The sequence below is a fragment of the Enhydra lutris genome, unplaced genomic scaffold (genome assembly GCF_002288905.1).
Source record: "Enhydra lutris kenyoni isolate GAN:26980312 unplaced genomic scaffold, ASM228890v2 scaffoldscaffold12, whole genome shotgun sequence".
In the NCBI taxonomy this organism is placed as follows: Eukaryota; Metazoa; Chordata; class Mammalia; order Carnivora; family Mustelidae; genus Enhydra; species Enhydra lutris.
This window is the reverse complement of record NW_019154096.1, coordinates 72,498,017-72,566,406: the sequence shown is the minus strand read 5'-3', so window position 1 is coordinate 72,566,406 and position 68,390 is coordinate 72,498,017. Positions and strand designations below refer to the sequence as shown.

Genomic DNA, 68,390 nt, shown 5'->3' with positions numbered 1-68,390 from the left:
CACACACACACACACACACACACACACACACACACACACACACACACCCTCCAATCCGGGCTGCTTTGGAATGACGGAACACATGATCCTTTCACTAATTAGTCTGAAGACCTTGTAAATCATCCACTGGAACCCGTGTAGCACTTTCCAGAGGAGGGGACTGAGGCTCAAAGAAGTTGTCTGGCCCAAACGGCATGGCTAGGTAGAGGTAGACAAGGTCTGCCCTAAAACTCAAGGCTCCTGATTCCCCATCCTAGCTGTCTTTTTCTCCTTCCATCCTGTTCTCCCGTCGCTTCCTAAGAACCATTTCTCCTTTAGAAACAAAAACCAAAAAAGCAGATGCCCACACACACGAACACACACGTGCGCGCACACACACTTTTCCTGAAACTAGTAAAAAATCATTGAATCCGGAAAACCGACGTTCAGCATGACACTGTACTTAATTAATGATGCTCTCTTCATATTTTTTCTCTGTTCAAATTTGCTTTTTAACAACAGGAAGAGTTAAGTAGAGTGACTGCATTAACTCTGAATTTCTTGCCTTTGAATGGTTGGTGTCACCACCTTCATGTGATTCAAATTTAGTTGCTTTGCATCTAATTGAAGCATTGCGCACAAAAAAAGGTAATTTGCCATCCAAAGGAGGAGTGAGGGGAGAGCAGAGAAAAGAGGGGACATATTACTTAACTTTGTGATGATAATTACCTGAACACAAAGAAGCTTACGAGAACATTCTACATTGGATATCAGCCAGAAAAATTAAACCTATGTTGCTGCTTCAATACATCTGAATACTAGGAATTGGCAGAAAAATATCTATTCTATGAATAATAGCCTCTACAGTCCCAGAGGACAGCGGTACATGAATTTTAAAAAAAAGCGGGGGGGGGGGGGAAGAAAGAAAAGAAAAGAAAAAGAAAAATAGTCTTGAGCTTTTTCCAAAATGGTGCTAATGCGCCACTGAAACTTAATTTTATAATTTACTGGCAGTCAAGATGGCAGGAAATAAAATAATTTGCTATATTCTGCACAACAAACCCTGCTTTTCCTGGGAAGGGGTAATTATCCCCATGGAAAAAAAAAAAAAAGAAAAAATACGCCATCTCATATTAGGCTAAAATCTCATCAAGAAGAGAAAAAGTGCCTCATTACACGTAATTACCAGGGAATTAGAAACATCATTTAACTAAATGAGCGAATAATGCTCAGGATATTGAAGAAACTTGCCTGCACTTCTGCAAAGCACTCTAAGTCCCATTACAAAAATTGCCCCTCTTTAATGGAATAATTTTCGGCCTTGTCTGCCTTGCTTTAAAAATAAAGAGGCTCGGAGAGGCAGAAAGAGGCTGAAACTGCCATAAACAACTGTTGAAAGGACCGGAGAGAAGGCGCTGTCTCTCCTGGAGACCAAGACTCAGAATGACTCATAATCTACCATAATCATGAAAATTAAACCTGAGGGCTTGAAGAAAGGATTACCCCCTTTTTAATTGTGCTTCCTCAAGACTGCGACGTACTTGTGGGTATGTATTAAGGGACAACAGATGAAAGATCTTCAGGTTCGGGTACAGCTTCCCTGCTCCGATACAAAAGCAGTTACAGCCATTCCACGTTCTCTTAAAAACAGAAAATTATAACATACCTGCAGATTGATGTTTATTGCGACTTCGCACAATGATTTTTCCAGCCACTCTAAAGCCTCCGGGCTTGGGTTGGGATGCCCCTCCCCCTTTGCCATTCACTTTCAACATTTGTCGAAATTCAGCATCGAAGCAGTGAATGTAACAGAACTACCCACCTTCCTGCAACAACACCCTTGACTCACACCGGGAGCCAGAGGAGCTGGGTGCGCTGGTCCTGGCTGCCTCGTCAGTGTCTTGACTTTAGAGCAAGGAAAATCAGAAAGGAACTGGTACTGGTCAGATGCTTCGTCAATGACCCAAGAAGGAACTGAATAAGGCGCTTCAAAGAAGAAACTGGGGTCAGGGAAGACCGCAGTATCATCCTGAGGACCCTGCCCCAAGACCCTTTAAGGAGCCACCCCTAACCTTCAGCGACACCAAGTCCCCTTCCCTGGGAGAGGCACAGCCCGAGCAACCAAAGGTGCCATTCCTTTCAAATGGACAGTGGTGAGGAAGCTAAAACCAGCCCAAGGCTACTGAGCTCGCCGTTCAGGTCCCTCGTGTCCCAGTCCAGATTCCTACACATCAACTAGTCGCCTTTCAGTCAGGCAGGAATGACGTTCTTGCTTCTATACCATGTCTGAACTCTTCTTGACTTGCAGGTTCTGTGGCCCAAACGCATTCCTTCCTGGTGCAGCACATGTGAAAGATCGCAGAAGAGAACCCCACGAACCACTGACACTCTGGGTGTGCTCATCGCAAGCACCTGCCCTTGGGAAGCTCGCAGATGGCGGGCCAGGAAGGCAGGGGTGCTAGGGCGGGAAAGACCTGAGGCTGATCTGTCCCTCTGCCTCCCAGAGCCACCTGGCCATAGCCCTCTGAACCACTCTCTAGGTCCGGTACCCAAGAAATCAGAAAATAATGAAAGGCAACTGGCTGGTTTCCTCAGGGTTGAGAAGAGTTTCATACACATGATGCTCTGGAAACAGAAACCACTTTGAGGGATGATAAAGGGCAAAGTGCCCTGGGCTGCTTTAACCCTCTCATTTAACTCCAGGATGGAGGCTGGCACTACTGAAGTTTCCAGAAGACAGGAAATGAGGAGAAGTTGACCTCCTATCCCAAGCTAATGGAGCAAAGTAAAAGGGGGCACGGTAAAAACAGCTACTGCTTATCTTATTTAAGGAACAAGAGTCTGGTTAACTGATTTACCCACTAGGATCACACAGCTCATAAGGGTGGACCCAGAATCACAACACAGATCCACCTGCTTCCAAAACCCTTCCCTTGGGCCCCACTGCACTATCTTCTCCAAGAAGAATTGCCAAGGAGGATTGGTAATAATACCACCCACTGTGGCGGAGGACTTCCAGTTGTTTTTCAAAGCGCTTTCACACCTCCAATCTCCAGTGAAAGTCAATCAGGACAGCACAATACCCACTTCGCACCAAAACAGAAAATGACCTGGAGGAAGTCATCCTGAAAACAGCAGCCAAGACAAGCGACACTGCCTCCTGACCCGGTGGTCATCTGGCTAGTGCTGGTAAAGCAAATCCTGAGAGAAGATATGCCTGGCCTAAGAGGTAGAAGTCCAACCCCTTGGTTTCATTTCACGAACCAGAATTAATTCTCTCAATGTAGGCAGTATCGGGAGATGGTAAATATTTGAGCCACTACTTTTATTTTTCTAATTGCTTCTCATCAGGTCATCTATCTGGTGCAAATAAAGCAAACTGTTTAAACTACATGAGCTAGCTCATCAGGATGACATATTAAGCCCACATTCTGATCACCCTCTGCTCCAGACATCACAGCAAAGATGGCTAAATTAGAAGAGAAACAAAAAAGACAGATTTTGACCCGAAAACCAGAAACCCACATTCCTGTGGAGTTGAAGAGCTGATCTCTGGGGCTGTCAGCAGAGAGCAGCAGCAGGGAGTTCAGTGTCTGCTGGGTGACAGGAGACTGCTAGACAGGAAGGAGGAAGTATAAAGAGAGAAAAACCAGTAGTAACAACTAAGGACCAAAATTAAGAACCTTTACTCAAAATCTCGATGGGGAATTCCTGTGACAACGTACACATATATCAAATCATCCCACTGTATACTTTAAATATCTTACAATTTTGTCAACCTCAATAGAGATGGGGGAAAATAATAAGCCTAAAAAACAAAATTATAAGTCAGCCATCAAAATCAAACTGAAATATATATTTACTCCAGATAACATTCATTTTAGAGCTCTATCAACCAACGACTTTCTTTATGTCTAAAATATTCAACGAGGTCAAAGAAGGCATGACTTCATTAAAATCAATTTAAGAAATTATGTATCAAAAATACGCAAATATAAAATAAGAAGAGGCAGATATAAAAAAAATCCTAGAAACAAAACCAGAAATCCTAGAAACAAAAAACACTTACTGGGTGAAATAAATTCTACACTAAATACAAAGAGAAAACTAATACATTGGAAGAGAGTTCCAAGGAACACACTCAGAATGGAGCACAGAGAGAAAATACAACTTCCAGCAAGCAGAAATGCCACAACAAGGGAATGTAATGAATTTGGGGCAAGCAATATTCACAAATACAAATGTGACAAAATTTCAATAAGTTAAAGTTTGTACACTTTCAGTACCAAGCAGATATAGATAAAATAAATCACAGTGAAACTACAAAATATAAAGGATCAGAAGAAGATCTTAATAGCTTCCAGAATGGAACAGGTAATTTTATGTGTCAAATTCACAGGGCCACGGTGGCCAAATACTTGGCCAAACATTATTCTGGGTGTTTCTATGAGGGTGTTTTTGGATGAGCTTTATATTTGAATTGGTGGACTTTGAAGAAAGCAGATTACCCTCCATGAAGTGGTGGGCCTCACCCAATCAGTAGAAGGCCCGACTAGAACAAAACATTGACCTCTCCCACGCAAGAGAGGATTCGACCAGCAGCTCGCCTTCAGATTTCATATGCAAAATCAGCACTTTCTAGTTCACCAGAAGACTGCCTTTGAAGTGCTCTCTTTACTAGCACCCAGCCTGCCAGACTCCCCATATCCAATTTTGGACTCACAAGCCTCCACAAATGTATATGAGTTAATTCCTTAAAATAAATCTCTTTATATACACATATACATCTTATCAATGCTTTTTCTGGAGAATCTCAACTAATATACAGAAGGAAAAAACAAAGATACTCTATAAACAATAGTTACGCTTTTAACAGGCTTCTCAGCAGGAAAGTACAGATGCTAACGAAAAGCAGGCTGCATCTCTAAAGCAAATTTTCAACAGATACAGCCCAAATTTAATAATTAAACTGTTTAGCAATGTGGAAGAATTTTCCGTTGATATTATCTATTACTATTACCAATATTAGTTGCTCAGAAACTATCATAATTAGACAAATGAAAAGATGTGGAAATAAAGACAGTTTTTAAAAAGGAAAAAAAAAAAAAAAAGACTGTGCCTGGGTGGCTCAGTCAGTTAAGCATCCACCTCTTGATTTAGGCTCAAGTCATGATCTCAGGGTTGTGGGATCAAGCCTGTGCTTGGGGCTTGTGCTCAGCAGGGCGTCTGCTGGGGATTCTCTCTTTCCCTCTCCATCTGCCCCTCCCCACCCCCTCTCACACTTTCAAATAAATAATTTTTTTTTTAAAGCAGACTGAGGGAAAATTAACTGTCAAGCTAGAATTTTTATACACAGCTAAGCCACCCTTCAAGAGCGAGAACAAATAAAGACATTATCCGGATACAAAGATATGCTCATGCTCACTATGGGTAAAGATTTTTAAAAAGTTAATACATGTAATTAATTAACTATAAAAAATAACTAACTTTGGTATTTTAAAATTGAATAAAACTAAAATTAAAACTGTAAACATCAATTATAAAATAATGGGAAGGACTGTTCAGTGAACAGGTAACATGTGTGAGACCACGGTTGCTGGGAGGAGGCTAGCAATGCTGAGCACAGAGTTTGATAGAACATTTTATACTTGTGGTGCCTCACTGGCCCAGTGCAACCCTTGATCTTGGGGTTGTGAGTTCAAGTCCCACACTAGGTGTAAAGATTACTTAAAAAGTAATCTTTTGGGGGCGCCTGGGTGGCTCAGTGGGTTAATCCTCTGCCTTCGGCTCAGGTCATGATCTCGGGGTCCTGGGATCAAGTCCCGCCATCGCACTCTCTGCTCAGTGGGGAGCCTGCTTCCCCCCCTCTCTCTGCCTGCCTCTCTGCCTACTTGTGATCTCTCTCTCTGCCAAATAAATAAATATTTTTTTAAAAAATAAAAATAAATAAATAAAATCTTTTTCTTTTTTAAAGAAAGTTTTATACTTAATTATGAGTGTTTAAACTTAAAGGGAGCCATCAATCTACAACCTTCAAACTGAAGTGAGATGGAGAAGGAGGAATATGAAAAACTTTATCAATCCACAGAGAGCAGAGGAAAGAGAAAAGAGAAAAGAGAAAACAAAAGCACGGTAAAATAAAAGTACTCAAATCAATGAAATAGTAGAAACTATAGAAATGAACTCATATACATCAGTGATCACATAAAAATCTAAGTGGATTAAGCTCATCAATTAAAAGACTGAAATTATTAGACTGCATTTCCCATTTTTAATCCAGCTATATGATGCTTAAAATAGACATACATAAAACCCACAAGAAAGTTTGAAAATATCGGAATATAAATATATATCACATGCAAATGTTAACCAAAAGAAGCCCACAGAGTAATATACTATCAGATAATACATAAAGCAAAAGGTGTTCATAGGGATGAAGAGGTATACTTCATAATAAAGAGAAAAAAATCCACCTAGAAAATATAATAATCACAAACTTATATATGTCTAATAACATAACCTCAAAATAACATAATTCATAAAATATATAAAAATATATAAAGTAAAAAATTACACAAAGCAAAAACAGAATTACAAGCAAAAACTGACAAATCAACTTAGTTGGAGAGCTTAACACATCAGAAAATTGATAGCTAATGTAGTTCAAAATTTAATAAGAACATAACAGATTTGAACAACAAAATTAACTTTCTAATAAATATAAAAATTAAACTCTACACCTGACAGAGAAAATTCTTTGCAGATGTACATAAGCCATTTATAAAAAATATGTGTCACAACGGAAAGCATAACAAATCACAAAAACTGGTATCATTCAGACCACTCTCCCTGTCTACACTGTCATTTAGTTATAAATCAACAAATAGCCCATATGTTTGGAATTTAAAATGTACATCTCAATAATTAATGACTAAAAGAGGAAATTCTCAATGGAAATTATAAAGTATGTGTTACCAAACACCAATGAAATAACTCATATCAAAACTGATGAGATAGAGCAAAGAATATACTTAAAAGTAAATAGTGTAGAGCTTTATATACATTTATTTTACATTGAGAAAGACTGCATATTAGTGAGCTTTGTGTTCCACTCAAGAAGCAAGAAAGAGAACCAAAGAGAAAACCTAAAGACGTTGGAAGAAAAGATGGGGCGCCTGCGTGGCTCAGTGGGTTAAGCCTCTTCCTTCAGCTCAGGTCATGATCCCGGGGTCCTGGGATCGCATCGAGCTGTGCATTGAGCCTTGCATCAGGCTCCCTGCTCCGTGGGGGCCTGCTTCCCCCTCCCCCTGCCTGCCCCTCTGCCTACTTGTTATCTCTGTCTGTCAAATACATAAAAAAAAAAAAAAAAAAAAAAAAGAAGTTGGAGGAAAGGAGAAATTAATGAAATAGAAAAGTAGCAGCAGACAGGAGCAACAAAACCAAAAATGTTCTGTGGTGGGAGGCAATTAATAAGATAGACATTCTTCTAGCAAGACCAGTCAATAAAAGTCACAACCAATATTAGGAATAATAAAGTAAGTAGTGAAGATTTTTTTAATCCTAAGAGAATGCTACAAACAATAAATTTGGAAATTCACATAAAATGAAGTGCAATACATGTATTACCAAGATTGACCCAGGAAGAAACAGAAAACTGGAATAAATTGAATTAATTACTCATCAATCTCCCCACCTTCCCTACCACTCACAACCTACAAGGTCCAGATGATTTTCTAGGCAGCTTTTACCAAATCTTCAAGGATCAAGTAATCCTTAAATTGTTTCAGAGACTGGAAAAATAGGGGGATCTACCCAATTTGTCTTAGAGGACGAACAATAAACTTGATCTGACAACTGGACAAGACCCAGGCAAGAAAGAAATCACGCAGCACACTGCACGGCACTAGAATGGAGAGCGGCTGCCCGGGCGGGGAGAAGCGCAGCGACCCAGCAGCAGCTGGAGCTCCCCAGCTCCGCGCCAGAGTGGTTACATCCTACCAGCCTCATGAAGACTTCAAGTAGAAATCCAGCAAGAATTCAAATTCTCTTTTTTTTTCCCCTCCTATACAACCTAGAGGCCACGTTCTCGCTCTTCAGTACAGCTGGGTGACGTCAGGCTGAAATCAGTCACACTCTACCCAGAAAGACAGCAACTCCAGTCCCACGCACACCCAGAGGTTTTCTAACAGCCAGTGTTTCTTCAGACTGGGCGCTGGGTGCTAAGACGTGTGTTTGGCCTGTGACTGGGGTGAAACATACACGAAATTGACCAGTTTCACCGTCTTCACCGTCTTCAAGTATACAGCAGCGGTATGGAGTACGTTCCCATAGCTGCGTGGCCATCGCCATCGTGTCCAGAACTTTTTCGTCTTCCCAGACTCAGTTCCCATTAAACAACAAACCACTCCAAGCTCCCCTCCAGCAGCAACCACCATTCCACTTTCTGTGTTTGACGATTCTAGGTACCTCATGTGAAGTGGGCTCACACAGGGCTTCTCCTTTCGTGACTGCTTTATCTCCCTTAGCGCACTGTCTTTGGAGTTTATCCGTGTGGAGCCTGTGTCACGGTTTCCTGACCAACCAGTATTCCATTGCAGGTGCAGAACCCATTTTGTTCCTCTATCATCTGCTGATGGACGCTTACTTGCTTCCGCCTTCTGGCTACTGTGATTCACGCTGCTGTGAACAGGGGTGTACAGATGTCTCTTCAAGTCTCTGCTCTCAATCCTTTTGGATATATACCCAGCAGTCGGTTTACCGGATTACAGGAGAATTCTTTACTTCCTCTCCTGAGGAAAAACCTACTGTTTTCCACAGAGGCTGCACATTTTCCATTGCTACCCGCAGGGCACAAGGCTTCCGGTTTCTCCACACCGTCAACACTTGTGAGTTTCTGGGTTTTTTATAACAGCTGCTCTCATGGGTGTGCATGACATCTCATTGTGGCCAGAGAGATTTTCATGACACTGGACACACGGCGGGCATCCTTAGAAGAGGGCTTCTGTTCCCACAGTAACAGCTCAGTTTAGAGCTCAGTTTGGGTTTTAAAAGAGACTAGGAATAAGGCAGGGCTGGGGGTGGGGGGGTGTGTAGTTACAAGATGCACCGCCTGAAATAAAAGACCTTTTATTTATTTATTTTTTTATGTTATGTTAGTCACCATACAGTGCATCATTAGTTTTTGATGCAGAGTTCCATGATTCATTGTTTGCATATACTACCCAGTACTCCATGCAATCCATGTCCTCCTAATACCCATCACTGGACCCACCCATCCCCCCACGCCCCTCCCCTCTAAAACCCTCAGTTTGTTTCTCTGAGTCCACAGTCTCTCATGGTTTGTCGCCCCCTCTGATACCCACCTTCATTTTTCCCTTCCATCTCCTAATGTCCTCCATGCTATTCCTTATGTTCCACAAGTGAAACCATATGAAAATTGACCTTCTCTGCAATAAAAGTCCTTTTAGATTAGAAAGAGAATATTCAATTGACTCCCATGAGAGTCCACCGCTACACAATGGCACTCCTATAAACCGAAAGAAAAAGTAAAAGGAAAACAGGAATTTGTGTTTATTTTTGGCTTTGTGGGTCAAAGCTCACCCTCCAAAGGCATACAGTTTATATAATAGCCAACGTAAAATAATATTACCATATTATATAATATATTATGTAACTAATTAGCATGAATTGAGTCCTCACTATATGTCGGGCACTGGGCGAGGCAATTTCCATAACTTTTCATGTCATCCTCCTAGCAATCACCTTTTTCAGATGAGGTGGGTGAAGCCTGGGACCTAGGAAACGTACCCCAGATCACACAGCTGGTCACCTGCAAAGCCAGGATTTGAATCACAGGCTGTCTGCTTTGGAATGTTCCAGTCCATAAGTCGTAAGACCTCAGGACTTTTTTCTCCCGTTCCAGTTTTCTCTCTTATAAAACTTAAGATCAGCTTTGCTCACCAAGTTAGCTGCCACACGCTTCAGAAAATGGGAGCCCCTCAGAAGAGGAAGGATTTCTTTCGGTCATGCTGCAGTTCTCTTGTGAACTTGCAGCATCCTCAGTATAGACGAAACTCCTTCCTCAGTGGAAAGCATGGATCACACACACCCAACTAATTCCCTCTGGATTGGGGTACACGTTAAATGCTGAAGGTTTAGGACGGGCCATCTTATAAACTCACAAGACAGCTGGATAGGGTTTGAATCTCCAAAAATAAAGCCCCCACTCTTTAAATGTAATAGCATTTATCTGGCAATCAGTAGTCAAGTGATTTACAACTACACCATGGAACAGAAAAAAAGGCCTATAGATGAGTCTGTAGAACTTCATCCCAGAGATCCCAACAGAGTTAAGAATGCAAGAAACGCAACAGAATATACAGCCTAGACACCACTGATCAAATGTCTCAGTGGAAGCAGGATCTCCATTTCTCAAGGGCTCCATGGTCTCTGCTCCTCGGTGCACACCTATGCTCCCTTCTCCCCACCTTACTTACCTGCCTGCCCTAGCAGAAGGACCAAGAGCTTTCCCAGCCATGAAATGTACAAGAGCCTCCACTCCATCCAGCTGCAGAGCCGACCACCAACTGGTGCAGTCTCTTTAGTGCCCTAGGAATGAATTCCAGTTGATCCAACTCATCTTTCTTGAGTTGGAGGACAATGAAAGTCCAAGGTCACCACCCTATTTCCTACCAGAAAATCAGATGCCCTTGGGTCAAATATCCATCTCAAGTCCATTTAATGTGCCAGGAAGGAGGAGGAGGTGGTGTATATAGTTCTGTGGCTTTAGAGACCACCCCATGGAAGGGGACTCGGTCCAGGACCGTAAGAGCAATTGTGTTGCGCAGAAGATATGCTGGGGAGGTGATAATTTGGGAGACCTTTTTGTTTTAACGATGATTATGATTATATTTTAAATATGTATGTAGCCACATAATGCTTATCCACCTATACTTTCAGTATCTCTAAGCTTAAGAGAAAAACACCTAACTCTTGTCCCTTTCCTCTCAGCCTCAAGCCACTTTGCTGGCTTCTGTGTCTGCCCCTCCCCAGTAAACTGTCAGCTCCTTGAAGACAAAGACTGCACGTGGTTCATCTTTGATTAAAAGTAACAATTACACATCAATTCTATCTCATTAAAGCTGGAAAACAGTAACAGCAGTTAGCACTGTGTGCTATTAATATACCACACACTGGTGTGAATCCCTTTACACCTGTTAGCTCATCTAATCCTTATGACTATTCTGTAAAATACACACTGTTATCACCACCACACAGACTAAGGACATAAGGCTCAGAAGTTAAATAACAACCCCAAATTCCAAAGTCAGTGAGTTACAGCATCTACATTCAGACCCGCCAGGTCTACCACAAAGCCCACCCTTCTAAACGCCATGCTATGTCCAAGGCAGGTCATTCAGAAGTGTTAAGATCTGAAGATGGATGGACGGGTGGATAGATGGATGGATGGTAAGTTGGTGGGTAGGTGGAGGAATATGTTAGGAAAACAAAAAAGTGACCCACAAAGGGAATACTTTGGTGGCCAGTGGGCTTAGTAGCATTAAGGCATGTTCCTGAGGGAGGGGAAGGGCATGGATCTGTATTCCTGGCATTCCTAAAACTTTAGATCCTTACCACTAGTCCTAAAACCATAAGAGGTTCTATGACAAGGAAAGGAAGAAGGGATGAAGGACAGAAATAAACATGTGTCTATTCTCTCTCATGAGCTTTCACAGATCTGAATTTGTCTTGATCAGCACGAACACCCCCTTCACAAATGGTAGTGAGTCAGAAGGGTCATCTTCATATAAAAAAGGACATTTTATTATGTCCTAGAGACCACAGAAGCAAGGCAGAAAGGTTTTAGCACTTTCGTCCACTACTAAACACTTGCCCTTAACAATTTTAAAAGCAAAAGGCTTCGAAAGAATAAAAGCCCTTTGGAAAAAAAGACTTCACACTTGCTTCTAATTCTCTTCCTCCTTGGGTCAGTCAGGGTTCAGTTGGGGAGCAGAGACACCACAAAGAAATGGAATGGGAGGGGCGCCTGGGTGGCTCAGTGGGTTAAGCCGCTGCCTTCGGCTCAGGTCATGATCTCAGGGTCGTGGGATCGAGTCCCGCATCGGGCTCTCTGCTCAGCAGGGAGCCTGCTTCCCTTCCTCTCTCTCTGCCTGCCTCTCTGCCTACTTGTGATCTCTCTCACTCTCAAATAAATAAATAAAATCTTTAAAAAAAAAAAAAAAAGAAAGAAAAGAAATGGAATGGGATTTTATTCTAGGAACCTGACTGTATGCAGTTGTGGGAGGAGCTGAGAGGGGGGGCGTGAAGGTCCAAAAGGTGCTGGCAGATCAGGAGTCACCAAACAAGCATAATGGGCAGGCATGTCCGGCCACAAAAAAGACTACAGCGGGGAGCTGGGCAGAGGCCTCTGTGTAGCTGCTGTCCTGGGAGTCTCACCCACACAATTGGTGGTGGGTCTCAGGCTCCAGCTGGGCATCACAGCCAAGTCAGAAAGAAATGCTGGGGCGAGGACAAGCTGGGCACCCATTAGACTCCTCTGCTGCCATCCGTCTCTGCACCTGACAGCAACAAATCTTAAAGAATTACGGCCATATTTCTAGTCTGTGTACCTTCCTCTTTGGGCCACATCTCACCCGGAACCATACAGACAACGGGATGCTGGGAAATGTAGTTCTCAGCTTAACTAAGGCAATCCAGTATAGTCCACCAGACTCCTTCAATTAAATATAGAATATTTAACGTTATTATTCGTATCTTTGGGGAGACTGTACATTTTAATCATAATTACATGATAAATATTTCATGGTATATATCTTTGTCATATAATTAGGAATAAAAAATGTAATCTCAAAAAGATGCTAAATAATTCAAATGGTGGAGGATGTGATTAAAGCCATGATTGAAATATGGTCAGAAGGTAACTCGAGGTCTTCATGCATGATAGCCCAAGAAACATGTCACACCTAGGTGTTTAAAAAAGTGCACTGAAATGGAAATGACCCAAAAGGAAAAAATTTATATGGCTGTTTGGTTTCAAAAACCTGAAGGATCTATCCAGCTCACGTTAAAATCTGGCAAGAAATATTTCAGCCAGTTTATGAAATCAATAACTATTCTTCTCTGGCCATTGCTGGGGAAGTGGTATTCATTTTACTCACTGTGAAAATTATCTTCTTTTTCTCAAACCCCTTGAGGTTATGGGACTGTGCTATGTTACTTCTAACTTCTAACTCTGTACTATGTCACAGCACTTAGTACCAGAAGACTGGCATTTGGGATACAGCTCTTGACGAATTTCAACAATTCCATATTTACTGCATCCTACTTCATGTAGCACTATGTTTGATGCTGGGTTGCTGTGAACTAGTGGGGTTCCTGACCTCTAGGGGTTCATTAGCCAGCACAAGAGACAAGAGACTACTTGTGCACAAAATTTATTCTGAAACAGAAACAAACTGGACTTTGAAAAGTATAAGGAAACATGCATTGGAAAATATGGGAAGAGGTGAGATCAATGTGATGTGGGAAATCTGGGAAGGCTTCTAAGAGGAGGTGGTGGGAGGACCTTGAAGATTAAAACATCAAAAGAAGGTATATGTGAGACAGAGAGGCAAAGAGACAGATGGGGAGGTGGGGAGAAGGAAGGAGGAGGGAGAATACCACTGAAGATAAACTGTTGAGGAGGGTCCATGGGGGCGTGACTTACCAGTAGATCACCTGAAGCATTCTAAGTGTCTCCCTTAACTTACAGCAAAGTGGCTATCCATGCCTTCCATCACTAAATCTCAAATATAATAATAAACAACTTCTACCAAGTGTTACATCCTGGTTTGTTTTGTTTTTTTCAAGATTTCATTTATTTAGGGGCGCCTGGGTGGCTCAGTTGGTTAAGCTTCTGCCTTCAGCTCAGGTCATGATCCCAGGGGCCTGGGATGGAGCCCTGCATGGGGCTTCCTGCTCAGCAGAGACTGCCTCTCTCTCTCCCTCTGCTGCTCCCCCTGTTCTGTGCTCTGTCAAATAAATAAAATCTTTAAAAAAAAAAAAAAAGATTTTATTTATTTATTTTATTTATTTGAGAGAGAAAGAGAAAGGGAGAGCACAGAGGGAAAGTCAGAGAGAGAAGCAGGCTCCCATTGAGCAGGGACTCAATCCTAGCTGAAGGCAGACACCCAACCAACTGAGCCATGCAGGTACTGTACATCCTGGGTTTAAAGAACTCATGCCTATGGAGGAAATTGGAAACTTCTTTTATTTTAAGATTTTATTTATTTATTTGAGAGAGAGAGAGAGAGAGAGCACATGAGAAGGGAGAAGGTCCGAGGGAGAAGCAGACTCCCCGTGGAGCCGGGAGCCCGACGCAGGACTCGATCCCAGGACCCCGGGATCACGACCTGAGCTAAAGGCAGTCACTTAACCAACCGAGCAACCCAGGTGCCTGGAAATTGGAAACTCTTGGATGGGTCAAGCAAACTCTTGTACCAAGAACTATGTCCATCCTTCCAGACAAGTATTCATGTAGCATACATAAATTTATTGAGCACATAACTCTAGTCCAGACACTGTAGAAAAAAATGAAAATCAAGACACCATCCTTATCCTGAATGAACTCACTACCTAGCACAGTCTGGAACTCAGTATGGGCCAAAACAGATATAGAGAGAATGAATGAATGAACAAACGAACAAACAGGAAAATAAGATACAACTTCATCAACTATATAGAAAGAAACAAAACGGCATAGCAGGTTAAGTGCTCAAGCTCTGGAATGAGGCCAGGTATGAATCCTGGTCCTACAGATACTAGCAGTATGGCCCAGTTGCTTAATTCCTTGAAGCTTTGGTTTCCTTGTCTGTCAAGCAGATTCATAAGATCACCCTCTTTGATTGGAGGGAGAACACTATGCAAGGACAAAAATGACCCAGTGTCGTTTAGGAGATGTTACAATCATTGAAGGGCTCTGAGCAGGTAGAGGCAAGACGCTTATTTGTCTTTACCTTCATCTACTCAAATACTTAGAAACATTACAGGTCCATCCCTGTAGAAGCTGAGAACCCCTGCCTTTTTCAGAGGCAAAGGGACAGCAGGTCAGGCCATGTCAGCATGGGGAGGAGCCTCACAGAGTCTTTCAGAAAGAACTGGAGCCTAGGGTCCCCCCTGAGCCCCAGGGCACCCTGAAAGGTAGGCCTGAGGCATGTTCTGCTTATCATGAGCCCTGTTGAGAAGCAGGAATGAAAGGATCTCCTAAGCTACTATCTGGCAGAATCCCTCCACAATGCTTGTGTTTCTGTGTTTTCATGTACGGAAAGGAAAACGTGCTCTTTCACTGTGCTCCCAAACGGCCCAGTGATTTCACGGCATAACGCACACAATGGGCTGAGTTACCCAGCGCCACCCTCCAACCGCCTGGACCGAAAGGCACAATGGTGTGTCGAGTGTCTATTTCAAAAACCCACAAATGGCCTTATTTTCCTAAGTCAACTTCTACACAAATGCCTTTTATTATCAGTCCGCTGACTGAAGGAAAGAAGGAGAAAAGAGAAGGAAGTGAGAGAGGAACAGAGGCAGGAAAAAATGAAGGACTGTATCCCCTGAATTATAGATCTGATGATTAGCTCTATACAGCGGCCAAAAGACCTTGAATGATGCGCCATTTTAACACGCCGCTGGGCATAGGCTTCTGATCGCTGAGGATGAGGACGCTATTGTCAGAGACCGATATTTTTTCCAGCAGGTACTTGGCAGTAATGGATGGTTCCATTAGAATGGCCATGACTCCATGTTTTCTATGAGGCCGTCAACACTCAGTAAGAGGCCAGACCTGAAGAAGCTTTTCAAATCTCCATTCTCCAGATGCCCAAGGATTTGGAGAGCCCTCACTCAGCGAGCTCTGGTAAAGGTCCAAGGAGGCTTGTTTCAAACTGATTTCCTCAGTTTCTAATTCCTGACCTTTGCACTTCTCCAGGGCTAAGAAAAACAAAGACGAATCCCCTTCTGCCAAAAGTAATGACAATTCCCCCCACAACCACCATAGGAATAGCCTCCAGAACAGCTGTCGCCTCTTCCAGCATGTGCCCTTCCCTCTGTTGCCACGAGTTGCCAAAAAAGGAGAACTTCTTACAGGAGTTTTTGTCCCTGTAAGTCCAAATCTACAATTAGATATGCTCAAAGCAACAAGAATTAAAAAGAACTTTCTCTATCTTTTTTCCTCATCCACTCCACTAAGAAGCTCTAGTCAAGGAAAAACCACAAAAAGATTAAATCAATCAAGAAAGTTGTGGAGAGAGGTTTAAATGCTGTCCGAAGAGGAAACAGAAATAAGCCTCTCTCCTGGCTCTCACCTTTTCTGAAATTCTCGTTGGTGGCCAAAGTAAAATTTTGCCTTGATAACCCAATTTAAATTTCAGGTTAGTCCTACTGTTTCCCAAGTAATCCCAAGAAGCCAGTCTCTGCATGTTTCCACAGGTTTGTCCCCGATCAACAGCTTAGAGGTCTCGGGTAAATCAAACTGTTTCACCGTTTTTGGCCAAAAAGAAACATGACACGTGCCCAGCCTCTTGGAATGGGGACGGGTCCTCAAGCGTCTCCAGGCAGAAGCCCTGTTCGATGCCCAGATCCAACATTACCACTCTCTCTACCAAAGTGCTAAATCGCCATGAAGAACTCACCTTTCAGGAGTTAAATATATTCCCTCTGATCTCATTTGCTTTTTCCCCTAAGTCAAGTCAATTTATCACAAATTCTGTTAGTGAAGTCCAAACAAATGAGATTTCTCTTCCTCTTCAATAGCTTCTGGCCAGAGTCAAAAATAAAACCGTGGCTAAGGGTGGGCCCTGTGCAGGAGAAGCTTTGGAACAGAACGCATTTGTGCAAAGCGAAGGCCAAGTTCAACCTTCACAAGTACATTTAACACCCCCCCCCCCAACACAAGCAGAAGGCCGGGCCATCAAGGGAGGACCAAGCTGTCAATGAACAGTGCCTGTTCCAGACTTCTGCTAGTAACTGAAGTCAGCCTTCACCTGACAGACAGAAGTACAGAAGAACAAAGTGCAACACGCGGAGTGACTGTCAACACGCTTGTGCCCTGCGGCAAGGACTACTGTTCCCTGAGCCGCGCACGGGAAGCCGGGCTCCTCCCCGGTCTCCCCAGGCGCCCCCCACCCCCGCCATGAACTAACCGTGAACCTGCCGCCGAGCCTCCACCACACCGGAAGCTGGGAGGTGCGCACGGCCATTACTCCGACCCAGGGTGTCTCTGTAAATGGGCGAATGCTGAAAACGGACTGCTCGGGTAAGCCGTGAAATAACAAGGGAGCAGAGTGATTTCTGTCAGGCGATTCCCTAAGAACGTCGGGTGTCACCAGCAGAGGAGATATGGCTAATAAAGCACCAAAGACAAATTGTCTGGCCTCTTTAAGAATACATGGCTGGTACTAAGAAAATCTTCGAGAGCCGAGTATTTTGAGAATTATAAAGTGATGTTATAACAAGGTCAGGAGTCTAGGTACATAGGTTTTAAATTACTGCAATAGCCTGTAACACAGTCCTATAAAGGGGCTGAAAGGTACTTCATTACGACACTGGAAAAGCAAACTTCGGGGCTTCCCAGACGACCGGGTGTACCCTGTATGGCTTCCTCAGGTTTGTGGGCCAGGATGGTCAAAGGTGAAAGAATACTTCGTGGGGAATTAGTTAATGGAATAAACCACTGGAAATGAGCCCTCAATTCCTTCAGCGTGACACGCTGCTGCATTAAAGCTAAGGAAAGCAAAACATTTCTTTTTCCATTTCTCTGCTCAAGTCAGGTGACTCCGGAAAGTCAGACCACCAGTGGTGTATTCACGGAGAGCAACAAAATAAAACCAATTGCTTTTCATTTAAAGTAAGGTTCTGAAAGCCGGTTGCCAAATCCTAAGTTCTATGAATCGGGCAGGCTAACTTGTGTTGTACTTGCCTCGTGACAGCTGGCCATAAATCACAATGCTGCCCGGACCGTCGGATTCCTTCCCTCAGGATATAAAGTACTTCCCAACTAAGAAGCCAACATCCCACGACAACCCCACAAGTTCTGTGGGCATCCTTCAAAAATGAAAGCAATGTTGGGGCGCCTGGGTTGCTGCGTCAGTTAAGCCTCCAACTCTTTATCTCAGCTCAGGTCTGGATCTGAGGGTCATGAGTTCAAGCCCCGTGTTGGGCTCCACACTGGGTGTGGAACTTACTTAAAAAATAAAAATAAAAAAATATATATAAGCATTGTTGCAACACACCCTTGATCAAGGGAAAAATACCTTTGTACTCAATGGTCCAAAGCACATTTGTGGGCACCACGCTCAACAGCGAGTTTCTCTTGGTGCCAGTTCCAAAGCAATGGAGGCAGCCAGGGGCTATTTTTTAAAGGAAACTGCTGTATAGACCTTATAGCTTAAGTGTTTCCGAAGTGAAAGATGGTGGCTAATCTCACTCCTAGGAGAAAGGGGGCAATCGCTCAGTCACTCTACTCTACAACCTTGCTGCTTTGCTGTTTCCCTACAAATGATCCTGTCTTTGCCCCTTTCCTTCTACATTTTTTTAACCACACTTGGAGAATAGGGGCAGGCTCATTCCAAGATAGAAACAGTATACCATTTCTGCAACTTTTTTTTTTTTTTTAAGATTTTACTTATTTGACAGAGAGGAGCACAAGCAGGCAGAGCACTACGCAGAGGAAAAAGCAGCTCCCTGCTGAACAGACAGGCCGATGTGGGACTTGATCCCAGGATCCTGGGATCATGACCTGAGCTGAAGGCAGATGCTTAACCGACTAAGCCACTCAGGCGCCCCCCATTTCTGCAACTTAAAAACATGTATGTTTTTCCGGCACCTGGGTGGCTTGGTTGTTAAGTGACTGCCTTCAGCTCAGGTCATGGTCCCAGGGTACTGAGATGGAGCCCAACATCGAGCTCTCTGCTCAGTGGGGAGCCTGCTTCTCTCCCTCTCCCTGCTGCTCTGCCTACTCGTGATCTCTCTGTCAAATGAATAAAATCTTAAAAAAAAAAAAAAAAAAGGCAAGAAACAAATGAGAGACTCTTTCTAATACATTAAGTGTATAAGCCAAGGTTCTTCCCTGTAACCCAAATGGTATGAAACTGCACAACACAGCCCCCGGTCTTGCTCAGGAGCATCTTAGCTGTACGTAAACAGGCACCTGCAGCCTTTCTGGAACGGCCGAAAGAATGAGGCCATGTGAGAAGCAGCTCACTTTCAAACTGTCACCAGTCATTTGGAGCACCTGCCCAGTATGAATGACAATGGGGGGGTGTCCATCTGTCATGAATTCTCCAGCACCAGGCTCCTCTCAGCACCGCTGTAAGATCTCTTGCATTCATGCTTCAAATGCTCTGGGAGACGACCAGCCACCCATTAGTTCAAAGTACACCTAGGCTACCTCCTCAGAGTAAATGCCACGAGGACACACGGCATGTACCATACATCACACCACCCACAGAATCTCCAAATATGTTCACCCAGGCTTTTCATCATTTGATGTGGTTAACAAAATCGGTTACTCACAGAGAATTCTGAAGGATGGATTTTGGATAACCGCAACGTTCTCTCCTACTGTAGGATTGTGTGATAATACAACTCATTTTTTGCATGTTGTTATCTCAACATTTCTACAATGAACAGGTTATATTAATTCTGTAACAGTTACAAAATGCTTATTGAATTAACACAGCCGAAGGTCACATGTCCAGTACACTATTTCAACACTGTATTGATGGGGCGCCTGGTGGCTCAGCTGGTTGAGCATCTGACTCTTGATTTTGGCTCTGATCGTGATCTCAGGGTGGTGAGACTGAACCCCGCCATCGGGCTCTGTGCTCAGCAGGGAGTCTGCTGGAGAGTCTCTCTCCCTCTGCCCCTCCTGCTGTCTGCGCTCCCTCTAAAATAAATCAATCTTAAAAAACAAAACAAAATTATACTGAAAATTGCTTTCGAAAAAGAGATCCCCTCTATCATCCAGCAGTATCAAAGCGCCCCAATGCTCACGTGCCAGAGTGTACAAAAAGATGTGGTCCCTGCTTTTGATGGAATGGACTAAGGGAGCAAGGTCTGTACATACAAAAATGTTGAAATACCAGGCAGTATACGTTAAAGCCAATGTAAACAGGAGGTGCTCTGTGAAGCTTTGAGGAAGGATGTACTCTCGTGAGCTGGAGTAAGGTCGGAAGGCTTTGTGGCCAAGGGGATCCTGAACAGGACCTTGCAGGTTCTAATTAAAACTGAAAAAACAATTTAGGAAAAGGAAAAGCCCGAGCAGTCTGTGAAATCTGGTAGTCGGCATGATCTGAGCAACAGTAAAGCAAACAGCACTCTGAGTCCAGAATCCTGTTTTCTCCAGGAAATGGTAAGAAGCGCAGTTTTAGGGCTGGGGGGTGTGGAGGGCACGGGGACAAGGGAATGGGGCAACGAGGAGAGGTTCGGGGCAAAGGCATTTGAGAAAACCAGGTTTAACAAAGTTAACAGGCTTGTCTCTACCAGTGGAATTCAAGCTCCTAGTGGGATAAGGTGCACTGAGCCTCCTCCCCCTGGAGAAGAGATCTTCTTTGACCTTGCCATCCTTTTTCACTGAAGAGATTCATGCACAGCAAAACAACTTAGGACATACCTCTTCGACAGAGAACAGAACCAAAACAATAAAGGGCTTGAATGCCAAAGGCAAATTTCAGTCTGGCCCTGGTCCAATCGGGCCTGGATTTTCCCCAGAACAGAGGAACTGCGGATGTACTCTGAAGTTTCTACACAGAGCTCAAACCAGGTACCGCTACCCCCACATATCCATCTACTTGTCAGAGTCCCCCCGTGGTCAGCCCCGCCCCATTCTTCTGAGAGCACCTGGACAGTCAGCAGTGGCTTCCGAGTGATCTGCAGGCCTTGGGCACATACCTTCTTGTAAAAGTGATTCAGGGACTTCTATGAGCAGTGGGGCGCACCAGACAATCCCAAGCACAGCATGAGAAACAGAGCAACTGTTTTTAAAGTCTTACGTGGCATAGAGCAGCCTTCTCAAATTAGAGGTGGCAAGGCATGTGTTATAAAAATCATTTCAGGGGTGCCTGTGTGGCTCAGTGGGTTAGAACCTCTGCCTTCGGCTCAGGTCATGATCCCGGGGTCCTGGGATCGAGCCCCACATCGGGCTATCTGCTCCGCAGGGAGCCTGCTTCCCTTCCCCTCTCTCTGCCTGCCTCTCTGCCTACTTGTGATCTCTCTGTCAAATAAATAAATAAAATCTTTAAAAAAAAAAAAATCAGTTCAGGGGACCAAAACCAGCATTTCTAAAAAAAAAAAAAGGAAAAAGAAAAAAGAAAAAACCGAACAGATACATCATAGGTACAAAGAACAAGGAATACTTTATGAAATTTGTCTCTATTACACATACTGGATTGACCTCTGTGTGTTCTGAACTTCAGTCCAAATGTATTTCCTACTTGGATCACAGCTAAAAAAGTCTGAAAGTCACTGTTCCAACAGATACAGAACTCGGGGCAGAGCCCCAACCCTGCTGCACATCCCAGGTGGGTGAGCAGCAGTGGGAGACGGGCATAGAAAGAAAAATCATCAGAAAAGATACTTAAAAACACTGAAGAGGATATGGACAAAGGAAATCAAGGAGAACACTAAGGTTTTTACCCCTGGGTCATCTGGGGGGAAAGGTGGCTGTAATCCTAAACAGGCAAACCGTGAAGGAGAGCAAGCAGGTTAGCAGGTCCACAAGGGAGGCCAGGAGACACCTTCAGGTTGAGACACATCCGGTTTCAAGAGAAAGAAGACATGCAGATAGAAGTACAAAAACAGCCCTCCCACACCACGAACTCAAAACAGGTCCCCAACATTGCTTTAATTTTAGTCACCTTTTACAACACCACAGTAATTCCCTTTCAGTTAAACAATGTTTTCAATTTATGCTTTGTCCTCAACCAAGTGGTTAGGAGTCTGAAAAGCACATCATCACACTCCAGCACCAATGCCATCAGTTAGTCTCTGGCTGTTACATTATTTACCATCCCAAGGGCTTCACTTTGATTTAGCATTTGATGGAGAAGTACAGACGGGTCCGTCACCCGGCTCTGTGCAGGCGCGTATGATGACTGCACCAGCCCACGGACGGGGGAGCCGCAGGACCCCTACTGCACCAGCGCAGGAGAGTCAGGCCGAAGGGTGCCCGTCAGCTGCCACCCTGTCTGTGCCCACCCTGCGAAGCTACACAGTTGGCTCAAGGCCCCTGCTGATCCAGCAAGAGGGCACGAGGGAAATGGCAGAACTCCAACAGATCACTTTAGCCAGGACTGAATCCCCAACGTACACAAAAACAGACGTAATTAAACGAGGCCGTGTGGACTTAAAGGTAAAATGTCATCCCTACCAGACCCTTGATGAAACGAGTTTTGCTTTACAGAAGCCTTTTTATGAAGTAAATTACATTAATTACCAACATTTAAAAACATCCAACATTTAAGGGTTCTGAATCTCTGATTTATTAGACAGCACAGCAATAACAGGGTTAGATTATTTTACAAAAAGAGCTCAAGCTGCTCCGAAACAGCAACTGGGCTTTCTGGGGGTAAAAACAATTCTTCGGACTATCACCCAAGGACACAAAGACTCCTCATCCTACACAAAGTCAGCATGGAAGGGCACACGGACAAGTTTTTTTAAGACAGAAAACAGAGAAATCCACATACTAAATAAGGTGTCCACAATGACTACAACACATCCCTTAGGGGATGAGTATGTATTTGTAGGAAGCAAAACAAAGCTTGCCATAGAGAAACCACTTTCACGAGATGATTAGGTGGACCTGCAATGAAGAAAATACATTTCAAAAGATGGGTTCACACTTAACACTAAGTTTTCACTGAAATGCTTACAAAATAAAAGCAAGACTTTCTCTGTATCAAAAGAATTTAAAAAAAAAAAAAAAAACACGTCATGTGTAAATTTCAGTAAGGGTCCAAGGCCCATTCAAAAACACACATTTGCAAATAATATAAATAAAACACCGGAGTCTGACCACAAAAATACTATTTGGAACTCGCTAGAATAGACCAAGCTAAGTTCGTGTTCTGCTTCAGGGCATTACATTAAAGTGAATCTCATTCTCACTATAATTTTTTCTTTTTAACCTTAATCACCAGCGGCTGGGCAACTGCAATGGACATGAGAACTATATAAATGTCAGAGAAATATGTAAACCTCGTTAATGTTTCCAAAAATTCATTTAGAGACAGAAACAGGTCCAAAAAGATGCCTGTCGAAATGTACTACAATTACGCTACAATCATTTTTCCAAATACACAGATATGCTCTGTCTTTTCTCAGCTCATTACTGACTCAAACAATTTGCCCTTCTGGGATCAATTGTTTGCTAATAAATAATTGTTTACAGTCACAAAATGAAGTTAGGAGGTTTTCTTATTAGTTTTCCTTCTGCACCCTAATAAGATTGAAAACTAGCTGATTCCCAGGAGTCTAACCTTAACCTTGCTTTGTGGAACAGCCCAGGAAACGATGACCCATCTGCTTCGGAACATAATGGGCGGCCAAGAGGAAATACTGTTTAATTGTAGATTAACCTCCTCATGAGGCGGTCTGAAGCAGCTTTCGAATTAGTAACTACAACCAGCAAAAGAAACAAATGGCTCAAGAGCCTGTTCCTCCACCATTTAAGGTCCAGAAAGAATGCAAAAGGATTTTTATTACCTATATTTATTTACAAACATGTATTTCCACAGTGGAAACAAAAATTACCAAGGTCAAAACTGATTCTCAAAAGTGCGGTCACTGCCCTCCAATTTCGTTTGCCCAGAATACCTTTAATGCAACAAACCATCAACCATCTCATGCACTTAAGAGTGTTCATTAAAAAAAAAAAAAAAATCAATAAAAACCTCTTTTCCATTATTTTCAGGTTCTTATAATATTAAAATTAATATATTTCCCTGGTTTCTTTGTTAATAGTAATAAATCCACCATTGGGGAGTACGAATTGTTTTATTATCATCAACATGGCACTTAAGTAAATGAAATCTTGTCAAGTACATGGTGACCTACAAGTTCAAAAGAAAAAAGAACAGCATGAGATCAAAATGGCCGGCCAGGACAGGAAACACAAAAGTGAGAGATTATAAGCAAACACAGCCCTTTATCCAACAGGCTTCACATGCTAAGTCTTTGCTAAAATCAAACCTGTAAAAGTATGCATGTAATTGAATATTTACTACTCTGCCCCCTTTTAGGGACTCAACCAATTTGGCGAGGATGTTAAACCATTTTAACTCAGACAAGTAGAAGAATCCTGAAAACGTTCAGTTATTCCGTATTTACTGAGGCCTAGGTAGAGAGGGACAGAGAACAGGGACAAAGACCCCCGGGGGGTAGGTATTTTACGGTTTAACAAGAGCCTAAGTATCAGTTTTCCCTCAGGCCTGGTGCAGGTAATTAAGAGCTTTGCCCTGTTGGTACCAAAAAAATGTAAATCGTCCATCCCTGTCAACTGTTACAACCAAAAGCCAAAGACAGCTATGAAAATTTCAAAACTACGGAAATTTGCTATTCCAGGCAAGGCCATATTACTCTGGGTTTTCAGTAAGACCTGAAGGTCATTCGCTTTGTGTAAATATTAAAGAAACAACCTCTGTGGAGAGGAAAGATTTTTGGCAGTTCAAATTCTTAAATATCTTAAATAGAATTTGCTAAAATAAATTATTCTTGAATTCCTCAACTTAATTTTGAAGCAATGAGCTGGTAATAACTCCAGAGATTCAAATAATAGTGCCTATTCAAGAAGAATGAGAGTTTGACATTCTTCTCTACCAAACAACTAGGCACAATTTTATCCATCAGACGTCTATCAACCTACGGATATTGAAAGCTTGGGAGAACAAGATAAAATCAAGTCCAACCCTACAGTCAGCTGTAATATCGAGCAGGCATCAACAATGCTATTCATGAATTTAGAAAAATTAATAAATCCTGGGTTGAATGCGAGAAAAGGCTCAAATACAGGTGAAGCATACTCACTTGGGTTTTGTTTCTGCATCTGTCACTTGGCGAATGAAGATACCATCTTCGGGATGTTCTGTGTCATCCATTTCATACATATACGACGATGCTATTGCGAGCGTGGTCCCGTCGTTACTGAAGGCCAGGGACGCAATGCTGGTGGGGTACCGGTGGAACTGGCACAGCCGCTTCTTGTTAAATGGGTCCCAAATGTTTACAAATCCATCAGAGCCACCTGCAAGTCATTTCAAAAGAGGTAAAATGGTCCTTAAAACCAGGTACAGGAGCGCCTGGGTGGCTCAGTGGGTTAAGCCTTTGCCTTCGGCTCAAGTCATCATCTCAGGGTCCTGGAACTGAGCCCTGCATCAGGCTCTCTGCTCAGCAGGGAGCCTGCTTCCCCCTCTCTCTCTGTGCCTGCCTCTCTGCCTACTTGTGATCATGGTCTATCAAATAAATAAATAAAATCCTTAAAAAAAAAAAAAAAAAAAACCCACGTACAGAAAAAAACTATTACCCTTCATGGTTAATTTCTAAGGTCACAGAATTTACATTTTCCCCAGAAGATCATGTAAAATTTTTACTCCCTAAGTATCAGAAAAAGCAAGCCTAATTTTTTTTTCAAAACTCTAAGTTTAACTGTCTAGTGTTCAATTACAGCAAAACTGTCGGGTCGCTGGGTGGCTCAGTCAGTTGGAGGTCTGACTCCGGATTTTGGCTCAGGTCATGATCTCAGGGTTGGGAGACTGAGCCCCATGGTGGGCTCTGTGCTCAGTGTGGAGTCTGCTTAGGATTCTCTCCCGCCCCCCTCCCCTCCCTCTACCCCTCATCCCCTTCTCTCTCTACAATTAATTTAATGGAAATAAAATAAAGCAAAATCATTATCGCAATGATGGGACGTAGGCGCACATGCCACACTGTATACCTGTAGCAAATGTGTTGTGGATGTTGTGAAAGGAAATGGCATTGACCGGGTAGATCTGCTCAATGTTGTTCTCCTTCAGTCTGTGACACTTGAAGGCGTACTTCTTTTTCTGCACCTCAGGGCTTGGGTCCAAGTACTCAACTGCCACTCGGCCTTCTATGGAGCTTAATACATAGCCCTGCCAAGAAGGAACCAGAGAAGGACAAACCTGGTGACTCCAGCTCCCAAAAACAAGGCACTAATTCCCAACTTCAATCTGCATTAAAAAGGATTATTTCAGGGACGCCTGGGTGGCTCAGTTGGTTGGGCAGCTGCCTTCGGCTCAGGTCATGATCCCAGCGTCCTGGGATCGAGTCCCACATCGGGCTCCTTGCTCATCAGGGAGCCTGCTTCTCCCTCTGCCTCTGCCTGCCATTCTGTCTGCCTGTGCTTGCTCTCTCTCCCTCTCTCTCTCTGACAAATAAATAAATAAAATCTTTAAAAAAAAAAAAAAAAAAAAAAGGATTATTTCAGAAATGAAAGCTAAGTACGACCAGGTTTTAACCAGGTACAGGTTTTAAACTACACTAACATAGCTATGACCGGGCCAAGAGTTTAACATTTATACCCGTTCTATAAAAAAAGAAAAATAAGGCTAACACATCTAGCAATTCTGTCACACCTAGACAAGAATTTTCAAGTGCTTCAGTATCATTTGTTTGTTGTCTTGTCCAGATGGGGCTCAAACTTGTTCCATCACTTGGATATAATCTGCTGTGCTCTGTGCTTCTACACCTCCAACAACTCTTAAGAACTGTGTGTCCTGGGGCGCGGCTGGGTGGCTCAGTTGTTAAGCATCTGCCTTCAGCTCAGGTCATGATCCCAGGGTCCTAGGATTGAGCCCCCATTGGGCTCCCTGCTCAGCGGGAAGCCTGCTTCTCCCTCTCCCACTCCCCCTGCTTGTGTTCCCTCTCTCGCTATATCTCTCTGTGTCAAATAAATAAATAAAATCTTAAAAAAAGGAAAAAAAAAACCAAAAATCAGAACTGTGTGTCCTTTGAGGGGTGGGGGGGGTTATCAACGATCCAAATCAACTAGAACACCAGCCTTCTGCCTCAGTCATTCTGCCTCTTGCATGTAACAACAGCAAGTTGAGTTCACACACAAATAACACAGATTTTCAACGATGTTCAAAGTGGTTTACTATTTCAAACCTTTCTCACCTTCCCTTGAAATGACAATATGTCAAAGAAACTAAGAGATACGATAAATATGAACCCTATATTTTATTTATTTTTTAATTCTGAAGGTATGAAGAAGAATTATTCCTCAAAAACTACTTAGGGAGAAAAAAACACATCAGTGAAATCTTAAGCTTCCATCACCAACTAGAAACATGTTCTAACAAAGTTTCAGACTTAAGACATAAAAATAATATTTAGAAATGCAAGGATATCTTATAATCACATAGTCAAATCTTTAAGTCACATAATTGCAATGTCTTATCTTCAATGGAAATTCACAATTTCCTGAGAAAAAGAACTGTGATCACCATTTGAGGTACCAGCCCTTTGAGATAAAGGGCCAAGAGAGTAACCGACATAATTGCATCCAGCTTGTCAACCACTGAAAAAGAGCATAAGATTTCAAAGATACCTGCTGTTTTTAATGATGTCTCCTCTCATAAAATTCTTACAGTAGCTGATCCCACCACCAACTCTCCTTCAAACTTCTAAGGATTTCAGGGGAAAGGGGCTCACTAATAAACAGGGCAGTCTTGTTCAGTAGTGATGACCAGGAGGGGAACCCACCGTGTGTTTTAAGAGGTAGTCATTACATAAGGATTATCATCTTCTCTTAAAAAAAAAAAAAAAAAATCCAAGTTCTGCTGTCAGACCAGCTGAAGAACTCTATTAGTATCAGAGTTACAAAGAGGCAAAAAAAAAAAAAAAAAAAAGAGAGAACAGCAAATTCCATAACCCTGTATATTTCCAGATTTAAATCTGAGTTCACTGGTTTGGTAAAGTGAAATACGTGCGAACTGCTCCCTGATTACCGTCCACCTGTCAAGCATCCTGGACCAAGGGAATCGGAAGGCCCCCACTCAAACCACTGGTAGATTACTTAACCCCTCTGAACATCGAGATCTTCTCTGAAACTGGGTTAACACACTGCTCTGTAACACAGGGCTGTTGGAAATGTAACTACAGCAAATTCTAAATCAGTCCTCAAAACATTTTTGAAAAAGCAAAGCTTTAAAAGGCAGTGACCAATGAGATGAGATCCTCTTATTTTCAAATTCGCAAATGGGGGGTGGGGGTGGGGTGGGGACAGGTCAGTACCTGCTTGTTGGGAAATGCCCGGATGCAGCGAGTCTGGTACTTGAGGCTGGACTCCCGGCGCTGCTGCACATAGCCCATGTTCCGTAAGTCCCACACCAGCACTCTGCGGCCTGCAGTTCCCACAATCAGCCGGTCTCCAGACACTGAGAGGGTGTACACCTTTCAAGAAAGACCAAAACTTACTAAAATCCACCCACTTGCCTGAACAGGCCATTCTGTCCCCCAAAGAAGTCCACTAATTGTGAAACCATAAAAAAGTTAGCTCATCAGGTTCGCAAACACAGCTATTAAATTTTAAATGCTACAGTTACATAAACCAAGTAATGTGCACAAAACCATCAACCTGAAATATTCTCACTACTTAGCCATGGATCATATAATGTACATTATAATTAATTCCACAAAAACACTTTTGAAAACTTAATTCTCTTGGTTACTAAAACAAATTCAATTATTAAGCTATTTTTCCAGCCTTCTTGTTTCATTTAGTTAACAACACAAAAGTGTAAAAACTACTCAAAGAGGAGATAATAAAGCCATAATAACAATTCAAGATACCTCTCAACAGGTTTCCAGCTTTTCACAAAATAATAATTTTCCAAGTTATTTTTCTATGACTGCCCTTTCAAAAAAGATTTCCCGTTGTAACTCTAAAAATCTTGATTTTCTAGCTGTCACAGTGAATAAATAGGCCTTTCCAAGAAGAATGAAGGAGCCATCATTAATTAGCCGCTTAGTTGCTGTTGGTGGCACATGTACTCCAAATTAAAAGGTAAGGACAGTGGTCTGGCACGTGACAAAACACATTCTTGTTCCCTGACATCCTACTAAACACTCAAGACAAAGTTCATCTTTAGCGAAAATTTAAAAAGCATTTTCTCCTTTAAATGCATTTATTTTCCCCATATAATGCCCTTTTTACAGTATTTTTTTAAATTTCCATAAAATTCCTTTACAATAAATCACAGAATTTCCTGCAAGTATTTCAAGTGGTTTGCTTTCAAATTATGTCAAATGCAAATAGCGAATTCATGAAAATGGTGACAAAATATATTTTCCTGATCATGTTAAATAATTTTTTTTTTTAAATCTAGACTTCACTAGAAGTCTAGACTAACTCTGGTTGTTACTTTCAACTAAGAACCAACTTTAATTTAATCTGATTTAATATTTTAAAACCTGAAGAATCACTATTAAAAAATGAAGAGAGCCCATGGCCTGCTAAGACATCTCTTTAACATTCAGTCACTAAACCACAAGGTTAATAATTACTAATGTGTTAACTCTATACTACCACCCCAAAATACCAAGTTAGGTTTAACAATACAACAATCCAAGAGTCTCAGATTTCTGACCTTAAAATTCAACAACTAATTTGACTAAGGGAAATACGAGGAATTAAGAAGACTCAAAACAGTAGATTACCATAAGCAGATATAAATAAGAGAAAGGCAAGATCTACTGCACTTTATTCAGGAAAACACAGTGTTTGCAGAAAAACAGAAATTAACCTGCGACAGTGAGATGGCAAACTTAAAAAACACAGAATCCAGAAAGAGATCAATTTATAACAGTACAATCAGATTGGGAATTTTATCTTAAATCTTTACTATACAGGTGACACACAAGCTTCTAACAGGGCTTTCTATCCCCACTGATCGTAAATCATGTGAAACCACTGTCATGCCAGTGACTAGGTGTATACATTTATCAAAGAAAGTATTAAAAAAAGTGACATAATGAACCTTGCTGAACCAATAAGCAGCTTGATTCAGTGAGGCTGTCCATTATACGATATTCTGTCAGCAATTTATCACAGCTCTTAACATGTTACATAAAACCATAAATCAAAACTAGAAACAATGCAATTATTTTATTCTGAACAAAGGTCTTGCCAGGAGTAGATTCGACTGTGATGTGACAGAAATAATGGCTCTTTGGATGCACTACAGTATATAATGATGGCTAACAGGAACTGAATAGTATATTTACACTAAGGAAATAGACTGGAGTGAAGGATACCTTTAAACTGCTAAGACAATCAATCTTTAAAATTAACTACCACCTGATAAAGTCTGATGAGGATCCAGCAACAAAGCTCAATTACACTTTCATTGGACAGATCAAAAGGTCAGAACAACACAAAGTTTGGGTTTTAAAAAGCTTTCTTCAGGAGAGCCTTCAAACACCATCTGCCAACATTAAAAATAAATTAATAAATGGCAAAACCCAGGGAATACAGAATAAATACAGAATACCTTTCTCACTAACTTCAAGTGATAACCCACTCCACCCTCTTAACAGTCCACTCAAATGAAACCTCAGGTGGTAAGTGAAAATGAGTGATGCTCTGTCCCACTTCCTGGTCTGGGCACGTCAAACCCCGTTTAAGGCAATCCAACAGCCTTTGCTAAATGACTTCTCTGAAAAGACACGGAGTTGCTTCTCCATCCTGGGATTTCAAGCATTTACAATACAGAGCAGTGGGTTTATTTAAAAGCGACTACCATCCAGTACGGAGATGACAACAAACAGAAAAAAAAGTTGACCCAAATACCAAAATCCAATCCCTCTCTTCAAAAAAACCAACTTCTTAAAACTCATCTCTAGGCCTCATCCATGTGGGGCTCAAACTCATAATCCCAAGATCAAGAGTCATGTTCTCTACCGACTAAGCCAGCTGGGCACCCCTCATCAACTCTTAATTAACCTTCAAATTCAACACCATACTCATCAACCGTGTATCAAATCAAATCACCCCAAAGATTAAAATTCCTATTATGAATGTCAAGAGCCTACCTTTTCGGGCTGAGAGAAGGTCCCTGCATTACAAGGAGTTCTGGGATCCCACAGTTTAACTGTCTGATCCCAACTCCCTGTCACCATCACATTCACTTCTGGGCAATATTCAACACATCTGATAGGGGCATCATGGGTTCCGACGAGATTTTCTACAAGAGGGAAAAGAAAAAAAAAATAAATAAAATCACCCAGCTTCATTACCTCCACTAAACAAAGATTCCTCAAGTGAACAATAGAAGGAAACACTCATTAAACTGTAATGAATCCGCTTCCACCAACTCAATGAAAATGCCTGCATACAAAAAAATTTCTCCATGACTACAAACCGTCACCCATCCTTCTCTGTTCACCTTACAACACATAGTTTGATTCACTAACATGGTTCCTACCAAAGGCTGACCTGAATTTCACATTATATTAAATTGGTGGCATATCTAGGTTTTTTCCTTACAATGATTCTAGATTCCTTAAAATAAGAAGCCTTATTCAACTCTATACTTCTGACTTTATCTACCGCAGGTTCTGATACATGGTAGGTACTCAAATACCTCCTGAATGAAACAATGGGTCTGGTCTTCTGGAACTGGATAAAATTTATTGCATTAAAGCCAATGTTTATAAGAAACTTGTTTACGTGGTCTAACAGGATATCTGAAAGCTGGGGGATAAGGAAGGCAGAAAAGTCTCATGACAAGTTCACTTGGTTTTCACAGTGGGTCAGATTTCCAAAAGGCAATTTCTTTCCTTTCAATTTCAACTCTTCACACTATCTCATCCATTCATTCAACGAACATTTCCTAAATGTCTAGTATGTGCCAAATCTATGTCATGTGCTAAGGGTATGACAAAGAACAGTATGTGGTCCTGATCCTCAAACAGGAAAACTACCTATTTAAAAAATATATCATTTAAGGGGCGCCTGGGTGGCTCAGTCATTACATGTCTACCTTCAGCTCAGATCATGATCCCAGGGCCCCGGGATGGAGACCCACATGGGGCTCACTGCTCAGTGGGAAGCCTGCCTCTCCCTCTCCCAGTCCCCCTGCTTGTGTTCCCTCTATATCACTTAAACAAGAAAAAGAGGACCTCATGTAGTTCAACAATGACCACTTGAGAGTAAACAGCTAATTCCCTTAACTATGGTCTCCATATCAAAAATCTTTGTATTTCCATGTTTTTTTTTCCTCCTAAATTTTCCAACAAATAGGACCCAAACCCACAAGCTAACTTACTATATATAATAAGCTAACAAAACCAAATAGTTATGCAGTTCTAAATTACACGACAAAGTGACTTTCCTGAAATCACCTCTTCTGAGTTATTCTTTGACAAAATATTGTGTTCATCTTCTTTCCATCCTCCTACTGTCCAGCTCATCCTCAGCTAGTCCTATCTTCGTGCCTTGCCAACTGCTTCAAGCACATCTATACCTAATGTATGCATATACAGAAAAAATCTTTTTAATGCTCCAAGAGATTCTATTCATTTGAGTTCCATTCCCTTTCTGCTCTGCTCCAAAGTCAACATAAAAAATTGGTTAAGACATTTCCTATCCAGGCCTCGAAGAAATTAAGTGGAAAAAAAAAAAAGTGTCATCTTCTTATTCATTCAATAAATGCAACTGAAGCATATTCTACGCTAAATCATCACACAAGCAGAATTAATACAGCAGCTGGACAGGACTGGCTATTTTATAACATCAGATTTTTAAAAACCTATCATCCTTCAGTCTGAACTAAATAAGCTTCTGAAAAGAGAACACTCAGACATCAGCACTGTCCTGGAAAATTTTAATGAGCAGTAGATTACTATGGCATCCAGTCCACTTTTGAGGACAGGTAAAGGTCAAACACTTAAGGGTAACTTCATGTAAACACCTGGAGTGGTGATCTACATGGAAATGAATTTACTGAAAAAGTACATGGACAGTATTCTGTGCTCAGTAATTTAACGGTTAGCATTTAAACAAAAAGTCCTAAACTTAAGCCACTTTTATTTGTAAACAACTTGGAAACTAAGCAATTCAGGAACCACTCTTCTTAAATAAACATTTACACTTCAGTACCTTAGCTGAGAAAACCATAAACTGGTAAAAATGTGGCATATTACCTTGGTCAGTGTTCAAATCATGCATTTTCAATTGATGGTCTAATCCTCCACTCCAAGCATGTGTTGGATCCTACAAAAAAAAAAGTTTCAAGTCATTCAAAAGTTACAGACGTTTATAAAGAATTTCAAAATTCCTGTTTCTACAGCCAACTGTTCACTTTATGCTCAGGATGATGTACACTGGGCTCTAACACACACACAAAATACAGCAAATAACTGGTCACCAAAATTAACATCAGCAAATTAAGGAAGGCTTATTCACCACACTGGCTGAGAGCACATAGGTATTCCTATGTCCTAGCTTTTAAAAAAAAAAAAAAAAAAACCTTCCTTTTGATAAGGGCAACCAAATTTTACCGTCTTGTTGCAAATTTCAAATACAAATGTCATATATCCACAAAGTTTGCAAGGTTACTCTTTTTGACATCTAGACATCTGCATAACCCCAGCTCCCCCCCCAAAAACTGTATTTGTCTCAAGACCAGTGTTCGGGAAAATGTGAAGTGCTATCCAAACCACCACCGACAGAAGCTTTTCTGCCCGACACTAGTGGAAGGACGCTCCCAACACAGGACATCCCGAAACAAAGCGGGCAGGTGCGCGAACTGAGGACACCTACGTAGAAGGCACAGTCCAGGACGGCGCCGGTGTGCTGGTACTTGAGCCGCATGGAGTTGGCAGGCACGTCGTAGAGGCGCACCGACGTGTCCCAGGACGAGACCAGGAGGAACTGGGAGGTGTTGGGGCTGAACTTCACCGAGGAAATGCCGTCCTCGGGTGGCTGGTTCAGTTTGAACTCGTTAGAACCGGTCATCTACGGAACAAGCGACCAGTCATTCCCCAAGGATCCAGGATGGGGTGTTGGGCTGACGGCAGGCCGAGCATTCCGGGGGGTTCACGGACAGGGGGTTCCTTACGGGCGCGGGGGGGGGGGGGGGGGCTGTCCTGCGGGGAAGGGACCTAGAGAACGTCCGCGACCGGGAGGCTGCGCCTGCGCAGCATCAGCGCGCCCGCCGCAATCAGGACTCACCCCCCACCCACCGCCGCCCCTTCCAGGCGCCCCAATTTGCCTCGCCCGCGCCGGGACACCCCTAACCCTCCGCGGGCTCCCGCACTCCGGCCCCTCCGCCGGGCCTACCGCCCTGGACGCTCCCAAAATAAAGCAAGAGGGATGGAAGCCAAACGGGTTCCCCTGGATGGCACTGAGGGCTCCGGACCTGGGATGTCCCCCAAGAATCCGCCCCAGCGTCCCGTCGCCTCGTCCCTGCTACCTTGGACTCCCCCTCGAAGCAACTTAGCCGCTGCTGGCCGCCGCCACCACCTCCTCGCTTTCCTCCCAGTACTCGCGGGCTGGGCGAGAAGAGGCGGAGAGGAAGCTCCAGCGTGTGACTGCCATTGGCTAATTTCAAACGCCAACGTCTCGCTCGAGGCAACCAATTGGTCCGCTCGGAGGCCCGGCGCCGGTCAACCCAGCCATCTTGTTCCGGCTCAAAGGCAAACCGCGGCTTTTCCGATCACGTGGGCTTCCTTTAGTACACGCCTAAGGCTCCGGTCCTCGTGAGGACCGAGTGGAAACTACAATTCCCGAAGTGCCCCGCGCCCAGGCTGAGCCCACGCTCTCTCCCGCCCTTTTGCGGCACGAAGGGAAATGTAGTTTCCCTGGAGCCGACGCCCGGCTGCTCATCTGAATAGTAGGCGGGAAAGATGCTCTTTCCCGTTTGACCCGTGGCTCACTTCCCACCTCAGTCTCTCAGACTCAAGAACCCCGTTTTGGTCAATACTAAATTTCTCCCTTTCACTGGACATGCACACGCCCATGAAGTTAACCAAAAATTGGAGTGGAAATATTTGCTCTAATCAATTGCATTACTTTGCTCTGATTTATTCTCATTTTCCTGGTGTTTCCACCCCTGAACCAAGATCTCACATTTTCCATTGTCTTAAGATCTATTGATATCATAAAAAGCCATCCTTATTTATACTATGCTTTCTCCCTCCGTTCCATCTTTCTTCAAACATTTATGGAGCACCTACTGAATACCAGGCCTGGTGAGAGCCTCTGGGAAGATGCATTAATCGGACAGCCCTTGCTCTCAAGGGAGCTCCCTGTCCAGAAGGGTGGACAGACTGGAAAACAATTACTCTGCAGTGTGTTCAAGCTCAAAACTTCTGTATGTTTAAGCAGAGTCCTAAAATGACAGCTACAAGCTTCTCCCCATTTACCTCCCTACCCCCCAAAACTCCCTAGAATTGCAGGCTCAGTTTGCTCCCATTATCTGTTTCTAGACTCCTCCAGAAATAGGAGAATCAAGAAGTTGCTTCTGGAACTTACTTGATCTCCATGAAAGAAAAGTAATTCTTAATTTATAACTAGAATGCTGTGGCTCAGTTACTCTTGAATATAAAAAACTCATTGACAATTTTCAATTTAATCCACACTGTAACCTCTTTTTCACTGCCTCTTGCTGGGGGGGTGGGGGGGCGGAATCTTATGATGTGATTTTGTATGAAGTGGGAAGAAATTGTTGGAATTGAAGGGTTTAACTTTAAAGGTATGTTAATAAAGGGAAGTGTTGTTGGTCTTTACCCCCTCAGGTGCACTTCTCTTTAGGATTCTTGACACAATGAGCATGCACACAGTAATCACCCTTCTGCCCACTGTGTTGATATCACCGCTAAAAGAACAGATCCTTGCCCTCCCTCAATGCCAATCCTCGTACTCGGTTCTCTACACTTTCTCTTTCAACAAGTTAATGGTGAAGTTAAGAATTTTAAAAAGCAGTGCCTTGCCATTCTAACTTCGGCTAAATAATTTTATCTCCAAATAATTCTATTTGGTTCCCTCTCCCAGTTGTTTATTTAATTCTATTAGAGTTTCAAGATACCGAACATGAATTATCTGCTAATAAAATCTAACAGTATTTCATTATACAGTGTGTGTATGATTCAGGTCCTTCTGGGCACACAGTTGCAGCCGGACTCTATTCGAGTTTTAAGAAACGTCAATCTTTAAAATCCAGTTTACAGCCTAAAAAGGAGGCTGATGGTTTTGCTGATTATTCAAATGAATTGATAGCCTTGAGATAGGAGATCTGGCCACAATGGAATCTTGAACATTTTAAATCCAAATGCAAAGTTGTGTGTGTGTGTGTGTGTGTGTGTGTGTGTGTGAACACTCAGTTACCTGTAGGAGCAGGGAATTCCTAGAAACTAATTACACTGTTGGATCACCTTTGGCTGCTAATTTCTGAATTAGTAAAAGGGTTGAAATATCCACTATATGATAAACCGGAAAAGGGTCATCCCTGAAATCTTAAGGGCGAAATCATTCTGCCATCAAGACCCTAGAGTGGCTGGAGAAAACCACTTTCTATAAGAGAAGTAAGCGTAAGGAGGATTTAGTGACCCAATACTGTTAAAACCAGCATCTCTTGACAAAAACAATCTATTGAAATGCAGACAATAATGAGATGGATGGAATATTCTTATACAAGTAGTTCCTTGAGCAAACTGGTTGTTTCTGCATGGAATATTCAAATAACAACTTTAAAGGACAAGAATAATTTAAAGTGGGTCATCTGGAAAGAAAAAATGCTTTGGGAATAAAATACATGTACCAAATAAGTCAGAAGAAAACAGATCCAATATCACTTTTGTTTTCTCTCTTTGTCTATACAATACTTAGCCTAGTTCTCAGCAACTTCTAGGGCTCAGTATACATTTACTGAATTGAACTTGCTGGAATGAAATAAGTGGACTAGAACTAACTTAGCATCTGCAGATGTGTTCTTGGATAACATCCCTCTGACGTCATCTTGAAAGAGATTGTAATTTTCATGAAATCTTATGTGAGAAAACAACGACTTCAAAATGGACAGGAGGCCAAGCAGTTCAGACAGAACACTGCGGGTCCCACAGACGATTTACAGAGAGCCTCTGCATTTCCATAAAATGCTGATAATTTCGATGCCTCTCGGCTCAGAGACAAGTCCATCACGCAAATGTTTTCCTTCTAGAGCATAAGGTCCGACCTCCTCACTGCGCACTCCCAGCACCCTTGCACGGGCTAAGGGGACCTCGGGACCAGAGGCGGCAGGACCAGGGGGGTTCTCCCCACGTGACACGGGACCGTCGTCCTCCTCTAAGTTCCAGCCACCTTTTCCGACGTTTTACTCGGAACAGGCGGCTGCGATCAAACATTGCAAAACTCTGTGATTTGCATGACACTCGCGCTGCTGTTCTCTGGGTGCCGCGCCCTCCCAGGGGCAGGTGTTAAGGCGCGGAAGCCTGTTGGCACGCAGGCCCCGCCGAGGTTCCTTTCAGCGCGACTGGCCACGTGCTTGCCCTTGACCCCGCCATTCAGCCACGCACAATGCAAAATATACAACAACAACAACAGTGTGCGCGGAAGCGCCTTTGCAGTCCCCGCTTTCTTCGCGGCCCACGCCTGCTTTGCCTAGTCTCCAGCCTCAAGATCCCTCCTCAGCCGAAGAGCCGCCTCTCTGCGTCCAGTTTCCGCGTGGCGCCGCACGCACAACTGTGCCACCCGCTCGGGAACTGTGCGCGGCTACAAGCCTGTCGCGCCGGGTTGGGGGACGAGCAAAGCGGGCTCTGCACTTGGTACAGGCACGGCCTTTCCACCTGACCTTCGCCCTTGGAAGGAGGCGCGCAGCCCAGGCTGGGCCAGGTCGCCCGGCGCCCTGCTGCGGCTAAGCCCACGGCGCTCCCAGTGCGGGGAAGATGCTCGTTCCGGGAAGGCAGCGCTTCAGCAGTGAGGCTCCCCGCCTTTGTCCCTCTCCGCCCGGGCTCCGGATCTGGATTCCGGCCCAGGTGCGCCTCAGCGTGCTGCAGGTCTATGGGCACCAGGGAGTGGAAGCCGGCGCAGCTCTAGCCCGCGTGCGGCCGCGGCAGCGCGGAGGCCCCCGCCTTTAACCCCTGACCGCAGTCCCACCCGCCACGTGGGGCGAGCAAGCCCTCTACTGCCGCGCGCCTCCGCCGAAAATCGAGTAAAGCCGCGCATTAGCTCGCTGGGCAATCAATCTCACCAAAATTAGCAACGATGCTTAAAATGTTTTATTTTTTTTTTTCCTCTTTAAAAATATTTACAGATCTGAGGTCTCCTCCTGCCCATCCTCGGGACGAGGAAAACAAAAAGAGGCGTTGAGATCATTGTCCGAAGCCCCCGCTGGCTTGGCCGGCTGTGTGCATGTACGTCCATACAGGTGTATGTATGGGGAGAGGAGTGTACCTGGTTCTGTTGGTGTTTTTCTGATTTTTTTTTTTTCCCTACCAATCAGTGTAGATCTGGCCGGAACTCCCTTTCCCACCGCCACCCGAGAACATCCCCTCCAAAATGGTTTTCAAAGCGTATTGGCTTGTTTTGGCTAGAAAGCGGCGATCTGGCTTGAGAAATGCCGATAAATAACCCGAAACAATCAAAACAAAAAGTAGGGCAGAGGCCATAAATAAGAGATAATGAATACACATGGTGTATTTCTTAATATTCCTGGCAACGCACCGGCCCGCGCCGGAGCCCCGGGGAGGGAGGGGGCAGGGGACGCCGCTGGAGGCGGCCGGGAGAGCGCGGCGCGGGCCGGCGGCCGCTCAGTAATCGAGCTTGTTGTAGAGGTTGTAGAGAGGTAAGGCCGAGAGGTTGCTGCCGGGGTAGTAGAGCGGCGCGGGGAAGGCGAGCGAGCGCGGCACCGGCACGCGCAGCAGCGAGCTGTCCCGGAACACCAGCGGCATTCCCACCAGAGTCTGCGCCGAGGCGTGCGCCATGTTGGCCGCCTCCAGCTCGGCCGAGAGCTGCCGCTTCCACTTGTTGCGGCGGTTCTGGAACCAAGTCTTGACCTGGGTCTCGGTGAGCTGCAGGCTGGAGGCGAGGCAGGCGCGCTCCGAGCTGCTCAGGTAGCGCTTCATGTCGAAGGTGGACTCGAGCTGGTACACCTGGCTGCGCGAGAAGACCGTGCGCGTCTTCTTCTTGGCGCCCGCCTGCCGCTCGGCGCCGCCGTCCCGCGGCCGCTCGGGCCCCGGCGACGGCGAGCCCGCGGGCAGCAGCCGCTCTTTTTCTTCCTTAAAGTCCGGGTGTGACGGGGAGAGGAAAGGCGTGCGCTCCGAGCTCGCCGGCCCCGCGCCTCCGCTGCCCTTGGGGGTACCTGGGGAGGGAGAACAGACAGGGAGGGATGGAGTCGGGGAGCCTCCGAGACCCCCAGTCCTGGCCGAGGCCAGGGGGATGGCAGGGGGCTGCAGCCTTGGTCCCAACGCCTTCCTCTTCTCCCTCTCGCTGGAACCCGAAGCCCAGCACCCTAGCTTTGAAAAGGCAGCGGGACCCAGCTACTTCGAGAGTATGGGGTCTCTGTGCCCCCCCCCAGCTTCGGAGAAAGGACATGTGGCAACGGGGAGCAAGTCTGGACGGGGGGAGGGGGGCACTAGTATCATTTTAAAAGGTGATTTTGCCTTGTAATAACTGAGCTGGAAGAGTTCCCCGAGCTTTATCGGGAGGCATCATTTCACAGGCCGTTTGTTCGGAAATCACGCTAAGGACTAACGCGGGGCTCCCCTTCGTCAGTGTTGTGAAGAGGAACCATCTCTGAAAGGCACCATTGTCAATCATCTTGGAGTGGTAATCAGGCCGAGGGGGGGCGGGGAGAGGAAGCGAGGAGAAAAAAGAAGCTGGAAGAGATTGCGGTAGAGACAGAAGGACCGCTGGGACCGGACCTCTAGACCTCTTGTTCGGAAAGTGTCCGACCGATGTACAAGGGGGATATTGAGGGCAAAGCCGTGTGTGCGGCCCGCCCCGCACCGGCCCGCTGTGGTATACGCTGCTTCCAACCCAGCCTCATCCAAGACCGTTCCTGTCACCTCCCGAGCTCCCTCCGGGAGGAGGAGACAGCATCGCGCGCGTGTCCCCTCCCCTCCTCCCTGGACCCCGGGTGGCCGGGGTTCTGGCCAGAGGGGCCCTGCACCCCGGCACAGCTTCCCTCCCCTAGAGCTTGCTCGCGGCCGGCCCGGCGGCGTGCGATCCTTACCCAGGCAAGGAAAGGGGATGGGGGGGTGATGCTTGGGGCCCGGCTCCTTGGGGCCGTGCGGGTCTGGGCAGAAGCAGGCAGGTGCCTTCCAGCCGTCGTCCGGCTCCTCCTCCTCCGAGGACACGGACAGGCTGCGCTTCCTGGCCGGCCAGCCGGCGGGCTCTCGTGGCACCTCCGAGGGGCCCCCGCCCAGGATGGACTGAATGGTGAAGCTGGAGACGCCGCCGGCCGCCGGACACCCCTTGCCTGCATCTTCCTTGCTGCCCATCCTGGGTTCATAAGAAATCGGAGGAAACCAAGAACTCCCTTTAGAGACGATCTGGGTGGAAGGTGGTGCAGGCAGGCAGGCGGGGGGAGGGGCGGGGAGGGGAGCCAGGGGGAGGGGGCGGCGAAGCTGGTGAGGCGTCCCCTTTGCGCGGGGGACACGCGGGCATCGGATGGCTGCGCAGGATCGCTGCCTGCCCGGCTCTGGGTGCGCCCGCCCAGCCCCGCGGCGAATGCCCCTTCCTTGCCCGCCAGCTCCGCGGGTCTCCGCCGGCGCGGAGGTGGCGCGGCCTCATTTGCATAGAGGTTACCGGGACGCGGCCAATCGCAGCGCCGCCGAGCGGCCCCGGAAATTTTCAAAAAGCCCAGGCCGGGCACGCAGCCACTGTGCGCCCCGGAGCGCGCCGAGAAGCCGGCGGGCATCAGCTGTGTCCAACCAGGGACAGCCGGGCCGAAAGCAGCATGTAGATTCCAGCCCAGGTTCCTAGCCTCTGTGGTGACTCCCACCGCTCCGCCTCCGGCCCCCTTGAGGGGCAGGGGGCAGCGCGGGGCTCCGAGCTGGAGTGGTCCAGTGCCTCGGTGGGAGGAACTCGAAGTCCCGGGGACCGGCGGCGGGCGTGCAGAGCTGGCGCCGGGTAGACCGCTGCATTCGGCAAGGGAGGGAAGGGGTTTAAGAGCATGCGCTTCGGTACTGATGCCCTTCCTGGGAGCTTAACTGGGAGGCCCGGGAGTAGACAACTTCTGGCCACCCCACCCTACAGATCTCACCCCATCACAGGCCCCACAGGCCTGCATGATCTTTGAGGGTGGGATCTTGTTGCAAGAGATCCTGGTTCAAGTCCCAGCACCACCACTTACAGACTGCATGAACTAGGACAAGTCCAGTTCCAGTTAGAGCCTCACTACCCTCACAGGGTACCTCACATGAACTTCTCAGTAGCACCTCCTCCTTTCCCCTGTTTTGAGGATGGCATTAGGTAGGAGTGGAAAAGGCGTGGAAAGCCCAGAAGCACTAGGAGTCCATAGTAGGTACTCTGTAAACTTTTGCTGGCTAGCCCACAGCCCACATTCGGCTTCACAAGTGATTTTCCAGTTTTGGCAAAGACTGCAGACCACGGAATTGCTGCAGAAATAGAAGCTCTTTGATGTAGGAAGAAGGCGAGAACAGGTTATGGTTTTAGAATTAGGCAAAGTTGATTCAAATCTCATCTGGGTAGCTTTGGGTATGCTACTAAAACTTTCTGAGCATTGGTTTCCTCCCTTCCTAAAATTAGAGGAAGCAATGCTTACCTCGAAGAAGTTAGGTTAGGTCAAAGTGGCCATCTCAGAGGCGCGGGTAAGTGTTCAATAAACCGTGGTTCGTTCCCTCCGAGCGGCCTCCTCTAAGCCCTGGCTCTCGCCCCTGTAATTCCCGGATCGGCTGTTACTGGGTCTAGAAACAGCCTAGTGCCGGCAAAACGGTACAGAGGCACAGTTGTCCATACAAGCATGGAGGAAACGAAGGTGAGGTAAGGCCCCAAGGCGCTCAGGCAAGACCACTCTCCCCCGTTTCCCGTCCCTCTTCCCCTTCCCAGGGGCTGCGGCCTTGGGATTGCTGGACCAAGAGCTCTTGGGAGCCCCCGCTCCTAGGATATCCCCCCAAAAGCAACCAAGGTGATAGGAGACTCTAGAATCAGTCCCCACAAATGTCCAGACCCTGCACCATGACGGCGCAGTTCCCTCCTTGCCCGCGCCGCGCGGGGTTATTGAGTAACGCGCTTATAATATCATTAGCCGCGGTGAGTTACCGACTGCAGCCCTACCCGTGGCAGAACCTCTCGCTACTTAACTCCTCGAAGGGCTCGTTAATGGGCTAATTGATTAGGAGTCGGCGGCGCAGCCGAGCAGGGGCAGGCGAGGGGGTGGAGGCTACGGGCTGTGCGCCACGGCCCGGGAGGCCGGCGAGGGGCAGGTGCCGGCCTCCGTCACCGCATTAACCTCTTCAGGGCTCGGCGGCGGGGTCGAGACACATTACAAATGGTCAGCTTTAATCATGGTGTCAGCTCATTAACCCGGAAGGACCCGGCGCTGAAATACAATTTGTGCGTCCTCTCTGCGCGGCCACGGCGCAGGCTCGGGGGCCACGTCGCAGCCTGTCCCGCGCGCTCCCGCATGGCTGGGGGTTAGAGGGGAGGTTCCTGGAAAGACACAGCCGACTCTCTCACCCGCCTGCGCCCTCTCCGCCTGCCTCAAGTACCCCGAGTGGGCGCTGTCTCGCGGCTCCGGCGGACGCTACCCCAAGGGAAATGGGCCAACCCAGAGAGTGGAGGCCGCCCCCTCTGGGGAAGAATACGGGAGTTGCGGGGGAGGGGAGCATTGGTTGGACCCTTCTAATTAGTAAATACTTGGCCCCAGCAACCTGGAACACGCCGGGAGCGTCCTATCATTCTTCACTTTAATCCTCATAGCAAACCTGTGGTGCAGATCTTCATCGCCGTTGTACAGACGGGGACACTGAGGCCCAGTGGGGGAAATTGACCAGCCCGAGCAGAGTAGGGAAGATTGAAGCTCAAGGTTGTTCCACTGCCAATTGCAGGCCCTTGGGAGGGACGAGGGGTGGAGCAGGCTTTGGCACGGAGTTTGGGGAACGGCTGCGGGGGAGACTGTAAGGACCTCTGCTATCTGGAGACCGCTGAGGCAGATGTATGGGTGCGGTCAAGGACCCAAGGAGTTGGCCTCTGCCCGAGCGGGGAGCATGTGAGGCAGTGGACAGGCCTCTAGGGATGGACCTCGGAGAAGCAGGTCCAAGGCCAGGAGTAGCGAGAGTGGGGAGGGGAGTGTAGCGGGGTGGGGTGTGCTGAGGTTTGAGGACTGATTTGGGGACTCAAAACTAGGAAACTACGCAGCCCCGCGACCCCACAAACCTCGCCCCACCCCTCACCCCAGGCTAGTTTGGGAAGTCGAAAGGAGCCATCTGGCTTCCCTCGTACTCCGTTTGTTCGCTATCTCCCCTCGCATTGACAGTTTGGTCTACACAGAGGCGCGCTGTGAGTCCTGCAGAGCCTACGCCACCTTCCCACCCCGCACATCTTCAGACGCGCACACATTAAGCCGTACGCACGCACTTGCATAAACGCTTACGCCTTCGCACGCATTGAGTCAGCAGACGTTCGCTGAGCTCCGACTAGTGCGCGCGCACACACACACACACACACACTCACTCACACTCTGCCCTGAGCCAGGGAAGTGATGGTGGGCGCCTGACGGAGGCAGGGAGGCCATGGCAGAGACCAGGCAGACTCCTGGCTCTGCAACCTGAAGGACTCTCCTCTGGGGTCTCCCTTGCAATTCTCAGCTGGTCACCGGCGGGGGCTACGGCCCCTAGGGCACTGGTAGCAGTCACGCAGCAGGGGCCGGAAGGCCAAGACTCGATCTTCCCGCCAACCCTTTGAGGCATCCGGGGGTCCCCGAGACTTCACCCAGAGCGCAAGGGCCCAGACGTCCTCTCCTGGGTCCAGCACAGCTAAAAAACACACTCCCAGGAACCCTCAGCTCTAGGAACCACCCCCCACAGACACCCCGTCTCTCAGTCCTCAAGTGTGGCAATCTTTCAACTCTGTACCACCTCCCGCCCCACCCTCCTAGTCTAAGGATAGCTCCGCCCCTCCCTACAGCGTTCGGATCAACAGCCCAAACTCTGGAGTATGGCCCCTCCTCATTTTGGGGATCGCCCCCTCCCTAGGAATTAGACACAAACGGGTTCTAAGGAATGATAAACTCTCCGAGGCTGAAAGGACGCTTAAAGTTTAGATCTCGAGATTATGCCGCTGCTCAATATTAAAGCGGCCCAGAGCAAACTTGCCGAGGAGCCTAATAAAAATTGATCCTCTCTGCTCTGCAGCGGTTGGGAAATAGGCTGGCTGAGCCGGGTAATGGAAGGAGGCTCCCTCCGAAATGACAGATGAAGTCATAAACAAGTTTGATCTTGGAATCAAGCTTCGATAAATATTAAACACAGTCTGCCCCCCCACCTTTAAGGGAGTGGATTATGATATATGGTGCGTCCAAACTTTAAAATAAGGAAATACCAGAGAAAATGATCTCAATAAATTTTCTAAGTATAAACGTTGATTATGTTTCGATTTTCATTCAAGGACCTCTGCTGTTCGTTCTTTGGTGCAAATGACATCTTGCAATAGGCTTTTGGGGAAAAGGGCTCCCTATTTGAAAAAGAGAGCCCCAGAGGTGTACAATTTATGTAATCTGCGGCTGGAAAATGAATTGTGTAATTTATTGGAAAACAGAAAGTCATGAAGATTGGATCAGCATAGCCGAGTCCCGACACCGCCCCCCCCACATCCATCAAGTTCCAATTAACGGCATAACCAGAGAGCTTTAATGGGTTTCCAATCTAGTGGCCTGATAGACTCATCAATTCCTCTGGGAGAAATTAAGAAAATCGACCGCCCCTTGGCGACGCAGTGTCATTCCTTTCTGCAACTATATGTCAAATTAAAAACACAATTAAAATTTAAACTGTTTCAATCAAAGGGTGCCCTGCAACCTATGTTTCACTTAATAGAACTTTGATGAAAATCTGATGCGTGCACTCCATCACCAAGGGGGCGAGGGCGGCGAAGGAGCTCAGGAAAGAAGGGGATTCTTTCTATTTCTTTAAGACATTAGCGCTCCGGTGAGGCACACCAGGTGACTCCACCTGGCTTCTCTGGACTAAGCGATGGGTGCCAACGCGCTCTCCTCGGAGCTTGTTCGCTCGCTCTAGTCTTCTACCCCAGCTCTTTTTCCTCTCCTTCCACCGCAACCAGAAACAATCCCTTTGGGACCCCGGCGACCCAGATTTGGGGCAGTTTCACCCCGCAGACTCGTCGCCTGGAGCGGCAGCCGATAAGGGGATCTGGGCGAGTACAGCCAGTGTGCACTGCCTGGGAACTCTCCAAGGAGGCACGCAGCTTCCTGCCACCCCCTGCCCCAGGTCTCTGAAACTGCCTGAGGCTTGAATGAAGGTCTAGGGGACCCTAGAGGCAGAAGGGTGGGAAGTAATCCCAGACGGTTAAATGGACCCCAGAGAGGGCTAAGGCTGTGCTGCAGTCTGAGACCTGCTCTCCACCCGAGAAGCCTTTAGAGTACTTCCACAGGAGGGGGCCACGCAAGGAGACAAGTGTCCCCAAATCTCAACTCAAGATCCTGTCGGAGCAGTCAGGGCTTCAAAGTACAGCCGGCCTAGTTACCTTTGCGGCCTTTTTCTCTCTCTTGACACCCCCCCCCCAACACCTCTCCCATTGTTTATAGGTCAAAGGGTCAACATCCGCGCAGCGCGCCTCTACTGGGCGCGGGCGCACGCGCACACAAGGGCGCGCACACTTCCAGAAGCCCACACCGGGATGCTCGGACCACGGGCACCCAGCAGCCAGAGAGAGCCGGCAGACAGGGCGAGGTGGTGGGCAGAGAGTGGGCGGGAAGCCTGGAGGAGGAGCCTGGCGGATTTTCTCTGCGGGGCCACGTGTCCGCACCCTGGCAGGACGAGTCCCCTGAGCTTGCCCAGCTGTGCTTTGGATCCTAAGAGGGGATTTCTGTGGTGCTCATGGTTCTTGCACCCTATCTCTGTCTTGGCGACCCAGTGGAGAGATCTTTTCTTAGCTGCTTTGCGGAGTCTGGTTTTAGGTCGCTAAAAGGGAGAGGCTCCTGGAGAGGCCACTGGGTCGCGGGGTGCGGACAACCGCAAGAGGTGGGGCAAAATGGAATCTTGGAGGCAGGCAGTCGAGTCTGCACCCCACAGGGCCCCTCGAGGGAAGCTGAAGTGTCCCGCGCGTACACTGGGAGTATGGCCCCGGCCCGGGAAGCCCTACAACGTGGGGCGGCCTAGCTGAAGCTGCCAAAGGCTGCTCGGCCCTCTGGGCCCCATTCCTCCGATCCCCGTTCCTCGGACCCCCACCCCCAAAGCCCAGGCCATAGCTGGCCCGGCGCGTGCCCGCCTACAGAAGAGAAAGCAAATCTCACCGACCGGGCCTTCTCCTCTTTCTCCCAGTTCTACCCTCCAGCGCGCGCTCTGAGAGTGGGAAGACGGAACACTCTGGGGTTCTCCCCGCCAGGCCTCTGGCTCTGGTGTGCGGGGAGCCTGCCAAGAGGACGTCCCGGTTCAGAATGAGCGCCCGGTGACGGGGAGGGGGGGGCAGTTTATATCTGTCTTGCTGCTGTTTGATGTACACAAACCTGCTCTATTTACTATCAAATAAAAGAAATACATCTGTGTTGCTAACAGAAACAGCTCAGGCGCTGACTGCGCGCTCTCCCAGCGCCCGCGGGCGATCGAGGGCGCTCAGACTGGCAGAGACCCACATTGTGGGGACCTCGGCTCCGAGGCAGGTCCCGGCCCACAGAAGTATGGGAGTCTGCGGCGGGGTGCTGGCAGGCTCCGCTGCTTTGTCGCAGGTGAGAGAGAAGGAAGGAACGAGGCCTTCCTGCTGGACTGCTTTCAGGCTCAGTCCTTTCCATGGGATTCTACCCAGCTTGCCTTAGTCTGGGGCCATCAGAGAAAACCAGCTACCCAGGGTCATCTCAAACAAAGTGTGCCTGATTCTGTGTGTTAGCGATAGCTGTAATGCTAAAATATGCGGGTGGGTGTACAGTGGGCCACTGGATACAGGTCTGTAAAGGTCTACCTAAAGTGTGTGTGTGTGTGTGTGTGTGTGTGTGGTGAGTGTTAATGTCACACGTGAGTGCATCCTATGTGGGGTTTGCTGGTGTGTCTATTTGGATGATACAGGAAGGATTTCGCCAGAACAACGTGTCATTTGCACTGACTTGAAGATTAATAGGGGGGTACAGATAGGGAAGGCTCTGAAGTTAGGGTAGGTGGAATGAAAGCTAGGTTCTATGGTGGGAGGGCAAGGAGGGTGAATGTATAAAATCTGGGGTGTTGGTCCACTGTCCTAGCGTAGGGGACAAGGGCTGACGTCCCACAGTGGAACGTCCTGGACGAATTGCGTGCATAGAGGTACCCTCATTCCTTCAGATAGCCCCCTCCTGCTGAATGGTTCCAGCAGCCCCTGGCAATTCCTGGGGGAATGGGAGTGGGGAAGGGCGTTCTTTGGAGGGGAAGCTGACCCCAACCAGCTCTCCAGATGTGACAGACCCACATGCACCGAGAGGTTTCTTGGGCTCTCCTGACACCGAGGCCTTGGAAAGCCCTGCAGTAGAGCCTAGGATGTTTCCTTGTGAGCAGTGATGCTTGGTGCCCCCACACTGAGGCTCAATTCTTTCTCTCCCATCGTGAGAAATACGACCACCCTGACCAGACAAGAGGGAAGCGGAAGTTTCCCACCTGGGTCAGCTTCTAGGCTCACACAGCCGCCAGTCCCTGGAGGTCTGACGCTGCCCTTCTCCCCTAGGGCAGGCACGGTGGCTCCACGGAGAAACCTACCGGTACAGGGCAGCGGGGCTCCCCAATAGGAGGGAAAGAGAGGCCACCGGGAGCAGGACAAAGGATAAATTGTGTGCACGGGGAACCAGTTATTTCTTGACTTTGTAAAGACTGGGTCAGTCAAGAACCGTTTTCTAGAATCCAAACACAAATAAAGAAGTATTTTCTTGGCGTTTGATAGCATCATGTTCTGGCTGTAAACTCTAAGGACATGTTTGCTATTGCAACATTATTTTTAATGAGCTGTTATTGGCCTGTCCCACGGTTAGTATTGCCAACAGTAAAAGGCATCTCTGTGTTTGCAGGTAACACAAGGAACAACATATTTTGATCCCGAATTTCTGTTTATTTTTCATTTAGGACACATACCCTCGTTTTTATTCCAAACCACAGGGAAATAAAGGGAGATCTATTTTCACTGAGGTTCAGGCTAAAATTGTGCCATAAATACGTATGCCAGTTTATGTGGGGGCAGTTGCCCGTCAATAGGAAAGGATACTCAACATTTCAGCCATAGTAGATTCAGCTGTGTCCATTGGGTTTGAGGAACCCAGCAAAGCACTGAGAGAGGGGATGGGAGCGCGTGCAGGCGCTCCCCAGCGGACGCGCAGGCGGTGTGCTCTTCGGAATCTTCACCGTCTACAGGTTCTTCATCTCCCCCTTCTGGCTCCCCAGGTTCAAACTTGCCCTGCCAGGAGCTGGGCGTACAGACCCCATGCTCTAAGGCAGGCAGCCCTGCAGTCGGCAAGGACCGCCCAAGAACCTGCTTCTGCCAGCGGACTCGCGCTTCCCAGCAGTTCCCGGCGCCCTGCGCCTCCGCAGGCTGCCCACGGAGCGCGTGGGAACCTCGAGCTTTGCGCTTCCGGGGATGGGCCAGACAGGGACAGCAGACCAGAGAGGTTGCCCTGGAGGTGGTGGGCGCCGGTGGACAGAAAAGGGCCTGGCTGGGAGGAGACAATTTCCTCTCAGTGGCCGCTGCCACAGTCGGATGGTCTGTGTTCCCTGGCACACCGGGACCGCGCCCCTACCCGAGCCGCCCGGAGAGCCACAGTTCCTCAAGCCCTGGGGATGCCTCCCTGACCGGGAGGTGGTCGGTCTCCCTGGGTCTGCCCTCTCTCCATCCCGCTTCTCCCAGCAGAACTTAGAGACCCGCCTCTGGCCACAGCTAAATTCTAAGTTCCCACCCTTCTTCCCCAGCCCCCTTCTAGATGCAACGGAGCCCAGCACAATCCAAGCCCGCGAACCAGTGCTCGGGAATGTCCTGCCCCGAAGCTCACGGCTCTTGAAGGAACCGTGGCCTGGGCGCGGAATGCGAGGCTGTGGCACTGCGATCGGAAATTTACCAGCCAGTTCTCGGCTCGCGCGGCTGCCGCTTCGCTCAATTTCTCAAACTAGATAAGCTTAGGTTCTCGCCTCTTCCGCCCGGCATTCTCCCCTGAGCGCAGAGCTTTGCAAGCCGCAAAAGACACTAGGGAGAGAGCAGCCCTGGTAGCGAACAAAGCCGCCTCTGTCTCTGGCGCCTCCTGGATTGCGGGGATGTGCGTCCACGTTGGACTCAGCGAGCGCAGAGGCAGCCGGGGAGCGAGGCAGAAAAAACAGTTTCAGAGACACCTGCTCTGCGGAAAATCGTCCGAAGTTACACACTCTGGCAACACGAAACGCATCACTTTTCTTTTCTTTTTAATTAATTCAGTTTCACGACAACATTAAGTGTAACAATATTTTGTGGGCCTTTTTCTCTTTTTCTTAAAAAGGGACTGAACCCGGGCAGTGACGAGGGAGGTGGGGGGTAGGGAGAAGGACAAGCTATCGCAGAACAACAGGTGTAGCCAACAGAAAGAAAACAGATTGGGTGGCAGAGCCAGGAGCCCTGTGGAGTTGAGGGTGAACTTTACAAGAAATCTGTACACATATCAAATAAGTTAAAATTTTCCTAAATTGATTGTCCTTCACTTAAAGCGCTCCAGTATTTTGAGCATTGCTACCTTTGAGCATTGCTACCTATCCTTGTTTCTTTCCTCCCTCCTTCCCCCTTCTTAATTTTCTCCTCCCAAACGAATGACCAGGATTACACAGTGAAAACGTCTGCTCCTCTCCATGGAGAAAGAGACCAGGCTCCCAGGAAATTTTGTACAATATTGCACAGGTCAAAAGTCCAACAGTTACTGCAGAACAAAAAAGGGGGGGAGAGGATAAAAGACAGATCCTTTTTTTTTTTTAAATATTGAAATCACTCTCTCAAAACGGGGAACAAAGCAATAATAGTAATAATAATAATTTACCAACAAATGAAATCCCGAAAGTAAATGCTACTAATAAATAAGACCACTCACACCGGGCCAGATGTGGAGTTGTTTCAATAATCAGAAGTCTAATTTGGGGCTGTCTTGTCTTTTCCCTTTAAACACTTAGAGAATTTTACAGTCACAAAGCAGGATGGATGAAGAGCCCAACGGTGACACACCTCTGTGGGAAAAGCGGCCTTTGCCGGGGTTCCTACCAGGAGCTTCTCAGATTCTGAAAATTGGGCAGGATAACTGGGGCTGGAGAGGGAGAACCACACCCAGAAATCCAGGAATAAAAGTAGGATAGTGTGAATTATCTCCTTCACTCTCTCTCTCTCTGGACTTCTGAAAATAGTTCTATAGAAAGTGAATAAACTAAAAGGGATTTAGGTTTCTGCGGCTTATTTCTCTTCTATAAAAATAAAACCAAAAAGCCACAGCGCAATGCAAATTTAGGGGGAAGAGTTGCATCTTTTACAAAAGCTTTCGGACGAAGTATATGACCCGGGAATTTTGTCTTTTTCCTGCTCTTTCTTAATAGAACCAAAACCAAAAGTAAGAGGGGAAGCGCCTCAAATCCGTTAGGGGTGAATTGCACGAAAATGCATTGCAAATACTTACAAAACGCTATCGATTGGGGGAGGGGAGGCCGGGGCGGCGAGCCGAAGCCCCGGTTCCCGAAGGCCGCTGGACGTCTCGGCGCCCTCGGCCCGGCCCAGTCTCCTCCGGGATCTGGGAAGGCGGCCGGGCGCTCCCTCCCCCTCCCCTGTCGGGCCTCAGACGGGCCGTAGCAGCGGCACAGAGGAGACCACCGGGTGCGAGTAGTACACGGGGTGCGGGAAGGTGAGCAGCGGCTGGCTGACAGGCACCGGGGCCCCCGCGGCCGCGGCCGCGGCGCCCTCGGCAGCCGAGTTCTCGTGGTAGAGGATGGGCACCCGCACGATGCGCTGCGCCGCGGCGTGGCTCAGGTTGGCCGCCTCCAGCTCGGCCGCCAGCTGCCGCTTCCACTTGTTGCGGCGGTTCTGGAACCAAATCTTGACCTGCGTCTCGGTGAGGTGCAGCGACGCGGCCAGGCCGGCGCGCTCCGAGCTGCTCAGGTAGCGCTTCATGTCGAAGGTGGACTCGAGCTGGAAGACCTGACTGCGCGAGAAGACCGTGCGCGTCTTCTTTTTGCGGCACGCGGGCTTCTTCTCCGGGCTCTCCGCGCCCTTCTTCCAGTCCTCGGCGCCCGGCGTCGCCGCCGCCGCCCCCACGCTCGCCCCGGCCGCTCCCGCCGCTGCCTCGCCCTCCTTCTTGCCTTCCTCCGAGTCGCTCTCCTCCAGAATGATCTCGTCCGGGCTCTTGGAGTCCAGCTCCTTGTGGTCGGGGTCGGCTTTGAGCAGCGGCTCGGGGGAGTCGCGATCCGTTCCCGAAGCAGGGGAGGAGTCTCGCAGGAGGGCCTTCTCCGAAGCTGGGGAGAGACAGACAGACGGACGCACACACACGCACACCGACACAGCCTTCAGCGGGGCCTGGCGCCTGGGGGCCGAAGGCTCGATCCGCGCCGGCCTCTGGGCCCCAGGCCTCGAGGCCTCTCCGTTCCCGTGGGCCTCCTTCCCGGCTGGGCCAGGGCAGGGCCTCCGCACCCTGGGATCCCCTTCCTCCCGGGGGCAGGCGAGAGACCCGGACGGTGGCAGAGCGACCGCTTCCTTTCTAGCCCTCAGATCTCCCGCCAGGGGCCTACGGAGAGATTCGCCTCTGGCCTAGGCCCACCGGTCATTGCCTCCATCCAGGCCCCGTCCCCGGTCCCAGCCGGCTGAAGCCTCCCCATTCACACCCCAGGCCACTTTTCCCGGGAAGCGCCGCGCCCCGGGTTCCGAATCCACCTCCTTTTCTCACCAAGTGGGATTGGATTCCCGGGCGGCGCAACCGGGCGCGCGGGCAGTAGATGCAAGCCAGGGGCCGGAGGAAGTTGGCCAAAGGGCGGGTTGGAGGGCGCGGGGGTCTCAGGGTTGAGGTGGGAGGCGGCGCGGGGCGGGGACGGTACTGGCGCGCGGGGGAGAACAACGAAAGTTCAAAGAGAGGTCGGTACCTTCAGGTCTCGAGAGGTGGCCGCCGGCGGGGGTCAGGGTGTAGGGGTACCACCAGGCCGGGGAGCGCTCCAGGTAGTGCGCGGGCAGGGCAAACCTCTGCGCCGGGATCTCAAAGCGAGGGAAAGCCAGGTCGCCCACCTGCGAGAGCGCGAAGCCCGCGGCGCCCTCCAGAGCCCCCTTGGCCGCAGCGGCGGCGGCAGCGGCGGCGGCAGCAGCGGCGGAGGCCGGCGCAAAGAGCGTCCGTGGGGGCGGCTGCGGCTTAGGGGGCGGCCGGTGGTGGTCTCCGTTGAGCAGGTTCTTGATGGAGAACGGGGACTCCTTGGGCGCGGGAGGTGGGGGCGGCGGCGGCGGGGGCTGCGCGCTAGCGGTGCCAGGGGCGTCCGGCCCGGGCTCCGGCATGGTCCCCTCTCCTCCGGGTCCCGGGGAGGGAGGGATCGGGACAGGCGGGCGGCCGGGCGAACAGGCGGGCGGCCGGAAATCAGACCATAAACGGAACTCAACTACGGGGCGCAAAGTCGGGGGCCGCCCCGGGCGCAAATCCAGCGGCGGGAGGGCGGGGTGAGGACCCGGCCGGGGCGGGCTCGCATGTGGGAGGGGTGCTGAGGGGCGGGGAGCGGCCCAGCCGCGGCAAAGAGGGAGCGAGGCGGCTCGGCGGCGGCTGCAGCTCCCGGGGAGGAGGCGGCAGGAGCAGTCCCGGGCTTGGGGCTGCGTCAATCCGGCGCCGGATGCTAATGATGAAATCAAAATGTCATCCAAGTTAAATGCGGGGAGTATACGGCGATTGGGCGCGTACAATGGCAAATGGGATTAGGCAGGCGAAGGCGCAGCCGAGTCCGGGCCCCGCAGCCGCCTCCGCCACCGCCCCCTCCTCGCCTTCGCTCGGATTTTGGCGCTTTGGCTTCGGGCTATAAGAGCCTGCCTGTTATTGGCTTTATATAGTCCAATTAGGCAGCAAATGAGGACAAGCCTATTAGCACAAAAGGATATTGGCTCCCGCTAAAGAGGCACTCGGAGCGCTCCGGCGAGCGCAGGAGGCGAGCGAGGGACGCAGAGCCGGCGGCGCCCCCGGCCCGAGCGCACTGACAGCCTAGGCGCCCGGAGCCCGCGCCTTCCTCTCCCCCCTGCAGTTCGGGGACCCGCTTCCAGCCGCCAGGCCTGCTGGAGGGGGAAGGGGCGGGCCTGGCCCGCCCGGGTCACCTCGGGGTTATCCGCGCTCGCAGCTGCCGATCCCCCGCCCCCAGGGGCTCGACAGGGTCCCGCCGCCTTCGCGCTGCTGGAGAGCCACGTAGCCCCGGCCCAGGAGGCAGGACGCGACCTCCCGCCCGCGGCGAAGTCAGCTCTTTCCTACCCTTTGGGGTCCGGAGGCCTCAGCATGTTCCCCAAAGCCTGCTAAGAGCGCGGCCACGAAGAGGGGGATTTGGGTTCCCGTCTAATCGATAGGAAGGGAATCGGGGTGTAAGTCCTTGCACTGCGTTAGCGGGCTCAGGAATCAGCGTGGCCTTGGCCTTTGGCCCTTGGAAACTGAAGAGTGAGTCCTCTGGACCAGGAGTGGGTGTGCGTCTCGGCGCACCCGCGTGTGCGCGCAAAACGGGCTAAGGCCCGCGTGTCACTTGCTCGGGCTGCTAAAGCAGCAGCGTCGCGGCACCGACGGCTACGCTCCGAAGGGCGCTCTTCCTCTCGCGCCGGCGGCCCCGAAGACAGCACTTCTCTTAGGAAGTCTTTCCTGCCAGCGTTTGGAGCTGCCTAAAGCTTTAAAAGGGAGCAACGAGAACCGAAGGCACAGCGGCAGGACCTTCCTCGGTGGTGGCGGTGGCAGCGGCACAGCAGCATGTCCCCGAGGGCCGCCAAGTCCCTAGAGAACCCTGCTGGGCCTCTGAGGGACAGCTGGGCCGAAAGTCACTCTACTCCGTCGACTTTAAAAAACAACTCCCCAGGTTACACAAGAAGCCCATAAGGCAGGCATTTAAGACTCTAGATTTAAGCATCAGATAAAGTAGGATTGTTTGTGGGGTCCCTTCCCGAGAGACAGCTCCCTGGTCAGAGAAAAGCGGCAAAGTGGCCATCACTCTTCTCCACCCATTGTGAGCTTCCATACACCCAAGATCTTTTCATGGCTCCTTCCCTTCCCCATTGCCTCCCCCTTCCACCCCCGCCCCGCGCGGGTTAGAGCCATCTCTCAGCTAAGTCAAGGCCGCCGTGCCCTGGCAGGTGCAACCGCTTCGGTTCCCCAGTAGGGAAGTGGGTATTTTCTGATCTGATTCGGGTCTTCAGACTGCCCCCCAAATGTCGATGCGGACATTTAATGCTTCTTTCAGCAAACATTCGTCTGCAGTAGTGAACCCTATTTTTTTTTAAATTTTTTTGTTTATTTTTGCTTTGGAAACCTGGAAGCATTGTAAATGGTGCTTCCATAAACAATCATTATTCTCATTATTATTACTCCCTTGAGTTTGTACAGAGCTTTAATGGAATGCAAACCGCCAAAGCGTCCAAAATCTGAGTTTGAAATCAATCATCGCCCTGAAACTCAAGTAGGGCTGGTCTCACACTGGGGTTTTATAGATGGAACAGGGCTCCCGGAGAGGAGACTGGGCCAAGGTCACCCAATCGGTGCTGGACACCCAGAAGTCATTTTCTCCCCAATTCAGAAATAGCTCGACGGGCGCAGGTCTACGCGGGTTGGGGCTCGGCCGCGACCCGCCCGCCAAGCAGCGGAGGCTGCGAGAGAAAGGCCCCTGCGTGGGTTCGCGCGCATTGTGGGAGCTCTCCTATCCGGAGCGGACGCATGCAAAGTTGGCTCAAGTTCTGCCGCGTGGACGCCGCCTTTAAACGGAGACAAGCAGAAAAGCCGCTCATCTCCCAGGAAAAAGGTGCGACCGGCAGACGTCGCCGGAAAGTTCTGGCTGGGGAAGTGGGCTTTTGGCTGATCCGCGAAACTGAGGACTAGACCCGGATGGCAAGGGGTCCAGGCCGGCTGGACAAGAGTCCGGGACAGCGGCGGGGGCGCGGCTACCTGAACTCACTCACTCTCGTTTTCCCAAGTTTTCCCGGGGCGCGCAGGTGCGCCCGTGTGCGCGTGTGTCGCCCAGAAAGAGGAGTTTCAGCACCCTCGGCCCAAACCCTGAGTTTCAGGGATGCTGGGCTTGAACAGCCAATTGAACAGAGTAAATCTTTCCTTTCCGCTGCCCTAAAGCTGGTGGATGTGCGGCCACTGGCGCGGACACAGCCCTTCACTCGCCCTCCGGCGAGGGGCGTGGCTTCTGCTTACTCACGCCCCGGACTCCATTCAACGGCAGGCAAACAGCGCCCTCTATGGGACAGCCTCGAAACCGAACCTGCAGGCTTGGTGGGAGAAACCACTGTCCCGGCGAAGAGCGTTGAAAGCCATCGCTGTCTTACTCTTCCGGGCCAGGCTAGAAAACAAAAGCATTTTTCCTCTGGATTCCTGAAGAAGCAGAGAGTGAAATCGACTGCAGATCACTGCTGATCTTTACCTGGCCACCATAGGAAGTGTCTCACCTGCCTCCCACACTCCTACTCTCCTTTCCTGCCCCTGTTTTAGGGCCCATTTTCTGTTCCTGCCAGTAACTGATCCCTGAGGTGTCCATGTGAGCCCCTGGAAGGGCCAGTGGTATTCAGTAGGCACTAGTGTTCGTGTCTGAATGCCCGAGTGAATAAGTGAATGAATTCACAGTTCCCATGCCAGAGGATTTGTCTAGTTAATTATGGTTCTTCCCATAGCCTGATCATAGCCAATAGCATTTTTCAAAAAACTTGATGAGAACCTGAGGTCCTTTGATAACACGTTTTATAAAATCTAAAAAGCCCAGCAATAGGACTACTGGAGGGGATACTCACAGGCTGATCCTAGGTAGACGGCTGTTGAGAACAGTGCCTCTGCAGCATAGTGGGACAAGGGTAGAGGGGGCCTAGGAAATGCTAGTAATTAGCACCCAACTTTTACAAAACGGAATGAGGGCTGATAAAGGAGAGCTTAGAATGGTGTTCTCCCCTGCTTCCCCTCTGCCCCCCTCCCGTGGCCACCAGACACACAAAACAGTTACACATATGCACATTAATGAGTAAGTAGTGAGTTCCCTAGGGGAGGGGAGCTGTCCATATTCTTTTCTTTTTTTTTTTTTAAGATTTTATTTATTTATTTGACAGAGAGAGAGAGAGAGAGAGAGATCACAAGTAGGCAGAGAGGCAGGCAGAGGGGGGGGGAAGCAGGCTCCCCGCTGAGCAGAGAGCCCGATGTGGGGCTTGATCCCAGGACCCTGAGATCATGACCTGAGCCGAAGGCAGAGGCTTAACCTACTGAGCCACACAGGTGCCCCACATGTCCATATTCTTCAGAACTTCACCTGCTTTCCTCCACAGGGTCCTCCTTGGATGTACAGCTTCCTGGGAGAGCCCACCTGCTTACCCATGGAGTGGGGAGGGTCTGCTCAGGCTTTTAGCTCAGGCTGCCAAGTTCCTGGGCATGGAGGCTCCCCACACAGTGGGCACTGACTCTGATGACCACACTTCAGCTCTTCACTCTTCTCACCCAGCAGGTCCTTGATTTGCAGGCAGGATTGATAAAAGTCTAGAGTAATGATCTCGGGGAAACTGTGCCCCAGTCTGTATGTGCTTTGGCCCTCTTTACTGGAAAGTTCTCATTTGCTCCAGGGCTGCCAGGAATGTTGTCAAAGACCCCTCCCTTTGGCTAACGATAGTGACTGCAAGACGTCTCACATCTGCATCCTGAGTCAAGTATAATTTTCTTAGAGTGGCTGAATGTCTAACCCTTTCCCAAGAGTTAAGGGTGATAATTACATGGGCGTAATATCAACGAACAGTCATCGAGTCCCCACTATATGGAAGGCACTATAACCTGGGGAGGTGGGTGCTATTATTATTCCTCTTTGGCAGATAAGGAAACTGAGATACAGAGAGTATGACACAGGCAAGGTAGAGAGAGTCCTAAAGGAAAATGAGCCTCAGGGCATTGTTATAAGGACAGATGTTAAAAAGACAGCAGACAGCCTATGTAAGCGGGCTCTCTCTGGTTAATGGTATCCTTAATACAGTTTTTTTAGGATGAGCCCAGAATGGGCCAGAAATCCATGCTTTTTTTTTTTTCCAAGATTTTATTTATTTGTCAGAGAGAGAGAGCAAGAGCGAGAATACAAGCAGGGAGAAGCAGGCTTTCTGCCGAGTAGGGAGCCTGATGCGGGGTTTGATCCCAGGACCCTGGGATCATGACCTAAGCTGAAGGCAGACGCTTAATAACTGGGCCTCCCAGGTGCTCCCAGAAATCCATTCTTACAGGATTTCTTTCTCCAGAAAGCTAGCAGTCTTACAAGGGAGAGACACTCCAGGAATTGCTGCCTTGACCCAAGGAGGTCTTATTCTACTGTCAAGGAGCAAGTTAGCTCTCCCATCACTGACCCCCTTTCTCTGACTAGTTCCCTTGTCTTCTCAAAAAGCCTTTCTCTCCGGGGCAGGTGGGCGACTGCCTTCAGCTCAGGTCATGATCTCAGGGTCCTGGGATGGTGCTCCACATCAGCTCTGGGCTCAGAGTGGGGGAGTCCTCTCCTTCTGCCTCTCCCCCTACCACTGCTTGTGCTCAATCTCTCTCTCTCTCAAATAAATAGATAAAATCTAAAAAAAAAAAAAAAGTGCTTTCTCTCCAAACAAGAATCTCTCACATGTTCTCATTAGGGTAGACAAATGCATTTTTTGGGGTGGGGGCGCATTTTGCTCTATTATATCCTACTATTTGTAACTGTCTGGATATTTGGTGGGCTCCAGCTAAGAATTTGCTGTGACCTTTAATAAGACTCTGAACTTCTCTGTGTCTATCTGGAAAACAAACAGCAAAATGACTCTATTAGGAAAACTAGGCAGGGCACCCGTTGTATCTTAGAAGAAGATACTTATTGGAGAAAAGGCTTTGCAAGCTATCAAAGCCCACCCTCGGGTCCTCCCCACTCCCGGGTCTGGCCCTCTGAGAACACCTGTGCTCTGCACACCTCTACTCAGGGGGAAGCTACCATCGCTGACATTGCCTAAGGACCCACCATGGACACAGCCAATCTTCTTTGGTTTCTCCTATACCTCCGAGATTTCCAAAGCAAGTCTTGCTAGATGCTAAGAATATCACCATAATGTATCCAGTCAATGTTTGTTGAGTACCTAATATGAGCCAGACTCTCTTCTAGGTCCTTGAGATGTCTCAGTGAACAAAACAAAGTTCCCTGCCCTTGGGGAGCTTACATTCTAATAGGGGGAGCAAGTAAATTATAATGTATTAGGAGGTGATAACTGTCATGGGGAAAAACTTAAAGGGGAGCAGGGCACTGAGGTGGGGGGTGTTGTAGTATCAAATCAGGAGGTCAGATGAGGCTGCCTGAGAAGGTGGGGTTTAAGCAAAGACTCTGAGGAGGTGTGGTGTTAGGCTGAGTGTTCCAGACAGAAGGAAGAGCTTAAGGGCTCGATGCAGAAGGATGTGTTTAAGGGCTCGAGGCAGAAGGATGCCTGGTATGTTCAAGGAGCTGTTCGGCGCTGTGACCCAAGGGAACACAGTAGATGAGATGGGAGATGTCAGAATTTCCAAACACATGGGCCTCCGGAGGCCTGGGTAGGAATTTCATCTTTATTCTGAGTGAAATAGGACCACCACAGAGTCCTAGGCTTTAAAAGATCAGCTTTCGGGGCACCTGGGTTGTTCGGTGAGTTAAGCATCCAACTCTGATTTTGGCTCAGGTCATGATCCCAGGGTTGTGAGATTGAGCCCCGTGTTGGGCTCCGCACCAGGCGTGGAGTCTGCTTAAGAGTCTTTCTCCCACTCTCCTTCTGCTCCTCCCCCCTCTAAAAATTCAACTTTTTTGAGGACAGTGTACCACTCAAAGAAATGCACACATTCTGAGAGTATGGTTAGGTGAACTTCAACAAACAAATTCAGTCTGGTGGTATGGTGTGGTTGATGCAGGCTTCCTGGAGGAGGTGTTCAGCTAGAGTCTTAATGAGTATGTTATCAGGTAGAGAAGAGAGAAGGACAAACAGAGGACACAGTCAGGAGATGGCCAGAGAGGTTGGAAAAGGGCTTCACGTACTGGGCAGGGGACACACACAGAAGGCTGGAGGGGGCCCAGCTGAAACCTGCCCAGAGAAGCTGTTTCCCTTGCGCGGGCCCTTGACTTCCTGCATCAAAATCAACAAGACTCCACCAAACCCACTGGATCACAAGGTGGTGGTGAGTCACGGGCTCAGAAATCTGCCACTTCTGTTAGCTGGGGTAGGCAAACTTCTCGTATGATCCGTGTATTTGTTTCCTAGAGCTGTTATAACAGAGCCACAGACTAGAGGGCTCCCGTAATGTATCCTTTCACAGTTCTGGAGGCTTTAAATCTGAAATCAGGGAGTTAGCAGGGCCATGCTCTCTGTGAGTTTCTAGAGAAGATTCTGTTCTGGGGAGGAGTGCCTCTCTCTCAGCACCTGGTGGCATCCGGCAGTCTTTGTCTTTCCTTGGCCTGTAGCTTTATTGCTCTAATTTCTGCCTCTCTCTTTCCATGGCCATTTCCGCTCTCCATGTGTCCCTGTGTCTTTACATGTTCTTCTTATTAAGATCCCAGTTCTTGGATTTGAGGGCCACTCCAACCCAGTGTCTTCTAATCTATCTTCATTTATATCTTACACCTACAAAGACCTTATTTCCAAATAAGGTCACATTCATGAGTACTGGGAGTTAGGACTCCAACATATCCTTTTGGGGGACACAACAGCCCCCAGTGATCCCTGCCTCCTAGCGTTCGTGACCTTGTGTGATCCCCTCCCCTTGAATGTAGGCTGGGCCTAGTAACTTGACTCTAAGCAAGAGAAGACAGTGAAGGTGAAGGATGTCACTTCCATGAGTCGGTAACATCTGTCTTATCAACTAACTAACTCTATTGCCTTCTCCGCTTGCATGCTTTGATGAACGAAAGGCAGCCTCTCAAAGAGGTAGGCAGTGGGGAGCTACGGAAGGATTTTGAACAGGAGGCAAGAGGTATGGACAGGTTTACATTCTGGGAAGGTCACTTGAATAAGTTGAAGGGTTTGTCAGAGGAGGGAGGGGCAGAAAGCTGGGAAGCCCTAGATGAAGCTGCCAGTGGATTTGGTATCTGGTGAAAGCCCTCTTCCCGGTTGGCAGAAGACTGCCTTCTTGCTGTGTCCTCACATGGCAGACAGAGGCTCATGGTCGTTATGAGGCTTCATTCTAATTACCTCCCCACAGTCCCATCTCCAAATACAATCACCCTGAGGATTAAGACCGTAACACATGAAGTTGGGGTGGGGGAGGAGGACAAAACTCAGTCTATAGCAACAAGGAAGCAAGGATCCAGATAGAGTCAGAGCTGAGGTACCACAGAGAACCTGTACTCCCAGAACTCTCCAGATCACCCCGGCCAGGCCTCAGACGTGCTGCATTCTGAAAAGCACTTTCTCACCCAACCTCCCACATCTTCCTTATGACTCTGTGGTCAAGGGTATTTATTATTACTCCCTCTCAGAAAACAAAACAAAAATACTAAGTCTCAGGGAAGTTGACAACTTGCCTTGCTCTTCCTCAACTGCTTTGCTGAGCCTTTACCCTCCTTGACAACTGGGCGCGGTTCCTTCCATTAGAAGTCAGCATCAGGCCCTCAGCTGCTGAGAGTCATGCCAGACTGAGCTAAGGTCATCACACACGATGTCACAAAAGAAAGTTCTCTCCTCTCGTTGTGGTTACAATGGGCCTGACAGGGAGTGGGAATTCAGCTGGGAAGGGAGGAGTAACACGGAACAAGTGGTTTAGAATCTAAAGCAAGGCAGATCTTACTTGCTTCCCAACCCGCCTCCTTTTGGGCTGCACAGATTTCAGCAAGCTGTCTGCTTCCCTGTCCCCTTGGTGTCCTCACCCGGATGGCGGCCATGACAGTGCCCACTTCCTGGACAGCTGTGGGGTTGAGATGAGGTCATGAGTGAGCAGTGCTTGGCGCAGTATCTGGCTAGTCCCTGCTCAGTAAATGTAGCTGATCAAATGTTGGGGGTGTGGACAGAGGGCTAGAGGAAGGTGTATTAGTCCATGCAGGCTGCTACAACAAAAATACCATAGATAGGGGTGGGGGAGCTTAGACAGCAAATATTTGTCTCTCACGTTCCGGAAGCTGGAAGTTTGAGATCAGGGTGTCAACATGGCTGGGTTCTAGTGAGACCCTGGTCCTGATTTACAGACAGCTGTGTCCCTGTTGTATCCTCACATGGCAGAGGGAGAGAAATCTCTCATTTTGTTCCTCTTACAAGGGCATTTATCCTATTCATGAGGGCTCCTCCCTAATGACCTGGCCACCATCTGGAGGTCCTGCCTCTGAGGACCATCACCTTGGAGGTCAGGGCTTTGAAATATGAACTTGGGCGGGCAGGGGACACAAATACTTAGTCTGTAATGACGGGGGTGGGGGTGCTTGGAGCCTGGATCTGAGTCAGTCCTGGTATCCCTGGGTGTCAGTCGTGGGTGGCGAGGCTGAGTCATCTCCGTACTGCTCAATCGTCCCTGTTTCCTCATCCGCAAAGTAAAGGGCTGTACTAGACAGATCCGGCTCAACTGTGATTGCGCTGTGTCCTTTTCTCACTTCCCTGAGAAACTCCTGCAAATTAGACACAATTGAAAAAGGAGAGCATCCTGCACTCACTTCCACAACTGACCTTTGATGAGGCCGGTTCTCTCAGAAACGCCAGCCAGAAGGCAGTTATTCCCAGACACGAGTTTATCCCAATTTTCTCTATAAATAGGAGGTCCTAAACTAACGCCAGCCCTGGGGATTCCTTCCTGAAAGGTGTCAACTTTTCTAAAACTCTGAAAGTGTTGTGATAATTGATGAGATACATTGTTTCTCCTGAGGTGTGTGGGATATTGTGATTTGTGTGGTTTGTATACTGAGGCTCCTGGGAGTGGATGTTGTTTTTCTGCAACACAGGGTGTCTAGAAGCTGAAAAATGGAATTCAACTTGGCAGACAGGTATTAAGCAACTACTGTGTGTCTGGATCCCTTAAAGGGGCACAGGATTGATCAGGATGTGGTCTCCTGCCCTAGACGGTAAGTTCCCAGAGGGCAGAGACCACATCTCTGCCCTCTGGGAACTTACCGTCTAGGGCAGGAGACAGACAGGGGTCACAGCTAGCTATAAATTCAAGTTGGGATAGGATGAATGCCAACACTGAGATAGAGAGAAAGCAGCAGGTGACATCTGAAAAGCTGGGGGGGGCAGCTGTCTTGGAAAGTCTCATGGTGAAGGGGGTGGGAGAGGAAGGTGACAGAGAGGCCCGGTCTTTAAGGTAGCAGGGATTTCAACAAACATGGATGGGAGGGGGTGGAGGGCATTCCAGGGAGAGAGGACAGCACGTGAGGAGACCCAGACACTTGCAGATGGAGAATGGGGTTGTCGCATCTGTGGCGGGTGGGAGCAAGAGTTCGATATAAAGGCAGATTGTGTCCACATCACGAGAATCCTAATGCCCAGCTGGAGAGCTGGGATATTCTTGCAGTAGTTGGGAGCCAGAGAAGGTGTTGGAGCGAAGGCACAGCAGGACTGAAGCTATAGTTCGTGAAGAGACATCTGCCATCAGAGTGAGGCTAGGTGGGAGCAGGGAGAGTCTGGTGGCCGGGAGACCAGGCAGGAGGTTTGGGCTACAGTTCAAGAGATAGATTATGAGGTTCTGAACAGGGAGATGGCCATAGGGATGGAAGGAGTGACTTGACTTGAGATTCATCAAGAAGGCAGAGCCACAGGACCTGCTAACTAATTACACACAGAAATCAGGGACAGGGAAGAGCTGAACGTGCCTGAGAGCGCGGCATCCAGGAGGACGGTCATAAATTACTGAATTTCCACAATTCTCAGACACTATCAATCTTAAAATACACCATCAATTTCAAAACAGCCTTTTAGGCAAAACAAAACAAAACAAAACAAAAACATGAATTTGCTACAATAAATAAACACACTAATTGTCATTCATATCTCAATTTCAGAAATATTAAGTATAAAAGCATATCTACCTTAGAATTAAGGAAGTACCATCATTTAGGGAATATAGAAGAAAACCTGGTTTGAGCTGGTGGCAGATTAAATTGCTGCTCAAAATAGTTAGCCCATCCATGGGAGGCTCGTCCTTCCCACTCCAAAGACATCCAGCTTGACCCTGGACTCACTCTCGTCTTACAATGATGCGTGCACTTGCCTGTCCCTTGACTTCAGGTCTGGCTGTCTGCTTTGCTTAGGCTCTTTAGCTTGGGCCCGGGACTAGACAGACCAGAGCCCAGCCTCTGGTGAGGAGCCAGGTCTGATCAGACCCTCAGCTTCAAGCAGAGGTTCTCGGCCCACTGAGGCTCCATCCTCCAACTCATAAAACAAATGGTGATCGATGCTGACAGGGATAATAATGAATCTGGGTTTACAAGACCAGTGCTCTAACCACTGAGCTATGGAGCCTGCCCGTTTGAATCTGGGTTTAGATTGGATGGGTAGAGAGGCACAATCAGAATAAAAGAAAATACCAAGACAGAGGGAACACTGGTTTACGCACAATATTCTGGGCCTGGCCCTTTCCAGACTAACAAGAGTCCTGGAGTTTCAAACACAATGCTCAACAAAAGTGACCTGATAGTACATTTCCGTATTGGTGCATATAGATGATAATTTCCAAACTTTAAAGCTGTTGGGTTCTGCCAAAACTTATAAATGTCCTAACACTGTAGTGGTTTGTGATGTTCCCATGTCCATTTCCACCTGGTTTCTATCTGGTCAACCAGATCACTGTGACATCCATGTTTGGTGTTTCCACCGCCACCATGAGTTAGACGGTGGGGCACACCCTCCAACAAGATTAATACTTCTCAAGTACTTTCTAAGTGCCAGATGCCAGCTTCTGCTCTGGGGAGATAGGGACGACCAGGACAAAGGAGGGCCCTGATCTCCCGGGGTTCACACTCTGTTGTGAAAGCCAAACTAGTTCACACTCTGGTAGGGAAGCCAAACTAGTAAAGGAGAGAAACGAGATTTCAGACTTCGAGAAAAAGAAGCAGGAGAATGATACGATTTTTTACTGGCCAACGGTAAAAAGGATCCTCTTGTTTGCTAGTTCTAGTGTGTAGCCTTCCACATCATTTGACTTTAACCATAGATTTAATTTCCAGATGGCCAAACCTGGAGATTAAGCCTAGTGATCAGGGCAAATCTTTAGCAAGAGTGACATTTTTCTCCGTCACCCTCTCATCAAAATGTCCTGGACATCTACTCCAGGGCTCGCGCTGGCTAGGGGCGTGTTGAATGAATGTTATCGCATTCAGTCCTCTCCCATCTGCAAGATTACACCTGAGGAAGCAAAAGTTGATCAACCTGCCCAGGGACCCAAAGCTGGGAGGGACTGGACCAAGGTATGAATTCCAAGCGCAGCATTTTTCTCCCTCACAGACCGCTGCTGCCTTCCCTTGTGCCCATGGTCTTATACTCTCACTCCCAGCATAAAAGGGGCCTCAGGTTATTGACACCTCCTTGCCTGGCGATTGTCCCTCTCTGTGCCTCCCCACCCTACATTCCCAGGAGCCATCCTTGTAACACATGGCAATGCCCATTGACTGGAAGTGTTTGGATATGTTTTTTCTAGCCACATGCATGATGTAGTAGAGGAAGGAGGTCTGGAGAGAGAGAAGCAAGAGGCTGCCCAGCAGAGAGGAGCTGGTCCTGTCCCTGATGACTTTCTTGTCCCTGGTTGCACTCACTTCCTGAGGCCTGATGACACTCCATCTTTAGGTTCTATGTGTCCTTTTACTAAATTTCCCTTTTCTGCTCGGGCTACCTTGAGAACTTACTCTCACCTGTCAATTTAGAAAGAGTCTGACTGATTCTTACTCAAGTGTGCATGACTAAGAAAAGTTCCCTAAGATATTTGTAGCATGTATTTATAGAGTAGGAGTCAGTTCTGATGCTAAATGCCTCATGGATATGTCCTTAAATCTATGCTATACCAAGTCCCTGGTAGAGAATACCCATAAGTAGGAAGCTGTGAACATAGGACATCAGACCCAAGTAGTCAGCCCAGGTTTAGAGGGTCAGGGAGAGTCTGGGCACATGCAACCAGCAAAGGCTCCTTGGCTGAGCCAGCTGAGAGGCCTGGGGTGATGCAGACACCTCATGAGGGTTTTCTCTCAGCAAATCTTGGATGTGACATTAGGACATGGTCACTACCCCCTTATGTTGTACAGATGTTTGTTTTAATACTTTATTTTTTATTTTCTTTTTTTTTTAAGATTTTATTTATTTATTTACTTGTCAGAGAGAGAGACAGACAGAGAGCAAGCTCACAGGAGCATGAGCAGGTGGAGGGCAGAAGGAGAGGCAGGCTCTCGCTGAGCAAGGAGCCCCATGCGGGACTTGATCACAGGACTCTAGGATCACGACCTGAGCCGAAGGCAGACGCTTAACCGACGGAGCCACCCAGGCGTCCCTATTTTTTATTTCCTTAAGGTATGCTCCACACCCAATGTGGGACTTGAGCTCATGACCCCAGGATCAAGAGTCTCATCTCCATTGACTGAGCTAACCAGGCGCCCCAGTCGCACAGCTGTTTTTACCCGCAAGGGGCGCAGGCCAGCTTGACTTCTCCAGGAAGTGGCATGTTGGGTCCTTCGAGCTAGGCAAGAGTTTCTTGGGGCAGGATTTGGCTGGGGGAGGTGTGCTTCTGCCTCTCTCCGGAAGGGGAGGCAGTGTAGATGTGGCAGTGCCCATGACTGGGACGACCTCGCTGCCCTGTCTTCCTGGGGACTAAGGAGCAACAAGTGTGGGGCGCGTGAGCATCCCTTGTGCTAGAGTGATCCGGGGCCCTCTGCTCCCATAGTTCAGTCTGGACCAGAGAGCACTGTGGGGTGGGCTATGCTGTGCAGGAGGGAGGGGCGAAGGGAGGGGCGACTCTGCAACTGGTCTGCCTGGGTTTGAGTTCTGTCCCTACCACCACCAGCCGGCTGAATGAGGACAAAGTGCTTACCGCTCTGTGCCTCAATGAAACATCTTTATAACAGGGGTAATATGAGTGTCTTCTTCCTAGAGCCACTGAGAACATCAGAGGAGAGAATGTGTGAAAGTGTCTCATGGAAGACTCCTGGCACACATTCCATCAACACCAGTTGTTGGCAACAGGTGGAATGAGTGTTACTGTTTCATCTACTTCACAGGTGATGGCTCAGAGGGGCAGAGAGGCAAGAGGCATGCCACGGTCACTCAGCTACACAGCTGTTGTCCCAGGTCGGGGGCCCCCCGGAGCAGATCCAGATCCCGAGGTAAGGATTTGCTTGATTATGGCAGCAGTCCTAGGGGGACTGGGGAGGTGCGGGGAGAGCTGGACAGGGAAGACCCGGAAGCTGAGTCAGGTGCAACTCCAGGCCAGTTTCTGGAGTGGGTGGGCCTGTTCTGATCTCGTGGGGGAGCCCCTATGGGTCAATTATGCCTCCAAGTGCCCTAGTCAGAGGCAAAGGTGCTGCACCTGTCATGCTTCTGCATTCCCAGAAGCGGTCCAGGTAAGGCCTCCCTGGGGGGGACACAAAGTCCCAGGCACTTACTGCGGCAGCCTTATCATTGGGGGGGGGTAGCCCCTCAGCAGTCCTGCTGGAAAGTCACAGGTGCTTGTAGTGGGAAGCAGAGGGACCCTAAGCCATGCGGGGTTGGTGTGGGGCAGATGTGTGTGTGCAGGATCTGGGGATCTGGCTGGAGAACCTGCACCCACCTATTCAGTGGTGGAGGCAGGACCCCAATCTGTAGCTTCTGGATTTAAGTTTCCTCTGCCCTAGGCCCCCCTCTCTCCCTTAAACAACCTAATCCAGCAAGACCTGCACCAAGACAGACCCCATCCATCCACGTTTGCCCTTTGGGGGCTATCCGCTGGCTTTCCCTTGTTTTGGTAGCAATACTGAACCAATGGGGAAGCAGCCCCTGCTAGGCAGACAAAAGAAGGCCCTCTCCTCAACCCGTGCCTTGTCTTTGCAAATTTGTGGCAACCATTTCAGTTGGAACGTATGACAATTAAATCGTTAAGAGTTCCGATGCCGGATTAATTACCCAGTAGAAAAGGGATCAATTGTGTAAATATATCATTTATGTAATGAGTCCTGGCTGTGATTTAGATGTCCAGATTGGTTTTTCTTCCAGCTTCTGTCCTGAAAACAAGTCTAGCCTTTGGGCCAGGGCCAAACAAACAGCCTCTATTAGGTCCGAATCCAGAGCATTAAGTGGCCCAAATAGACAGGTGGGGGCAGGTGATACAAGGGGCCGAGAATGTGGGAAAATTGGAGCAATTTGCCAAAATGAGCTAAGTTCCTCCTATTATTCTTCATGTCTCTGCAGAAAATTACTCTTCAGAAACGGAGTGGAAGTTCAACATCCCCTTCGATGGCACCTCAGGCACGGCCCATTTCACAGCCCTTCTCCTCCCTCCGCCCACCACCACGGTCCCACTGGGACAGCCTTTCCTGAACACGGGAGCCACCTCCGGTTCTAGGAGGTGGCAGAGGCCCCCCAAACAGTAAGCATTCCTGGGATCATCAGAGCTGGCCAGCCCTGCCTGCCCAGCTGGAAGCCAGGGAGCAAATCCCCTTCCCCCTTCTGTGCTGCCTCTGGCCAAGGCACTAGGCAGGGTCTGGGGGTGGGGCAGTGGCTGCTTCAGCTACTGAACACTCTTCAGTGAGCACTCATTTCATGTTACTCCATCCCTCCCTCCCTCTGCTTGCCCAGGCAAGAGGATCCCCCTCCCCACCCATGTCACCCTCTCCACTCACCCAGCCCCACAGGCATCCCCAGGAACTGCCCCAGCACCTATGGGACATGCAAACATGCTTTCAGAATGTCAGCTGGCCTCTGGGGGCTTGGAGTGGAGAGAGAGCCATCTCAGCCAAGTCTCCACCCCAGACCTCCCAGGGACCCCTCCTTCTCTGAGATACAAGCCCTTGTGCCTAGTACTTTCCTCCCTACCTTCCTTCTGTGTTGGAAACTGCCCTGCCCTGTAGTCATGAATGGTTGGGAGGAAAGTGAGCTGGCTTGAGGTCCATCCCAGCCCTGATCCCAGGAGGTGGCG

The 68,390-nt window shown here is 48.3% G+C and overlaps 3 protein-coding genes across 5 annotated transcripts; all 3 read right to left on the bottom strand.

Moving 5' to 3' along the window:
* Window positions 1-9,369: 9,369 nt before the first annotated feature.
* On the bottom strand, window positions 9,370-34,645 carry LOC111144777 (BUB3, mitotic checkpoint protein). Of its 3 annotated transcripts, none has more exons than XM_022499226.1 (8): window positions 34,464-34,542; window positions 33,812-34,006; window positions 33,193-33,262; window positions 31,081-31,232; window positions 28,282-28,440; window positions 25,961-26,138; window positions 25,057-25,273; window positions 9,370-10,587 (listed from the first exon to the last, which is right to left on the bottom strand). In XM_022499226.1, the coding sequence occupies exons 2-8, from the start codon at window positions 34,004-34,006 to the stop codon at window positions 10,485-10,487; spliced, it is 1,074 nt and encodes a 357-aa protein (XP_022354934.1). In that variant the 5' UTR covers window positions 34,464-34,542; the 3' UTR covers window positions 9,370-10,484. The 3 variants fall into 3 exon arrangements, with proteins under 3 accessions (XP_022354934.1, XP_022354935.1, XP_022354936.1); XM_022499227.1 differs by lacking the exon at window positions 9,370-10,587 and adding an exon at window positions 22,488-24,083 and having other exon boundaries at window positions 34,464-34,645; XM_022499228.1 differs by lacking the exon at window positions 9,370-10,587 and adding an exon at window positions 22,488-22,834.
* Window positions 34,646-38,421: 3,776 nt separating this feature from the next.
* On the bottom strand, window positions 38,422-40,544 carry LOC111145184 (H6 family homeobox 2). The gene is made up of 2 exons (XM_022499902.1): window positions 40,221-40,544; window positions 38,422-39,347 (listed from the first exon to the last, which is right to left on the bottom strand). Exons 1-2 carry the CDS (start codon window positions 40,486-40,488, stop codon window positions 38,797-38,799), a joined length of 819 nt encoding a protein of 272 aa, XP_022355610.1. The 5' UTR covers window positions 40,489-40,544; the 3' UTR covers window positions 38,422-38,796.
* A 10,421-nt stretch (window positions 40,545-50,965) lies between these two features.
* On the bottom strand, window positions 50,966-52,660 carry LOC111145447 (H6 family homeobox 3). Its single transcript, XM_022500336.1, has 2 exons — window positions 52,261-52,660; window positions 50,966-51,639 (listed from the first exon to the last, which is right to left on the bottom strand). The coding sequence occupies exons 1-2, from the start codon at window positions 52,658-52,660 to the stop codon at window positions 50,966-50,968; spliced, it is 1,074 nt and encodes a 357-aa protein (XP_022356044.1).
* Window positions 52,661-68,390: the final 15,730 nt, after the last annotated feature.

Coding starts and splice junctions, on each gene's coding strand:
- LOC111144777 (XM_022499226.1), bottom strand. CDS start 34,006: ATGACCGGTTCTAACGAGTTCAAACTGAACCAGCCACCCGAGGACGGC. Junction 33,263..33,811: donor TCCTGGACTGTGCCTTCTAC/GTAGGTGTCCTC, acceptor TTTTTTTTGTAG/GATCCAACACATGCTTGGAG. Junction 28,441..31,080: donor CCTTCTCTCAGCCCGAAAAG/GTAGGCTCTTGA, acceptor CTTTCTTGAAAG/GTGTACACCCTCTCAGTGTC.
- LOC111145184 (XM_022499902.1), bottom strand. CDS start 40,488: ATGGGCAGCAAGGAAGATGCAGGCAAGGGGTGTCCGGCGGCCGGCGGC. Junction 39,348..40,220: donor CATCCCCTTTCCTTGCCTGG/GTAAGGATCGCA, acceptor CTCCCTCCCCAG/GTACCCCCAAGGGCAGCGGA.
- LOC111145447 (XM_022500336.1), bottom strand. CDS start 52,660: ATGCCGGAGCCCGGGCCGGACGCCCCTGGCACCGCTAGCGCGCAGCCC. Junction 51,640..52,260: donor CCACCTCTCGAGACCTGAAG/GTACCGACCTCT, acceptor GTCTCTCCCCAG/CTTCGGAGAAGGCCCTCCTG.